At 38.8% G+C, this 60,099-nt stretch overlaps 2 protein-coding genes and 1 long non-coding RNA gene across 3 annotated transcripts; 2 read left to right on the top strand and 1 right to left on the bottom strand.

Moving 5' to 3' along the window:
• The first annotated feature begins 6,218 nt into the window (after nucleotides 1-6,218).
• Nucleotides 6,219-7,121, top strand: LOC127571856 (G-protein coupled receptor 55-like). Its single transcript, XM_052018602.1, has one exon. It carries the CDS (start codon nucleotides 6,219-6,221, stop codon nucleotides 7,119-7,121), a length of 903 nt encoding a protein of 300 aa, XP_051874562.1.
• A 13,772-nt stretch (nucleotides 7,122-20,893) lies between these two features.
• Nucleotides 20,894-59,870, bottom strand: LOC127571795 (integral membrane protein 2C-like). Its single transcript, XM_052018505.1, has 6 exons — nucleotides 59,666-59,870; nucleotides 34,105-34,242; nucleotides 26,096-26,275; nucleotides 25,097-25,207; nucleotides 23,221-23,371; nucleotides 20,894-21,683 (listed from the first exon to the last, which is right to left on the bottom strand). Exons 1-6 carry the CDS (start codon nucleotides 59,759-59,761, stop codon nucleotides 21,592-21,594), a joined length of 768 nt encoding a protein of 255 aa, XP_051874465.1. The 5' UTR covers nucleotides 59,762-59,870; the 3' UTR covers nucleotides 20,894-21,591.
• On the top strand, nucleotides 30,825-34,596 carry LOC127571796 (uncharacterized). Its single transcript, XR_007956515.1, has 3 exons — nucleotides 30,825-30,899; nucleotides 33,712-33,769; nucleotides 34,465-34,596. It is a non-coding gene; the product is annotated as an uncharacterized LOC127571796 (long non-coding RNA).
• Nucleotides 59,871-60,099: the final 229 nt, after the last annotated feature.

A 60,099-nucleotide genomic window follows, 5' to 3' on the forward strand; every position in this document is an offset into this window, starting at 1 on the left:
AGTTGCCTTTCACTCTTTCAAACTCCAAACAATACAAGTAGAGTCTTTCCTCAAAAGACAATCCACCCACTTCATGTACCTATCTGGAAAATCTCTGAATTGCTCCCAACTCATATGCATCCTTCCTTAAACATACATAGTGGTCCAGATGTGATCTCACCAATGCTCTGTTTACATAAATTGTAGCTTTACTACTACTGTATCCAATTCCCCTTGCAATAAATTATAACTTCTCTGTTAACTTTCCTTATTGCTTGCTGTACCTGTACACATGACTTTTGCAAATCATGCACTTGAACCCCCCAGATCCTTTGGCATCTCAGAGCTCTGCAATCTTTCACCATTTATACAATATGCTTCTTGATATTATTTTTCCTGACAAGATGGATAATTTCACATTTTCGTTGTTATGCTCCATTTGTCAGATCTTTATCCATTTACTTAGCTTACATATACCCCTTTGTAGCTCCTTATGTCCTCTTCACAACTTATTTTACCACCTGTCTTTGTGGCTTTAGCAAAGTTGGCATCCTTATCTTCAGTGCCTTTAACCAAGTGGTTTACGTAAATTGCAAAAAAAGATGAGTACTCAGCACCGATTCCTGTGGCACATCGTTTGTTACATTTTGCCAATTTAAAAAATTGCCTATTTATTTCTAATTACTGATTCTTGTAGCCAGCCAATCTTCCATTGATGCCAATATGTTGTCACCTACACCATGAGCTTATATTTTCCACAATGACCTTTTATGTGGCACCTTATCAAATGCGATCTGGAAACCAAAGTATCATACATCCATTTGTTCCCCTTTATCCACAGCACATGTTCCTGATACAAAAAAAGAGTAATAAAGTCATACAGCACAGAAATTGGCTCATCAGCTCATATATCCATGCTGACCATCAAGTACCTATACTGCTCTTATTTACCAGCAATTGGTCTGTAGCCTTCTATGATTTGGTGATTCAAGTGTTTGCCTAGATACTGAAATGTTGAATGTTTCTGCCTCCAACACCCACTCAGGCAGTGTGTTCTTCCTTGGATCCCCTCTAAACCTTTTATTCCTCACCCCAAACCTACGCTTTCTCGTTTTAGATATCTCTGCTATGGGAAAAGTTTCCTACTATCTACCCTATCTATGCCCCCCTACAATTTGTATACCTCTATCAAGTCCCCTTCATCTCTTCAACACAATCTATCCAGTCTCCTCATAACTGAAATGCTCCATCCCAGTTGAATCTTCTCTGCACCCTCTCCACTGTAATCACATCCTTCCCATAGTGTGGTGGCCAGAACTGTACACAGTATTCCAGCCGTGGCCTAACTAATTTTTCATGCACATGTACCATTTTCTCTTTTCTGATACTCTATCTCCCAGCTAAGGAAGGAAAGTATCCTCCGTGCCACCTTCACCACTTTATCCACCTTCAGGGATCCTTGGACTTGTACAATAAATTGATCAAACTTTACTTCTCTTTCACAAAACCACATTGACTTTGCCCGATTACCTCGAATCTTTCCAAGTGCCCTGTTATAACATTTTTAATAGCTTCTAATATTTTCCCTTGGACAGATGCTAAGCTACTCAGACCACAGTTTCCTGCTTACTGTCTCTCTCCTTTTTTTAACAAATGAATTGCATATTTTCCAATCTTATTGAATGATTTCCAAATCAGGAGAAGTTCAGAAAATCAAAACCAACGCATCAACTAACTCTCCAGCCACGTCTTTCAAAACCCTAGGATGAAGAATCAAGGGACCTGTAAGCTCAAAACTACCACAATTTGATCAGTAGCTCTTGCCTGCTGATTGTAAATTTCTTGAATTACTCTCTTCCTTCAGTTTCCTGATTTATGGCTATTTTCTGCAATTTTGCTTGTATCCTGCTTAGACAAACTGGCATCTTCTTATTTTCCACTACTAATTCCCCTGACTTACTTTTTATAAGATCAACACTGACTTTGTCAAATCTTTTCTCTTTTAAACATCTGCAGAAACTCTTCCTGTTACATTCTAACTAACCTTATCTCATAATTTTCCTTTCTTATCAATCTCATAGTCAGTCTTTACTGTTTTTTATCTGTCCAATCTTTTACTCATCTTTGCTTTATCTTTGTTTAATGCTACTTTGCTTTTTTTTTGTCAAGCCCCAGAATTTGTCTTTGACATTGCAATGTACCTGTTCTGTGTATTCTGAAAGAATCTCTTCCTATATCTGCAACTGGATCTTGACAGACTGATTCTTGGCCTAGTTTGCTAGTTCACTTTAGCTAGCTGTGCTTTCTGCCCTCATAATTCCCCTTATTAAAATACTAATCTTGGACACATCTGTCTCAAACTGAATGTAAAATTCAATCATATTAAAATCACTCCTACTTAAGGACACCTTCACTGTAAGGTCATTGATTAATCCTATTTTATTGCACAATTACAGGTCTAATGTAGCCTGCTCTCCAGTTTGCAACAGCATGTGATGTTCTAAGAAATGATCCCAGAAGCACATTATGAACTCTTCATCCAGGCTACCTTTGCCCATCCTTTTTTTAAAATCTACTTATTGTTTGAAATCTGCTTTAAATGTTGCCAAAGCTTTCTAATTAGCTCCAATTATTTCTTCCTTTATAGTCCATCCTACTGTATGATGACTATGTGGGAATGATGCACAGGCCCCTGAAGTGGCTTCTTGCTGTAATTATTTCTCATCTCCATCCAAACCGCTGGCATAAAAATGACACCAAAATATGACATTTCATACCCTCAGCCAAATCATCAGTATAAATTGTGAATAGCCGGGACCTAAGCATTAGTCCCTACAGGACTCCACTGGGAGCAGTTTGCCAACCTGAGAAGAATCCACACATTGCCACTCTTGCTTCCTGTTCAATAACCAACTTTCAGTCCATGACATTACATTACCCTGACTTCTATGTGCTCCAACTTTGTTAAACAACCTCCTGTGCAAGACCTTAGCGAAAGCCTTCCAGAAATCCAAATACAACACATCCACTGATTCCCCTTGATTTATACTACTAGTCACATCCACAAAGAACTCCAATGGATTAATCAAACATGATTTATTAATATAGTGTATGGATGGTAATAAAGGCAGGCAAGTTGCCAGGTTCCAATGGCATGTACTCACCACTCTGTGTTTATATATTTTAAAAAAAACCTGCCCTGCTCATCTCCTTTGAACTTTCCACCTCCCACCTTAAATATATGCTCTCTAGTATTAGACATTGCGACCCTGGGGAAAAAGATATTGGTTGTCTACTCTATGTATGCCTCTCACAATTTTATTAACTTCTATCAGCCTCGGCCTCCGTCATTCCAGAGAAGGCAACCCTAGTTTGTCCAACCACTCACTTGACTCTGCCAAATCATATTTATGATGTTGTAAGTGGATTTTTATCACAATTTTATGATGTCAGATTAACAGGCCCATGGTTCCCTTCTTGCCACTTTGCTTCTTTCTTGAATGTCAATGTTACATTTGCTACTTTCCCATCTGGTGAACTATTGAAATTCATCATTAATGCACCCACCATCTCTGCTGGCACCTTCTTTAAAACCCTGTGATGCAGGCTGTGAGATTCATTTTAGGATCCCTTAATTTGGAGGCTCAAATGTGCAGAATCAAGAAGCTGCAGAGGGTTGTAGACTCAGCCAGCTCCACCATGAGCACAACCCTCCGTGCCATCGAGGGCATCTTCAAAAGGCAGTGCCTCGAAGGCAGCATCCATCATTAAGGAGCTTCACCATCTGGGACATTCCCTCTTCATGTTACTACCATCAGGGAGGAGGTACAGGAGCCTGAAGACCCACACAAAGTTTCAAGAACAGCTTCTTCCCCTCTGCCATCAGATTTCTGAATGGTCTATGAACAATGAACACTACCTCGTTATTCCTCATTTGCACTATTTATTTATTTTTGTAACTTATAGTAATTTTTATGTCTTGCATTGTACCGCTGCCACAAAACAACAAATTTCACGACATGTCGGTGATAATAAACCTGATTCTGAAGTGATCATAAACACTTTATTGTCCCCACCACTTTCACCATGTCTATTGTTTCTCCTGCAGTAAGACAAGTACAAAACATTTAGTCATGCTTCAGCCATTTCTTTATTTCCCATTATAATTTCTTCTCTTATTGTTTCCTTTAGGCCCACATTTATTTATTGCACTCTCTTTTTACACAGTAGTAGAAGATATTACAATTCTTTCTATATTTCTAACATGTTTTCTCTCATTTCATAATTTTTTGATTATCTGTTATTGCTTCTGAAAGCTGTCCCATTCCTCATGCTTTTCACCTTTCCCATAAATGTTATAAGTTTCCTTAAATCTAATGTTATCCTTAATCACTCTACTTCACTGCAGATGTACCACTTTTCCAGTAGAATTTTTATTTCTCAGTGTTAAACCTATTCATCTAATTGTACAATTCATCTTAGCCAAGTTGCTCATCATACCTTTGTAACTAACTTTAAGTTTAAGAGTTATTCATAACAAAACAGTGCCCTCTTGAGCTGAGAATTTTTTCTCTGCAAATTGACTCAGAGAAGACATCCCTTGCTATTCATGAAACCACAAAGTATGCCATGCTTCTGTTATCACCCACCTAATGTAGTAGGTTGTGCATTGTGAAGGTGGTACCTCCAGCTCTTTCATTGCTGTACTAACATGACAACCTCTGGGTAAGATCTGAAACAATAATCAATGACTCAAAGTCACAGAACACCAACGAGAGGGCGTTATGATGTAAAATAGGTTAATATGATTACTGCCAAGACTAAAATGTCACAAGTTTACAATCAACATAAAGTTTCAGCATAGGATGTGTTCCTAATATATGCACGCACATTTACCAGAGTCACGTTATGAACCTATAATTCATAGTTATGAGGGCATCTACAAGAGGTGATGTCTCAAGAAGGTAACATCCATCATCAAGGACCCCCACCATCTGGACCATGCCCTCTTCTCATTGCTGCCATCAGGCAGGAGGTACAGGAGCCTGAAGATCCATGTTCAAGGTTTGACTACAGCTTCTTCCCTACTGCAATCAGTTTCTTGAACTGATTTGAAAAACCCCTAATTCTACCTCAAACAATATTGTGCAGGTTGGTTCAAGAAGTGAATACTTGAAAGGAAGTATCTGTTTTTGAACCTGGTGGTGTGGGACTTCATGCTTCTGTGTCTCCTGCCCGATGGTAGCTGCAAGAAGATGCCATATAATTTATGTTATACAAACATAACCTAAGATGGATATAATTTATGTTAATTGGAGTTTGTTATTTATGTTTGTCATGTTTATAACGTACTGTGCTGTTGCAGCAGCTGCTGTAAAAAGATAATTTTCATGGCATTTATACTTTGGGTATGTATGCCCATGATAATAAACTTGACCTCTGACTGAGCACATTGTAGTTAACGCAGGAAGGATAGGGTAGCATGGTGGGTGCTGGGCAGAATGCTAAGACAGTTGTTAGTGCTGCTGCCTCACAGCTTCGGGGAATCGGGTTCGAGCCTGACCTGGGATGCTCTCTGTGTGGAGTCTGCTCTGGTTTACTCCCATATACCAAAGACGTGCTGACTTTGACGAGCGTTAATCAACCCCTAGTGTAGGTATGTGGCAAAAGGAATTAAAAGTGAACCGTGGGCACGTGTGTGTGTGTGAGAGAGAGAGAGAGAGAGAGAGAGCAGAATTAAAAGGAAGTAAAGAGAGGGAATAGTCTGCAGGGGGCTGGCATGGATCCAATGGGCCGAATGAATTCTGTGTGGTGAAGATCGAAACTGGACTTCCCAGTTTGCGATGCTCCACAATACATTGGTTCGTTTTAAAACCCTCTGTGGGGAATTGTAAATGCTATTCTTTACTGATTTTGTTTTAAATGCGCCTATAAAAGAAACAGAAATTGGCACTTCATTAACATGAAAACCTCCCACCTATCTCTCCCATACGACGTTAGAAGAGATCACGTCCGGGCGGTGAGTTGTGTTGCCATCCTGATTATGGCAAGAAGATTTGGCGTTAGATAAACACGCAGAAGAAATCATCAAAATCGTGTCACTGCGGCGCTGGGAAAACGAGACTCTCACCCGACGTTACTGCTTTTCATACAACTGGATGTGAAAGCAGCAGAAAAGAACAACGTTTCAGTCAAGTAATAAGACTGATTCTGTCTGTGCGGCTGCTCTCCTGAACAATATGTGCAGTTTGAACAACACCACGGAATTTGAATTTGTGAAGACGTTCCAGTACGTGGTGCACATCCCAACATTCACCATGGGACTGGTCTTCAATTCAGCAGCGCTCTGGATACTCTGCTTCAGATTGAAGAATTGGACAGAGTCTGTTATCTACATGACAAATCTAATATTTTCCGACGTGTTTCTGCTTTTCTCTCTACCTTTCAAAATGTATGCCTACCAGGTAGAAGGGAAGTGGCATCTCGGTTCACGCTTTTGTCAGTTTGTGGAGTCCCTCTACTTTGTCAACACCTACGGGACCATCCTGTTGATCATGCTGATATCTCTGGATCGGTACGTTGCTATCAAGCACCCCTTCCTGGCGAGAACCCTCAGATCGCCAAAGAAAGCCACCATTGCCTGCACTGTTCTGTGGGTCTGTGTCTGGTCAGCAAGCATTCCAAATTACTTGCAAAACAGTCCACCCAATGATGGACAGTGTTTCTCGGGTTTTTCTGATTTTTGGAAAGGTGGTGCAATTCCTCTGAGTATGCTCACTGTATTCTTAATTGCTGCATCTGCTGTGGTTTTCTGCAGTGTTCGAATTGTAAGAACTTTACGAAGAGTGGTTGAAGGGAGAGAAGACATTAATCTGAGTATGTCTATGAAAATAATCTCTTCCAATCTGGTAACCTTCCTTGTCTGCTTTACTCCGTATCACGTAGCCCTGTTGCTATACTTGTTGGCAAGAAATTGTCTCATAGCAAAGGATTACCTGGTATCACTGCGTGTGTTTCTCCAGATCTGTCAATGTTTGGCGACGACAAACTGTTGTCTGGATGCGATGTATTACTATCTGATCATTAAAGAGTTCTGGAAGTCGAAAGACAAGAGGATAAAGCAATTATTTCCAACTATATGAACTGACTTCCAAAATTTAGCGACATTTCACATGTATGGATCAAAAGATTTTCTGCTCTGTGCGTTCCCAGACAATGACCTGGAAAATAATGGATTCTGGTGATGAAAGTGGACTGAAAATAGTTTAAATTGGCTTTCCAGTGTTTTGTAATCTGTATTCCTATTGATGAAAAACATTTTTATTCTATTGGGGGTCGTCTTGTTTCCAAAGAGCTGCCCAAGGAGGACATTTGTGATTCAGTGTCTTGACTAGGGCCACTCTGTATGTATAGTCCAGCTTAGCTGAACAAAATGTCTTTCCAGCTGGCTTTCAGAGAATTATAATTTAGATTTCAAACTACTTCTATGCTGATTCTTTTGTGCTCTTGCAAATTGGTTTGGAGCTGTCACTAGGATGTAAGTTACCTCATTACACAGAAAAGTCAAGCATCAAAAGTGTCCATCTTAGTGTAAAATTGTGCTCTAAATTAAGTCTGAACTAGTTTGTTCCAGGGACTCAGAGACGTGACTTCTGTGCTTTGTGGAAAGTGTGATTTGTACAATAGGGCACAGTGATTTTGCATAAGTTAGGGAGTCGTGAATAAACTTGTTTCATCATGGCTTGAGCTCTTAAAGTGTCAGTTCTCATCTGGAACCACTATTGGTTATACTAAGGTACCAAGTTTGGAGTGAACTGTTCTGAAAGTGCTAGGATGAACAGGGATGTGGGTACCTGCTTTCCCAGTACTGGACTGGAAATTGTGGCAGGAAAGAAGGACACCTGGGAGAGAATCGGAGTAATCAGAGCCACTCCCCCCCCCCCCCACATGAAGTCCATTTGTTGCAATGGAGGTGAATCTATCAATGTCTTTTGTGACAGCCTTCTCAACAATGATGCAGGTAAAGTCTGTTTATGTAAGTCTCCTATTCTAGAAACCTGCTTCCTTCTGTTACAGCCTGCATTTTCAAATATTACCCATGTGATATCTTCATCACAAATTCACAATCCAATGTTGCAGGAACAATTGTTTGTGAGAAATCTGGCACTAGGGAATCAGTCTGCTCTTAGAAACATGGCAATAGGTGTGTCAGTTCTAATGGGGTCTGTATCCATCCATGTGGAGTTCAGTAGACATCACCTTTCTCAGTGCATTGGTCTCCACTGATGCACTCCATGGTAATGGAGTTCTTACTTGGCACTGTTCCCAGCCTATTTGGAAGTTTCAAAGAAATTTCAACCGTATCTTAAGAGGGAGGCAAATGATAAAGTTTGAGTGACAGTGCATAAAATAATCATGAGGAATATTAAGTGGCAGTTAAAATGGAGAAAGAAAAATATGAATTAGAACCAGAAAATAATACAAGAGAAGTAGATTTTTCAAACATTTAAAGGACTGGCTAATAAAATAAAGTTGATTATCGCAAGAATAAAGGAGCAAGTCTGAAAGAGGAAGATGAATAGATGTGGAGTATCAATTCTAAAACTGATGCTGAAAGTGAAAAGATAGGTCCCTTCATGAAGGATAGCAGAAGTCTGAAAGCATTAGCTGTAGAAATGGAACCTGTCATAATTAAGTCACTGGGCTGGTTGATATGCACTCTGGTTTGTTGAAATAGGTCAGTTAGCAAAGGCTTTGGCCACATGTTTTGAATGTTTGTTAAAAATACAAATTGTGCAGGAGGACTACGGAGGAGCCATTTAATCGTTAAAAGATAGAACAGAGAATAAAAAGAGTTTTGTTTTGCTGCTTCAGCTAATTCTGAGAATCCACAATTCAAAACAAAATGAGAAAGCAAGTGGTGCTCACCACATGGCTTCCTTGCTCTTATAAGCACTGAAAAATGTCTCATATATAAACCATGACAATGGTTGACAATGGCAGGTTAGATTGAATCATTTCTGCCATCCTTCACTGGAGCTCTATCAAGTAATCAATGAAATAATTTATAATGCAGAAATGGCAGAAAGTGTAGCAACAGTATTACATAAAATTTGCAACAGGAAGTGCAAATAGATGTGAGATTTCAGAATGTATTTGAGGTTGACTTTGCACCGCGAGTAAGCTATTCCCTGTCCTTAAAATCACTTGTCTCCCTGGTTACAAACTTTTTTGATAGAGTTGCTTCCTCTTCTGTAGAAAGAGGCACAGTGGGCAAAATTGTAAGGTGCAAATTGCTAAAATTGATGATTGAGGTTCTTTTACATTTTCTAATTTATATATGCACATTTGTGCTCATTAAGATTGTTTACTTTTAGTCCCAGAAACTGGATCAATTATTGGATAACTCTGATGTACATATCTGTCAAATTATAGCCAGGATATTGTCTTGGCCCATACCTATATGTGTATCTAAAGCATTCAGTAAGTCATAATATCATGTGGAGTGAACTGAATTAATACAAGCTTAACTTCTAAGATACTGGGAGATTGGAATGAGGGGAAGCTAAGTTATCCACTCAATAGTGAAGAGCCACCATATAGAGTAATCAATTGGATTGCTAAGACTTTTGTAGAGCTTTTGATCCTGGATCAAAAGATCAGAACTCAGAAGGCAACATCCAAGCTAATGCATAGCAGTTGGCATGTATTTACTTTTTCTCAGTGATTTGGAAGATAACCGCCTGTGAAAGCATAATTTCTGCTCAGTGCATTCCTGATTTCCGTGCATGCATGTGATATTGTGGCAATTAGGAATCTGCTGAAGATTCGCTGTCAGCCCATCAGACCCTCCCATTCCTCACTGGACCCAGCACTGATCCCAGAGAAGGAGTTCCATCATTCTGAGCTCAACACTTTATAACCTTTACACCACCCCTCAGGTATTGTGATTGAGAGCTAGTCATTGCTTCCAGATGACTTTACTTCACTGAACAGACTTGGCAATATCCTGCAGAGTGGCCACAGGAATCACATGGGAATAGGAAAAACATGAGATATGGGATGTATTGATCATGACCCAGTCCTACATACAGTATTTTGGCCATAATGTTATAATGGTAAAATGTATTAGACAAAGTAAGTTGCATTACCTATTGATATTCTAAGTGAACCAAGCTATAATAATTTTTTATATTAGAAATCTCCTCTTTTGAAAATGTAAATGTCTCTAATTGCTTAGTTATACCATGGAAAGTCATAGAGTCATACAGCATAGAAAAAGGCCCTTTAGCCCACCACGAGCATGCCAATCTATATCCAAACTACAATCCCAGGACCATATTTTTCTATACCTTGCCGATTTAAGTGTCTGTCTACATATCTCTTAAACATAGTAATTATATCTGATTCCGACACCTTCTCTGCAATGCATTCCAGATATCAAAAAAAGTACCATTCAGATCCCCTTTAAAACTCCTACCTCTCACCTTAAAACTATACCCTCTTGTTTTCGATACCCCCTATTTGGGGAAAAAATATCTACCCTATCTATGCTTCTCATAATCTTATATACTTTTTTTTAATCAGATCACCCCTCAGATACCATCACTCCAGGGGAAAGAAGCCCAGCCTATCCAATCTCTCCCCATAACTGAAGTCCTCCAGTCTAGGCAACATCCTGGTGAATCTCCTCTTGCACTCCTGGTGTACTGTCTCCAACACAACCACATCCTTCCTATAGTATGGAGACCAGAACGGCACAAAATACTCCAAGTGTGGCTTAAACAGTGTTGTGTAAAGTTGCAACATAACATCCCAACTCTCATATTTATAGCCTGACCTATAAAGACAAGGATTCGACATACCTTCTGCACCATGCTATCAACCTATGTTGTCACTTTCAGGGAACTAAGGACTCGAACCCAAAAGTCCCACTGTCCATCAACATTTCTTAGTGCCCTACCATTTGCTGTATATGTCCCACCCCCATTTTACTTTCCAAAATACATCACTTTGCATCTGTCAGGATTAAATTCCATCTGCCAGTGAATGCTCTGCCCAACTTTCCATCTGATCTATATCCTGTTCTAACCTTAGACAACCTTTGTCACTCTCCAAATTGCCACTAATTTTCATGTCATTTGCAAACTTGCTAATCATACTTCCTGTATTCACGACCAAGTTGTTAATATACATCAAAAACAGCAAAGCTCCCAGCACTGGTATCAGTGGTACACCATTGGTCACAGACTTCCAATCAGAAAATTATCCTTTCACTACTACTCTCTGCCTCCTATCCACTAAGTCAATTTTGAATCCAATTCACCAGCTTGCCTTGAATCCCAAGTGCCTTAATCTTCTAGACCAGCTTGTCAAATGCCTTACTAAGGTTATATAGGGAATGTCTACCGCCTTGCTTTAATCAATCTCCTTTGTATTCTCCTTTGTACCTCCTCAAAAAACTCAAATTAGTGAGACAGGAGTTCTCTTGCACAAAGCCATGCTGACTCTCTCTAATCAGCCCCTGCCTTTCCAAATATACACAAATTCTGTCCCTTAGTATTTTCTCCAATCGTTTTCTTACCACTGAAGCAAAGCTCACCAACCTATAATTACCTGACTTATCCCTCCTGCCCTTCTTAAATAAGGGGAAAGCATAAGTTATCCTCCTCTCTTCTGGTATCTTCAGCTATCATCCAGTCTTCTAATACCAAATACATAGTATCTGAATTCTCTCACATAGCAGTTTCTCAAAGGATTAAATCTTCTTATCCCAAGAATGAAATAGATGCAAGTTGATTATTCTTGATGTGAATTTATTGTTGTTTCCAAAAAGATCATCTGCAAGGAATTTAAAAATTGTGCAGTGATATTTTCCATGAAAATATTTATCTCGTATTCTATTTGTCTTTTGCTCTGTGCACATAGAAAGAAAATTACAAAGAATTTCTTGCACTTTTGAAGTAAAATTTAAACCTATCTCTTCCAATTTTTAAAATATTTTGGCTTTTAAGTAGGTGCAATTCTATTCTACAATAACCAAAGCATTGATTCTTTTTCTTGATACATCCACAGAAATCAAGCACCTCAATGTAGCCCGTAATCTATTAAATCAGTTGTCTAAGACATGGGCTGTTTTCTTCTCTGCTTCTTACTTCATATGGTTCTCAACCAACATAATAACAGTTGGATTAGTTTCAATGTCCTTTGCAGCACTTGGAGTAAGTTTATGGTTCTTCCATTCAATTAAATCCTCAACCTCAACGCCACTTTCCACTTGATGCTCTTTTTGCTCATTTATGCAATCTGAATATTACTACAACGTCTTGATACTCTGAGAGTTCAGAAAGGTATTGATTCCAGCTTTAAACACAATCAACATCTGTGCATCCTTTACCCCCCTGTGGTAGAAGTCTCCAAAGAATCACAACCCTCTGAAGAAATTTCCTGTCATCACAGTTCTAAATAGGCAAATCCTTTTCCTCATTTGCCTATCACAGTTCTAAATATTCTAAAAATCCTTTAGCTCTGGAGTGTCTGGCATGAAACCAGCCTCGCAGCACCTAAAAGACTGATGAAACAGGGAGGAAAGGAGGACTTTGAACTGCTAAGAATCTCAGGAAAGGAAAATATTGATGCATATAAACATGACAAAGAGGAGGTCTTTGGGTGCAGGATGGTATTAAGGCGAACAGACAAAAAAAACATGTTGAAGCAAAAATATATCTGTCTATTGGAGGGAATAGAAAGTGAAGTAAGGCAAACTGTTAAGCAAGCAGAAATGTTGTCCTGCTTCTAATTAATAATTTGAGATTGTGTAATATTTTGCCCAACAGTATGAGACGTCATGGGCTTTGGTCAATATTTACAAGTTCTAGGTGCATGTATAACTGTGTCCTACCACCTCAGAAAGATCTGTACAACTGGGGATTGTGATGGAGAATTCTAGGAGACACAAGAGACTGCTGGAAACCAGAGCAACACACAAAATGCTGGAGGAACTCAGTGGGTCAGACATCTCGACCCGAAACATCAACTGTCCATTTCCCTCCATAGATGCTGCCTGACCCATTGAGTTCCTCTAGCGTTTCGTGTGAGAATCCTAGGAAGCTGGCTGAAGGTTTCTCACTTCCTTTGCAACATCTAAATTACGTGAACTAACACTGGTTCAACCAGAACACAAACTACCAAAAAGGCGAATAGCTACTTCTGTTTTTACCTTAATGATCATTTGATAATTATGACATAGACCTGATATTACTAATGAGTGATAGAGATTGTTATTAATTTAGTACTGAAGAATGACTTCAGTAAACAGCGCATACATAAATTTATTTTAATGAAAGACAGGAAGTTGTGGTTATGATACCATGTGAAGCACAGAAGCAGTCATCAGAAAACAACCCTCTGATAAAGAGCATGAAATATGTTTGGCTCAATGATTGCTTAGCTTTTTGGGCTTAAGTCCAGAGACTTGAGCAAATTATTCAGGGAATGACTCCAGTGAAATGTTGAAGAAGAGCTGCGCTACAGGCAGTGATGTCTTTTGGAAGAGCTATTAAACCAAGACCTCCTTTGTCCTCTCTGGCAGGTATATAAACAAAAAATGGAGAAAAGCAGTGACTTACCTTTGTTGATATACTCTTCTTACATTTCTATTAATATTTGCCACATCGATCAATTTCATGTCACATTTTTTCAACACTGTCTGATAATCTTGGATGTACATTTGTTCAGGTGTTCCTCAATGTGTCTTTAAATCTATTCAGTTTGCCGCTACCTGAATTGGGTAAACACTACATAAATCCTGGTCAATGATGAATCTCATTCAGTCAGACTTAATCATGTATCTTGCTATCACCAAGATCTGTCAGCATTGTACAATTTACTACACAAAAAGATTAGCATTTACCATTGAAACATAAATGGAAACAGAGGAGTGGTTAAATGTTGTGGTATACAACATTGCCATTTGAATGACCTCATTTCTCCTCTAGATATCAAGCCAGCTAACCTGCTCTAGATTAACTATAATTAAAATGTCTTTAGCTAATCAGCAGCAAGAAATACTATGGAATATAGTTCCATAGATTCACACAGAACAATCCTCTGTACTCTGCTTCTGTTCATTGGTTTACGGTGGCAGTTGGATCATCTTTGAACAGCATTTTTTATGAATATTCTGCATAAAATTGGTACTATGAACATCTGCAGTTATTTATTTGACTAATCAGGCAATTTCAGTTCTGTTCTTTATTCTCTCACTGCCTTTCAGATTAAATTACTTTGCAACTACTTGGTGAATTTTCGGAAATTTTGTTTGTGCCATGTCTGAAACAATACCTTCAGTGAATTTTTATACAAGTTCTCTTCTGATAACATTAGTAAGTTTGGAGTGTTATCTCACTGTAGTTCTTCCATTGAAATCGAGCTATCTTAGAAGTTCTGGAGCAGCCAACATTGCTTGTGCTATCGTCTGGTTGATTACCACATTGTTGAGTTTTCTAATTGCCTTTGAATACCATCAGAAAGATCCAAGAGACGACACAAATGTCATGAAGGATTTTCAACTGAGACTTGGTAATCTGCTATTAAACTCATATTATTGATAACATTTGGATTTGCAGTGCCTTTTGTAATAATTATCAGTTGCTTTTTTGCTGTTGTCTGAGTTTTGTTCCATATCAGAAAAGAATCTCAAGCATTTAAAAGATGAAAAATCGTACTGTTGATTCTACTGAACATTGGGGTTTTTATTGTGTTCTTTTTACCTTTTAATGTTGCTTTGGTATTGCATGGACTACATAAAGTAGGTTATTTCTTGATGAAAGGGAGTTTCCCAGTTCATGCTGTCACCATGTACTTGGCCAGTATCAGCAGCTGTATGATTCCATTGTTTAATATTTTACCAGCAAAACTTTTAGAAATGTTGCAATGAAAGGTACAAAGGACATTTACGGGGCAATGCATTTAGTAAGAAGAGGATATCAAACTAACATCTTTTGCACTTGAGTGATTAATAGTATTTAATCATGCATGAATTATGGCTGGAAATAGTTAAATTAAGGATTTGCATTTGTGCAGCTGTTGTATAACAACTATGTTGATTAAATCCTTACCTTTTATAAAGGTTTTACAAATATCCTGAATTTTTTTGTTCAGTGGCAAAGGAAATGTTTTTGCAGCTGGGTCCTACTGGAACCCAAACTGAGCATTGGCGAGCAGGTTTTCACTGAGAAAGTGCGACATGATTGCCCCTTGAAACTAGATTGATGTGCTGATAATTGACCAGATTGAATTTGTCTGCTTTAGGAGAGAAAAATCTAAAAATCCAGCTTTGGTACAAGACCTCTGAATCCACTAGTGAATGTAAGTAAAAAACCTACGGATGCTGTATGTTTATTTAAATTGATAAAATGCTGGTTACTTACAGCTTTTGCTGCACTGTTACATAAGCAGATCCTTAGTGTGTGTGTAGGAAAGACTCAGCATGTGGGGATTGTGATGAGGGTTTCTGCCTCCATCACACTGTCAGGTTGTGAGTTTCAGAACATCACCACTTATTGAATAAATCTATTTCTCCTTGACTCCATTCTATTATTTCTACCCAGTAACCTGTGCTGGGGAATTTTCAATGTTGGTGTTGGAGTGTATGTGAACATTTTAGCAAGAGATGCAAAAGTTTTTCTCTCTCTTTCTTATAACAACTGAGATGTTGTCATGACCTACAACCTTTGTCATGTCAGTGAATTCAATAATTTCTTGATATCACATGGAGTGAGGAAGAAAATTGATGATCCAGTTTTGGTACTGGAATTCTGAATCAACCAGTGAATGAAAATTTAAATAAAACTGCAGGAGCAGTGTGCTTATTTAAATTGTTCACAAGCAGATCTGAAGTGAGAGACTCAGCATTTGGGAAATGTGAGAGACAGGTGTAACATCACCACTGAGCAATTGTAAAGTGACAGGGAAAGGTCAGAACAGCTCTCATTCTGTTCACTGCATTTCATTTAAATAGCTATATTTGACATTTCAAAGTTAACTTGGAAGTACAGCATGAAATACTGAGCTAATTTGCAACGTTGATTGTCACTATCTAAAGACTGAAGACTAAAATGCACATTATATACTTAACACCCGTTAAGATGAACGTGCATCTTGTTCATTATATATCATTCAGTAGTGCAGATAAAAAGAGTGCCTGAATCATTAACTTCTTAAACCAAAGGTTTTGTTAAAACATTTCAGATTATCAAATATTTTACATCACCATTGTTTGCAGTTGCAGAGGATAAAACTTTGCCCTAGCTTTTAACTTGAGCTGTCTCCTTCTGTTTAAAATATAAAACTTAACTCAGCCCACCCACAAGACAAATTCTCAAATGAAACTATAATTCCTTTTTGAAATAGACTGTACAAAAATATACAAATAATTACATGGTTTACATTAATATACACATTCCCACTTCATCACTAGCACCACTTGTACATGCTTATTCCAAAAACAAAATCAGAAATTTACAACAGTCTAAAATGCAGGACTTACTGCTACAACAAGGTTGAATCTCGAATGATAGACTTACTTGGACTATAGCAAGGCCTTCGACAAGGTCTCACATGGTAGGCTGGTGTGGATGGTTAGGTCCCATGGAATCCAGGAAGAACTAGTTAGGTGGATTCAAAATTGGCTTGGAGGTAGGAAGCAGAGGGTGCTGGTTAAAGATTGTTTCTCAGAATGGAGAACAGTGACTAGTGGTGTGCCACAGGAGTCGGTGTTGGTACCCTTGTTATTCGTTATTTATATAATGATTTGGATGCGAGTGCACAAGGCTTGATCTGTAAGTTTGCAGATGACACGAAATTAGGAAGTGTTGTTGATAGTGAAGAAGGTTATTCTAGATTTCAGAGGGATCTTGATCAGTTAGGGAAGTAGGCCAAGGAATGGCAAATAGATTTCAATACAGATAAGTGTGAGGTGATGCATTTTGGAAAGTCAAACCAGCCTAGGACTTGTACTATGAATGGCGGGGCACTAGGGAGTGTAATGGAACAGAGGGACCTAGGAGTACAAGTGCATAGTTTGTTGAAGGCGGCATCACAGGTAGACAGGGTGGTGAAAATGATGTTTAGCATGCTGGCCTTCATGAGTCAGGGTATTGACTATAGGAGTTGGGACACTATGTTGCAGTTGTATAAGTCGTTGGTGAGGCCGCATTTGGAGTACTGTGTACAGTTTTGGTCACCATCTTAAAGGAAAGACATGGTTAAACTGGAAAGAGTGCAGAAAAGATTTACAAGGATGTTGCCAGGACTAGAGGGCTTGAGTTATAGGGAGAGGTTGGCCAGGCTAGGTCTTTATTCCTTGGAGCATAGGGAAATGAGGGATGATCTTAAAGAAGTTTATAAAATCATGAGGGACATTGATAAGGTGGATGGTAGCAGTCTTTTCCTGAGGATAAGGGAGTCCAAAACTATGGGGCATAGGTTTAGGGTGAGAGAGGAAAGATTTAAAAGGGACTTGAGGGGCAAATTTTTCACACAAAGGGTGGTAAGTATATGGAACGAGCTGCCAGAGGAAGTGGTTGAGGCAGGTGCAATAGTATCATTTAAGAAGCACTTGGATTGGTACATGCAGGAGCAGGGCCTAGAGGGATATAGGCTGAACGCAGGAAATTGGGACTAGGTGGGTGGGCACAATGGTCAGCATAGACCCGTTGGGCCAAAGGGCCTGTATCCGTGCTGAATTGCTCTATGACTCTAATAGAGCAGAAGGTTGAGCAAAGCAATTTTCAGGTATGTAGAAGTGTGTCCCCAATGACGGAACAGTAAGATCAATATTGCATCACAAGCTTTATTTCAGTGTAGGTGGCATGATGCAAACAGCCAATAGGTGAAGTTGTCTCTTCTCAAGTCAAATGTTGACTGATTGATATGCATTTACCTGGTATCTTTTGACACCCAGGACAACCCAAGTAACTTCCTACACAAGTACCAGCCTGGAAATTTGTGTTCAAATATCATGGGACTGGACCCCATGACCATCTGATTCAGAGATGAGACTGATACCAACTAAATCATGGGTAAAACTCTCATCAGCAGATAGTGCTGTTGCCTCACTGCTCCAGCCACCCTGAACTCAGGCACTGTTGGCACATTCTTCCTTGTCACAGTGTGGCTTCCTCCCAGGTGCTCTGGTTTCCTCCCATATCTCAAAGACATGCTGGTTGTAAGTTCTTTGGCTGCTGTAAAGTGGCCCTTGTGTGTAGGTGGGTGGCAGGGGATTTGGAGGAGCTGATGGGCTGAGAGAATCAGTTACAGGGAAATAAATCAGAGAATGGGATTGATGGGAATGCTTTGAGAGCCAGTGTAGACTTGGTGGGCTGAATGGCCTCTTTCACTGTTGTAAGATAGTGTAATATCTCTCACTAAACTGGGAAAGTGATTGTAAACATGTGAATTCAGAACAGCAGTAAGCTCCTTGAATCTTCTCTGTCTTTCACCTCAACTCCATATTCCTGTCTACCCCAAGTAACTATCACCACCTTTCTACTTCTGCCTTAAAAATATTCCAAGACTGTGTTTCCTCCCACTCCTTGGGGAAGAGAGATTTAAATGCTCATATATCCTTCCTGAAATAGGGAATGCTGTATGCTGTACTCCAGCTTGGTCTCACAAATGTCCTAGTTACCTGAATTTATACCTCCCTACTTCACCTTCACCTTCACAATAAATGATAAGTTATTCTGTTGGCTTTCCTAATTACTTGCTGTATCTGCAGACTCCAGCTGTAAGTCATGCACTGCAACACTCAGATCTCTCTGCATCTCAGTGTTTCTCCATTTACATAACATACTGTGTGTTTTTATTAATCCTGCAAAAATGGATAATTTCACATTTTCCCACATTTGTCAGACCTTTGACCATTCATTTAAACCTCTGACCTTTTGTAGCCTCTTTTTGCCCTTTTTCACAACTTACTTTCCTACCTAGCTTTGTGTCATTAGCAGATTTAGCAACCATATCTTTAGTCCCTTTACCCATGTCATTTCTATATAGCTGAGGCCTCAAGTACCTACTCTTTTGTTACAACCAGAAAATTACGAATTTTTGCCCACCCTATTTCCTGTAAACCAGCCAATCTCCTATCCATGTCAACACGTTACCCTGACACCATAAGCTTTTATTTTCCACGAAAACCTTTTATGCAGCACCTTAGCAAGTGTTACACATCCACTAGCTCCCCTATAAGCATCTTACATTAAAAAGAACTCTTAAAAAAAATCAGTTGAGCATGATTTCTCTTTCATAAAAACATGCTGACTGTGCCTGATCTTCAGTTTCTTTCTAAGTGCCCTGCAATAATATTATTAAACCCAGCTTCTAACATTTTCCCTGTGACAGATGTTAAATTAACCAGCCTGTAGTTTCCTGCTTTCTGCCTTCCTCTCTTTTTGAATAAAGGAGTCACTTTCCTTATTTGCCAATCTAATATAACCTTCTGTGAATCTAGAGAATTTCAGAAAATTAAAATTATTGGTATCTACATTACCAGAACAGGATCCTTCCCCTTCCACTATCTGTTCCTCCAGTATCCCAGACCCTTTGCCTTCAGGATATTTTTTTTTAACTGCAATGTATTAATCTCCCTCACTGTTCTACTACTACATTCTTCTTTGGTACCCCCACTTAAATGGTTTCCTGTGCCCTGGAGTCATGGTAAGTCTGCTCATTTATGCTGCAGTCCCACTATCTGGTTTCCTCCCGTATCCCACAGACATGCTGGTTGTAAGTTCTTTGGCTGCTGTACAGTGGCCCTTATGTGTAGGTGGGTGGCAGGGGATTTGGAGGAGCTGATGGGCACTCAAGAGCCTCAAACCTATTGAACAATTACAAAGGCCATGGCTCCTCTACACCTAACCTCAGGTTCCCACTACCTGCCTCATTTGGGGTCACATTCTTCTGTCCCTGACCACAAAGACACTCCAACTCAGCCCTGAGCTCAATGGCTCTCAGCCCAAGGTCCCCACTTATTGCAGATGGGTTTGCAAGCAGGGATAAGAAAGAAATATTTTGCGAGCTTGGGATACAATAGGAAATGGAGGTAACCACAGCCAGCCAGCAACAATGTGTTCCAAGATGAAGCAGGGATGTATGTGAGATCAGTAGGCACCAAAGTGCCTGCACCTTCCTAAGGTCAATAAGCATTTCTGTGCATCCTTCCTTTTGGTAACAAGGTGTGTGAAGGAACATCCTGCCAAGCTGCACTAAATCACCTCCAACTGTTTCATCACAGTCTTCTCTGGGACAAACATTGATATTATTCGCCACATTTCAGCTAATGTGCCTCTTCTACATCAGGTGAGCCTCGCACCTTTTCCACACTCCATGGACACGCATTCCCAATGACACAGCATTACTGTGTTTCCCATTGCAGGAAATTTATTTACTAGTCTAACGTTCCTGAAGCCTATCCTTTAGTTCATTACGTAACCATGAAGCCCACCTTGGAGTTGTGATACAAAACTAATTTATAAACAATACCATTGAGACCCTTTCACTTGTAGGTCACAGTTTGACTCCATCTCATGCTGAGTTTGCACATGATGAACATTGTACAAGGAGTAATAAGTGTTGGGCTTATTCTTTGAATTGATGAGATGCGGTGTGCTCAATATGGGTTTCTCACAGCATTTAAAATAGGCTCAACTAGTAGGTCTGAGCAGAACAATCTCCTGAAAATGTGTGACAATGCACAGTTGTTTCCATAATGTGTCAAAAGAGCAAAAGTCCACTAAAACAACAAGAAGGTTGAGATGAAATACAAGCCTATATTTTTGATTCAAGAAATCTTATTCCCTCAGTTATGTCATTTGCTGTTATGTTGCATTTACAATCTAAATGCACACAACGCTTATTTTTGGCTGAGCTAAGATATCTTTATTAGTCACATGTACATCAAAACACACATTGAAATGCACCTTTTGTGTAGAGTGTTCTGGGAGCAGCCCATAAGTGTCGCCACGCTTCCAGCGCCAACATTTCTCTCTTTTCATATGTTAATATTTTGTTACCTTGGGGGCAGAAATTGTTCCTCAGTTCAATGATGCTAAACACACAACATAGTAATGTCTGTGCATTATTCTCTACTTCTGAAATTCTTTTCTGAGTCAATGGAATGGTATAAGTCAACTGAACCAAATTTCAGAAGTACAAAATTTGTATCTCAGCGCAACTCAGTTGTGCATTTCATGAAGAACAAGTTTCCACCCCTTTGTTTATTTTAAATTGAAACATTTTAATGATATAGTGAAATGCATGCTCCCAATTCAAACTTTAGATAGTGCTAGCCATGCAGTATGAGAGAGGGAAGAAAGATAATCCTTTATGTTCTGACTTGTTCTTCAGCATAAAGTCTGTTAACTGCAAAAAGCAACTAATGCAATGTTAAAATGTTTCTGTAACTACTTAAGTAACAGCATTACTGAACCATCACAAAGATGTGAAAAAGAGTGCAGAGAACTAATACATCATTGACTTAGAGTGCACAAGTAACTTCAAGCAGCTGTGCCTTGAATAACACAGTTAACATGGGCTGTTGGCTTCACAACTTCAGTCCTTTTCACAAATAGATGTTTCGATGACAAATATGTTCACAAGGTGTCGTATACGATGGCAGTTCTTGATATCACGCTTCTCAATGGCTGAAACACAAAATGAAATTGTTGCCGTTGTATTCTAGGAATGAAATAGTGTCACTGTTCAATTTTCAGAGGAAGGGTTCAACTAGGACTTCTTTTTTTGAACAGTTTACTTTTGCATTATTTTTGTCTTTTTTTCCATATTTGCTGGTCACCCTCTCACATCAATATACACAGTAATCAATAACAAGTGTAGTGGTTGTGTGAAGCATGATGAGATGAAGGGAATTAATTGGATCAGGGAATGCTGATGTAGTGCACTCCCCATTTTACAAGATGACAGTCTGTCTTTACATTTAGATTTCTGTTGTAAATTCCTATAATGCATACAAACTACCTCCTCTGACCTGCCGAGTCAGCTTGACCTGCCTATGAGCTGCAGTCAAAGGGTCAGTATCCCTGGGTTGGATAGGGCCAAATGTTGAGGCAACGCCTCCTTCAGCCCCAGTATGAAAGGGATCGAAGAAGCCTTCAGCCCATCATTAGGAGTTCTGCTTAGCTCACTTGCTTGTCCCGTCCTCACTGCCCAGCAACAGCTGAGGAAGGACAGCAGCCGGTTCCCAAAAAAAGCTGCAAGACAACACTGTTATCAGCATGTATAATTTTTCTTTTGAAAAAGCATGTAGATTAAGCTATTTTTCACTCATCTGAAACAAATTAGCCAATTGATATTTTCAGATTAAGGTTCTCCCCAGCTGACGAATACCCAACTTATGTACATACAAACGGGCATTTGGGAGACCTGTGGGATGGATTTGCCAGTGGCTGCAGGCATCTTCTGACATGTGGGGACTCGGTTCACGGCTGCATTTTGGACTTGTGAACTGTTCGGATTACAAACAGTTCACAGGAACGGAACCCTGTCATGACCTAGGGAGGACTTGTATCACTATTAATAATAAGGCTTCACTTTCCTCAGTACCATTACAATTTTTTTGAAGTTCATCCTGTGATTTAATAGGAACTCAGACAAGTTTGGCTGATGAGTTTCTTTACATCACACTTGAATCAAATGTAATGCTTGGATTAATGAAAATTGGTGTTGGATGACTCGCACAGACTTGATGGGCTGAAGGGCCTCCTGTGGTGTATGACCATTATTCTATGCATGTTCTGCACCAACTACTAAATGTGGCTCTGTGCCCATTAGGCCCAGCTTACTTTCAATCTGGTTCATTTGTCCACTTGTTAATACCTTCATTAAAGCTGCTTCAATAATTTGAAATCTGACTACAATTTTTTAATCAAAGTGAAAAGCTCCTCAATGATAGTATGACTACAGGTTAAACCAGTGGGCTGTTTGCCAGATTTGTTGAGTATTTTTAGTGGGTATCAGTAGTACTATTGATTTGCCAAGGAATATCAGAGCTAATTTGCAGAGGAAATGAACACAATTATATCAGCATTTACTCTTCCTAACAAATTTTTCTTTGATCAGTAAAGGTCAGATCAACTTGTATGACTCAGATGAATGGCATTTTGTTGAACAAGATCAAGGAAGTATTCTGGGTGCAACAATGTAAAAAGCTGCAGGACTCACTTCTCTGAACACTCCTGCGTTTCAGTTTGTAAGTTTTCTTTCCACTGCACAGATGGCGGATAAAGGAACCCAGCTGGTGCACATTGCCGATTTGTTCTGTGACTTCCATCTCCTCCTGAATTAAGTAAGTCTGAGGCAGATAGGTTCCCAGCTGTGAAGATTAAAAACGTGACCATTAACTCAAAACAAGCGATAATAGCACATGTCAGTACATTGCGGCAATTTGTTTTGGAGTTAGCACTCATTAAAGAGAGGAAGGTGATAAATTAATAGTTTATTTCCTATGATTTTTAATGTTAGCTTGCATTTTGTCATTCATGAGAGACAGACAAGGGTAAGCAAGGTCAGCAGTTATTGTCCATCCATAATTGCCTTTGAGAAGCTGGTAGTGAGTCACCTTACTGAACTGTTGCAATCCTTGTGGTGAAGGTGTTCTGAGGATGCTTCTGGGTAGCGAGTCACAGGATTTTGAGCCAGCAGTGATAAAGGGATATGACTTATTTCCAATTCCATATGGTTTGTATCTTGTGGGGCACCTGCTGGGTGTTGAGAGTCCACAGGATTTGGACGTAGTATTGAAGAAACCTTCGAAAGTAGCTGAATTTTTATTTCATATATACTGAAGCTTGAAACACAGTACCAGTCATGCAGAGAGTGAATGTCTAAAGTGATGGTTTTGGTTGTTTGATGGTGGAAAGGCTTCAGAGAGTCAGGTTCAGAACATTCAGCCTCTGACCTGCTTGTGTAACTGCAGCATTTATGTGGCTGGCAGTTATGTTATTGATCAGTGGTGACCACCAGGATGGTGATGATGGGAGATTTAACAACGGTAATGTTGTTTATTCACAGAATAAGTGGTTAGAGTCTCTCTGCTGGAGATGCAATGGCTGGCACCTGAACGCTTATCGCTTTGTCAATTCAAGCCTGAATATTGTGTATGTTGACATTTTGGGTCGAGACCCTGTATCAGGACGGAGAGGAAAGATTGCTAGTCTATAGCAGTCCAAGGGAGGGGTGGGAGAGAGGCTGGTGGGTGGAAACAGGTGAATGTGTGTGGAAGAAGACCAGGGATGTAGGTTATCTGAAACCAGAAAACTCAGTATTTCCGACCTTATGCTGGAGTGAAGTTGTTTGATGAAACATTTAAAGATGTTTGGGACGAGGACACTACCCTGAGGAACCCTGTAGTAATGGGATTGAAATGACCACAACAGCAGCCTTTATGCTCAAAATGACATCAGCCCATAGAGTTTCCCAACCATTCACTGTCTTCAGGTTTACTAGCATCCTGTGATGTCACACGAGTCAAATGCTGCTACGACATTTGTCACCACGTTGGACATTATGTGCATCTTTAACTAACAGCATTGAGGAATCATATTGGGATAGTCAATATTTGGACTTCAAATTATTTTTAAAGTAAACACAATATATAAGGGCCAGGCACAATGGTGCGGCTTGGTATAGCTGCTGCCTCACAGCTCCAGCAATTTGCTAGGTTAACTGACCACTGTAAATTGCCCCTAGGTAGAATCTGAGGAGTTAATGGAAATATGGAGAAAATAAAATGGATTGGGGAAGGAGTGGTCAGCTCAGACTCACTGCGCCAAAGGGTCTGTTTTCATATTGTATCTTTCTATGATATATCGGTCCAAAAATCTTAGGGCAACTTTTTGGTCTTCAGCCCTTTAGAAAATCTTCAATAAGGCACCTGGGATAAAACTGACATTGTGCCCGTTTTTGAGAACACTATAGTTTTCATTTGTGGGTGTGAAGCTGAAAATCCACTCTATTACTACTAAGCAGAGCATTTTTTATTTGTACAGAGTTCAAACCAAAGACTTTACTGATCTTAAAGGACAAAAAATAAACTTGCCTTCATTTTGGTCAGCAGCTCCCAGAGATTGCGAGGTGGCAAAATAATGGTTCTGTTGAGTTCAATGATATAACATCTATCCAAGGAGAGGTCATGATAAGCAGTCAAGCTCTGTGACAAAAAGCAAATATTGTTTTTATTTTGGAAATAATTTCTGCTTCCAAATCTACATTGGAGATTGGATTTAACAAATTCACCCACAAATGCATACCTTAATTATTAAAATCTCCCTCCTTGTTACCCATCAATTCCTAACATGCTCCTGAAACTCAAAGCCCACCAGTGGGGAGTCTTATATGTAATCTCAGAATTAAGTAGTGGATAACTCACCCCGGGATGGCTGTTATAAGATTCTTGAACAGACCTCTTATACGATAAAGATGAACTCTTGCTCTCTCAATCTACCTTGCACTTTATTCGTCCACCTGCTCTTGGCTTAACATCCCTCACACTCGGCTAAATTTAGGGAATTACAAGGAGCCAAAGGATTCAAAATGATCCAGTGAGCGCGTGCCCTTCCAATGGAGCACAGATTATTTGCTTAGGCAGTCCCCAGGTTATGGACACTCTTGCACATGAACGAACTCCCATAATATTATTCAAAAATATGACGTATGTACATACATTTCTATCAATGGCAGAACTAGTTTCCTCCCTCTATCCATTTTAATACTTGTTCTTTCTAGTCAGTCTTACGTGATTTTGATGCCATTCATTACAATACTGTGGAGGTATGGTTATCATATTGAGTAATTTTTGTGTATTTTCCAACTTATGGACATCTATAAAAATGGAACCTGTTCATTACCCAGAGGACAGTCTGTATCACTACAGAGATGCAAGGAATCCAAGCCTGTGTCTGAAAATCGGTAAGCAGCAACAATGTGATAACAGAATCTTTGTTTTTTTTCTTACGGCAATATTATTTTATCATTAGATTTTCCCCGCCAAGTTATTTGCACATTTGTTATAAACATGTGCATCTAGCTCAGGACTCACTTGGTAGAAGTCATGGATGATATTGGCAGCGTCACCACCTTCAAACTCAGGCACAGGGACATTGATCAGCTCTACTTCATCGTCCATGCGAATTTCTACATCCTCTTCCAGTCGGGCTCTGTTTGGGCCAGAGGCCAAGTCTTCATCATACAAGACCTGGCAGTGAAACATAGGTGGGGCCTATATGAAGAAAGGAAATAGAATCAGAAATCTTGAATTTAGTTAACAATACAAACATCCTTTACCATTTCCTTTCCAAGTAGACACATGCAAGGGAATATAACACAAATGTCTGGAAATTCATTCCCAGATGGCAGTGCTAAATGTATTCTCATATTTGCACTTTGTACTCTGCCTCTGAAATTCGTTCCATTAATGGAGTGAATTTTAGAGGTAGATTGCAAGGCACCAACTTACTGTAACACCGCCAGCTGGGAATGAATTTCTCAACAAAACATTTTCCTAATTTTCCCAACATCATCATCCAGTCAATGTATTACCCACTTTCCAGTTTTTCCAAAGGGAATTATTATCAGGTACACAAAGGATGCAGTCCAGGCATATCTGGGTCCCACCCCAATTTTTAAATTCAACCTACTTATGTAGTTACTTTGGAGGAAATTAGGATGACCCCTCATCCAAAATCTCAAAACTAGCTCAGACTTCTCTAAAAGACCAACATCCCTGTGGAAAGTGTATTTGCTTTACTAGTAAACAGAAACAATCTTCAAGGGAAAGGAATAAACTTCCAGCAGAGCAGATCCCACTAATGTCCCATCAGGTGGATGCAAGCATGATTGCCCAGTGTATTAGTAAATCAGCAAATACAGAAAAATATAGAAAGCAGAATTCCTTAGCCACACAGCTCACCCAAACCCAGATTGACAGAAACAAGTTCTATTAAATTTCAGAATCTATTAATGAATGCCATAAAATTTGCCAGATTGAAAACATTTGCCACAGATTTAAACTCATTTTAATGGAGGACAATCTACCACACAAACCCTCCCATGGTCCAACAACAACTGGCTGCAAGCAGTCGGTATCATCAAGAGACAGCACAAGGATAAGTGATGTGGGAATGTCACAAATGAGCAGGTGAAAGCCTCTTTGAGCTCTAAAGATAATATGGGTAAGGTTTCAAATGTGTCCTACTAATTAGCAATGACCTAAACATAGCTTAAGATTCTAAGACAATAGAAATAGGAACTCTTCCCGCTAATGATGCCACCAACACAAAACAGGGATACAAGAGGCTTTGCAATGCTGTAACTAACCAGGAAATGTTGGATATCACCAAAAGATAGAAACACGTTTAATTTCTTAATATTATCTCTCACAAAATACTGCCTTTCCCTTTGAGAAAATTTCTATTGAAAATTTCTCCATTTGTAAAGGAGACCACACAGTGTGAGCACTAAACAGAGTGTGCTGAATTGGAAGTAAAGTGAATCGCTGTTTCATTTAGAAGGAGTGATTGGATCCCCAGATGTTGGAAAGGGAAGAGATAAAACACAGAGTTGCAACTCCCGTGATTACATAGAATGATGCCAAGTAAACAGGGATGGGAGTTAGTGAAGACAGAACAGTGAACCCGGGAGTCACAGAGGGAATGGTCCCTATAGCGGTGCTGCTTTTCTCTACTTCATACAGAACTGAAATGTCTTACCATCTCTAGTGCCAGTTTCTATCCTCCTCTCACTCTCAAACAGTCCACCTCTGATTCTTCCCTCCTTCAGTTTCTCCATCTCGACTTCAGGAGTTAGGTCGGTTACCGACATTCTCCACAATCCCCCCAGACACCCACTGCACTCAACTATACATCTTCTCATTCCTGCTTCCTGCAAGAACTGAACTCCCAGTTTCTGTAGCTCAGTTGCACCTGTGCTGATGGTAACAAATTTTATTTACACTGGTTTCTCCACCTCGTCTTCCCTTTTCCTTAACTGTGACTTCCCCTCCATTGTGGTTGACAGGGCTCTCAATCACATCTGTTCCATTCCCCACACTTCAGCTCACACCCACTCTTCCCCATCACCCAGATCATGGATAGGCTTCCACTTATCCAGCCTACTATCCTCTACATTCAACAGCTCATTTGCTATTATTCAACCATCTTCAACATTGCTGCCAGCAATACGTCTTCCCCTCCCCTGCCCTTACAGTACGGTGACTGAGCTGGGCATTTCCAACATTCTCTTACATTTCATATTTTCAGCAGCTGTGGTTATTTCTGTATCTCATAGTTCCACCAGTGTTTTATTCCTCTTTCTTCAAGGCAGACAGCATTCAAGGGGAGCATTCATCACCCTCTCTCAGCCAACACCACCATTTGCATTATTCACTCTCTCAGTCTCCACCATTTCACAGACATTCCCTTTACTTTCTCTACCCTTCCCCCTTCTCTGCAACTTAAAATTTGATTTCTAACTTTTCATGCTTTTTATGAGAGGCCATTGACCTGAAATATTAATTCCGTTTCTTCCTTCACAGATGCTACCTGACCTACCAAATATTTCCTGTGGTTTCTGTTTTTATTTCAGATTAAGATATGTTTATTAGTAACATGTACATCGAAACACACAGTGAAATGCATCCTTTTGCATAGTGTGTTCTGGGGGGCAGCCCGCAAGTGTTGCCGTGCATCCGGCACCACCATAGCATACCCCACAACTTTTTAACCTGTACATCTTTGGAATGTGGGAGGAAACCGGAGCACCTGGAGGAAAGCCACGCAGACATGGGGAGAATGTACAAACTCTTTACAGACAGCGGCAGGAATTGAACTCGGGTCACTGGTGCTGCAATAGTATTACGCTAACCGCACCTGCAGTTTTTATTTTGTTTTTCTAAACCTATTCACGGTATAATAAGCATATCCTGGCAACCCAAAGATTAAAGTGCTGTTTTATAAAGCAGAATGTCATTCAAATCTACCTCAGTCTGATAACGTGTCAGTTTTCCTTCTGTCTGCTCGGTAAAACATCAAAGAAAATAATAACTCTTCCCCATGTTATTTTATTTAGCTGGAAATGAAAATTGTAACTAATTGATCTGTTTGATTTTGCTCAAATTGTCATAATTTAAATATGGATTCTTTATCTAGCAGTTGGACCTATTAAAAGATGTAATTAGATGATCACATTTTTTTTTTCAAAATGTATCTTGATCAGTATGACTTCAGTACCATATTAAGAATCTAATTTACATATTTGCACCAAAAAATAAATTTTTAAAGAAACTACGTGGCTTTTTAAAATGCCAATCTTGACTTGTATCTTACACTATTGCTGTTCATTTCCAAAGCTTGATTAGGTTTGTGTAACCAAATCGTAACATGGCAACAAACCCCATGTTTTCTGTTAACTTACTGTCTCACTGTGTCCAGTTTTTCCATGTAAAAGAGGAAATTAATTACATTCACTTTTCCTAATGTAAACATTTAATCTCATTTATCTTGTTTTCCTTTAAAGGACTTCTACCTTAAATATATGGATTAAATATTTGCATTCTTCTGTGAGATTAACTACATATCTAATACAACATTGAGCCTGATAATTTTGCATTTACTGACAAGGCATCACTTATAGTTAGAAAAATTTATTTTGCTCTTGCAATGTTCCTTATTACAGAGAGGGATGTTTCATTTGATAAGTTACAACTTTCTTCATTTATATTCAGTCGCTACTTGATTTTCTACATGGTGTACACCTGTATTCAGTCTACTTCCTGTGGAGAGATTAAATCAGCAGTCTGCCTAGGCCTTATATATAAAAAAACTCTAAGTATTCCTCAATAATAATTGGCTGCTTTACCCACTATAGGACAATTTTAACCTGTAGCTGTGACTGAACTCTGTCGAGTTCAGGTTAGTTAAAACTGGAACTCTTTACGGCACGGTAGCGTAGCGGTTAGCACGACACTATTACAGCGCCAGTGATCGGGGTTCGATTCCCGTCACTGTCTGTAAGGAGTTTGTACATTCTCCCGTGTCTGTGTGGGTTTCCTCTGGGTGCTCCGGTTTCCTCCCTCATTGCAAAGACGTACGGGTAGGTTAATTTGGGTTTAAAATGGGCGACATGGACTCAATGGGCTGGAAGGGCCTGTTACCACGCTGTAAGTAAAATTTAAAAAAATTTTTTTTAAAATTATCTTAAGTGTATAGTCTCATTAGAATGTCAGCTGAGGAAACTCTTCCCTTGAACAGACTGGTCTCCCATTATTCTTCTGCCACTGCTCAAATCAGAAGTGGGTGACTTCAAGACGAGTTGCCTGGAAATGTGTTCGTGTTTTACTCTCAAACCCACTGAATGCTTGCGGCATAAAGTTACCTCATGATTTCTGAACAGAAATGGTTACATCCCTCTACTTTCGAGGGGAATTTCAGTGCCCTATTGAGTGTGGTTTTCCAGATGCAGAGATTTGATCCCTCAGGTGGGGTGGAAGATCCAGTGACACCCCCACTGGCCCAGCCTGTGCCTAAATCTTTATCATTAAGAGAAGATCATCTAGTCAATAGGACTTGGCTTCATGAGGGATCTTACTGTGCACAAATTAGCTGCCTTTGTTCTCCTACATTATCACACAGGCTACACTTCAGACGTTATTTATTTTTTTTTAAAAAGTGTTTTGGGAACTAAGGTCATGAAAAAGTGAAATGCAGTTGGAGAATTTTTTTTAGATGATAAGATGGCCTTTTCATTAACAGTTTTAACTCCCACATTTTTTGTTATAGACATCCCACAGCATCACTTGGATTTGACGAGATGTGGATGACTCTTATCTGAAGTGGAAACAGACATTGGTAAGTCTATTTAATTTCATCACTGGATGGTTCAAACTATCATCGTGGTCAGTCCTCAACTGCATAAATACTACCCCTCAACTAAATGAGAAGGGATGGGAATCTGGTAACTCTTGATTAGTGGTAAGTCAGAACTGTGCAGTAACAGTTGGGGTGGAGTGGAGCTTCTTCAATGGGAAAACAAAGTGCAAAATGAACTGAGAGTGGATTTCACTTGGTGACGTAAAAGTTACCACCAAAAGTTGCTGTTAGGCGTTTGAGCAGTTCCAGAAGACCTTTTAACATACAACATAGAATATGGAACAACACAGCACAGGAACAGGCCCATTAGCCCACAACGTATGTGCCGAACATGATGTCAAATTAAACTAAACCTACCAGCCTGCACATGATCCATGTCCCCCCATTCCCCTCCCAAATGCATCTTAAATTCCACTATCATGTCAGCTTCCACTACCACCCTGGCAGCACATTCCAGACACCTACCACCACTCTGTATATAAAAACATGCCCTACACATCTCCTTCAAACTCTCCCCCTCTTCCCTTAAAGCTATGTTCTCCAGTGAATGACATTTCTACCCTGGGAAACAGACTCTGACTATCTACCCTATCTGTGCCTCTCTCAAATTTTATAAACTTCTATCAGGTCTCCCCTCAGCTTCCAATGCTCCAGAAAAAAAACAACTCAAATTTGTCCAACGTCTCCTTATAATTAATGCTCTAATCCAGGCAGCATCCTGGTGAACCTCTTCTGCACCTTCTCCAAAGTCTCAACATCTTTCCTGCAATGTGGTGACCACATCTGCATACAATACTCCGAATGTGGCCTAACCAAAAAGTTTTATACAGCTGCAACATGACTTCCTGACTTTTATACTCAATGCCCTGACCAATGAAGGCAAACATGCCATATGCCTCTTTTACTATCCTATCTAGTTGTGTTGCCACATTCAGGGAGCTATGGACTTGGACCCTAAAATCCCTGTACATCAATGCTCCCAAGGATTCTGCCATTTACTGTATACTTTTCTTTCATTTGACTTCCCAAAGCACAATACCTCGCACTTGTCCAGATTAAACTCTGCCTGCCATTTCTCCACCCATATCTACAAACGATCTATATCCTTTGACAACCTTCTTCACTATCCACATCTCCACCAACTGTTGTGTCATCCGCAAACTTACTAATCAGCCCATCTACATTTTCATCCAAGTCATTTATACATCACAAACAGAGGTCCCACCACTGATCCCTGTGGAGCACCACTGGTCACAGACCACCCAGTCAAAGTAACACCCTTCCACCACTATCCTCTGTCATCTACGGCCAAGCCAATTTTGAATCCAGTCTACCAAATCGCCACGGATCCCATGCATCTCAATCTTCTGGATCAGACTAACATGAGGGACCTTGTCAAACGCCTTACTAAAAGTGTACTGTCACTGGTTGAGCTAGTTTTGGCCAATATCAATTATATCAGGGTCCTGTTTCAATAACGCTCACAAAGACGAGAGCAGTTGCCACTTGAAATTTGGGATACCGAAGCATTGTACTCAATGGAAGAGGAGACTAGAAATTTTTCAAGGTATAGTTTCACACATTGGAAGTAATAATGCAGGGGTCCAAGGCAAGATTGATGCTAGATTACATAACCCTACCTCACACAATGCCCGCAGCATTTTGTGCACAGTAGAATTACTCTTCAATGCTCAAATATGAACAAAGGTCTTTCCTCCATGATCTCCTTGCAGGGCAACAGGTAGAGATTGTGAAGAGAGTGTTGGGAGTAAGACCGGATAGGATTAGTGTGGGGAGGAAAAGAATAGTGGAGAGGGCAGACTTGATTGCTGGTGAGATGACATCGGAGGAAGAGGAGGAAATTGGAGAGGAAACCAAGAAGTGATCCTGGGTACACAGAAGGATCAGTAATACTGGGGAATGAGGGTGGTTAGAGGTTGTGGGGCAAGGAGGATCTGAAGTGCTATGGAGGGCATCTTCAGGAATTGGGCACCAATTGCAATGCTGGAGTGTGTTGGTGGTGTAATGTGTACAAGTGATCGTTCTCAATGAGGAAATAAAAAGAAACACAAAGTAGGGAAGATCACTGCTTTGCAGCCCAGGTAAGAATAGGCTTTTTAACCCTCCAGTTATCATCTGCTTCTGTGATTCAGACTCTCACTATTCATGAACTGCACATATACAGTCCAAAAAGTGCATTAGTGCCATCATTTATAAGAATGTAAAAAAATAGTGGTAGGCCATTCAGCCCCTCAAGCCTACTCGATTCTTCACAATAATGGCTGATTTACTACCTCAAACATCACTTCCATGCCTATCCCGTATCCATTGCTTTCTTTACTATTCAGACATCTCTTGATCTCTGTTTTGAATGAACTCAATAACCGAGCCCTCGAGGTGGAAAATATCAAATATTCACCACTCTCAGTGACAAAAATATTCTCATTTCAGTCCCAAATGGCCTACCCCTCTTCAACTTGTTCAGCAGAGACCAGCCAGTAGTATTATGCAAATGAAGGCTATCTTTGAAAGTAGTTTGGGCCAACCAGTGGTCAAATTGAGTTGACGTAACAATACCTAATTTCCGCAACAAATGAGAGTCATCTCATATAGTCTTTCCTGTAAGGATTCTGTGCACTTCAGTGAGTTTAGCTTATATTCTTCTAATAGTTAGAGAAGAAAAACCTAACCTACTCAATATCCCCTCAGATACCAACCTGCCATCTCAAGAGCTTGTCTGGTGAACTCTTGCTACACTCCCACAAAAGCAACTCTATCCTTTTTTTTCCAGGTAAGGAGACCAAAGATGCATACAATATTCCAGACGTGATCTCACCAAGCCCCATGTGGTAAGGTATTGCATGCCCACTGATACCCTTTTGTGCACGTCTTAAACACATAGAGATTGGGATCAAATTTACATAAGTGTGTGGTTAAGCAATCAGGTTTTAATTTAGCATAAAAAATATTGCAATATGTGAGAAGCATCGTTTAAAGAAAACATGGTGCTCTAAATTTTAAACACAAATGTGTTGAATGGGAAATGAAAATCAGTCCCAGCATCTGTTGTTAATCAACACCAGTCACTGATGTTGAATCCTTGTTATATATTTGAAGTTATCAAACAATATGTTTGCATACTTTAGGAATTGTACACTTTATCGACTGAAATGTAATATCATACCTGAGTAAGATGGTAGTACTTGTAGGTGCATATTATCCCCAAGACCACAGTCGAAAGCAGAATAACCAATGCAATTGTAACGCACAAAATGCGACGCAGGGTAGGCTTCTGAGTTGTTGCAGGGATAGTCTGCACATCCTGAAAAAAGGAAAGAAATTTTGAAAGGGCTAGGACTATACAAGATTCTTGAGAATGACATTGATATGCACCAAGTAGCACTGTGGGCTATATAATGAAGTATGATCCAATTTAACTGCTCATATTTCATGACTAGCAATAGGAACAGGCCATTTGCATAAATATAGCATTTGTCCACAAATGAGGTAACAGTGCTCTGCCTATTTCTTTCCAAACTTTCAGGTTCAAATTTCAAACAGCAAAACCCAATGACAAAGCACTGGGGCACAATTTCTGTAATCTCACAACAAAACGTCAGAGGGAGCATGCTGACACTGCAAAAAGTGATGTTTCCAATTCCACCTTTAATCCCTGGATGTACATTCCAATCTTACTTCACTTTCTGTAAAATGTTTACAACATTATTAAAAATCATTGTTATTCTTACTTCCTGTTTTGCTGCTTGTGTGAATTCTTTTACACCTTTTTTTCCTATCAATCTCCAACTTTGATGCTGACAAGAAACTGGAAACCTCATAGAAATTCCAGGTATATATATCCAAATAAATTAAAATTAGCTGGCCTTCAAATACTGTACATTACTTATTCATTTGGATTCTGGCAAAGTAGAGAATATAAAACACAAGGCTAGCAAAGTTATAAAATACCACATCCCTCCCACACCACCTCCCCCCACCCCCGAACTGTAGATATGATGGATAAATGTCTGTCTAAGATTGGTTTTAAAATGAAGGATCTGATAAATCAAAATCAGTTTGGTACAAAATGGTTCCCAGGTTGTTATGCCAACAGATGAGTCACCTGTGGAATGGAACTGGTTGACATTTTAAGATCAACATTCTGACCTGTAGTTGCGAGCCTTCCTCAGGAAACTGAATTCACACCAATATGTCATTGTCCTTCAAAGACTAATTACTTTATCTACAGCAGCAGAATAAAACTGTGAACTCTAAGATATGAAGCCACTGGAAAACAGCGATTTGCACCCTCACAGCACATGCCAGTTTTTGTTATTACCAAGCTTCAGTGGTGTTCACAGAAGGTTTGGATATGGTGCACAAAACAGTGATTCAGAAGTCAGTATATTCACCAGAGCTGCATTGAAACTTGATAGTTCCTTTAAAGTTTAATCAAGAACAATTGTGCACAAGCACAATTCCATTGCTTTGTGCTAAAAAAAAAATTGGTGCAAACATTATCAGAAACATCCTCATTCTCTCTACTCCTACTATTTTCAGCAGAATATCCATAAATTTTCAGGATGCACAAAGTTGCAGTGGTGGAGCAAGAGAAGCATTGAGGAATTTTACTCAAAATATTTTACAGTATTATCCAAGCCCATTATTGTATAAATAGCGGCCCTCTCAGGCAATAAATAAATTGGCTTAAAATAACTTCACTGGAAAATCATGTTATTGTTTCTGGAGCCATTGGTACAGAACTATAGTTCCCAAGAAGGTATAATTACCTGCACTCTCAGCCAAAACGCTGAGAAAGACAATTTCTGGCAGTGGCATGTGCAAAGTTAAATATCCACAAGCTGTTGTCAGTGATACCTTGCTCCTCTAAAGGGTGTGCAATTAAAGTGTTTGCAGATTAAATGAACACAATCAGGAAACTGATGAAAAATTGAAATATTTTCTGCACTATTCCTGCTGGGAAATTCATTCAATGTGTTGAGCCTCACTGGAGGACATGCTTGTGATGTTGTTTCTGACACTACTTATTCATGATATGTAAATGCAGAACAATTTCTGAAAAATAAACCAAGTGTGGAGCGTTTAAAACAAAAATCAACAACTCATCCCTTACACATATTTGAATTGTGGATATGTTGGATAAATGCGTCGGTTTAAGATTGGTGTTAAAATGATTGAGAAAAATTTTTATGGTATTCAAAATAATACTGAAAATAACAAGATGTTTCAAAAATAAATGGTGTTGTCTTAATATTTACATTACGACCACATCTACATCCCAATCATTTTTTTAATCCCTGAATGTTAAAAAAAGTTATTTAAAATGTCCTAGATTGGTTTTGTATAAATTAATGTGACTGGCTGCTCAATAACATGACTAGATCACCAATAGAAAGTGCCTGATCACAAGCCAATTGGGAAGAGGTGAAAAGACACCAAAAGCCTTTGAAGTCAGTGAGCAGCATGTCTTTATTACTGAAAATTAAGTACACATCTGATCTGATGGTCATTTGTTCGAGTCTCCATGGAAGCAATGGGAAACTGGCAGCATGCATGGAATGAGGATTGTTAGAAAATACAACATTCAAAACCTGCCTCTGACAATATGAGGATACAGTAGCATGCAAAAGTTTGGTCAAAATTTTTGTTACTGTGAATAGTTAAGTGAGTAGAAGATGAACTGATCTCCAAAAGTCATAAAGTTAAAGATGAAACATTCTTTTCAACATTTTAAGCAAGATTAGTGTATTATTTTTGTTTTGTACAATTTTAGAGTGAAAAAAGGAAAGCACCATCGCAAAAGTTTGGGCGCCCAAGGAGATTCGAGCTCTCAGATAACTTTTACCAAGGTCTCAGACCTTCATTAGCTTGTTAGGACTATGGCTTGTTCACAGTCATCATTAGGAAAGGCCAGGTGATGCAAATTTCAAAGCTTTATAAATATCCTGACTCCTCAAACCTTGTCCCAACAATCAGCAGCCATGGGCTCCTCTAAGCAGCTGCCTAGCACTCTGAAAATTAAAATAAATGATGCCCACAAAGCAGGAGAAGGCTATAAGAAGATAGCAAAGCGTTTTCAGGTAGCCGTTTCCTCAGTTTGTAATGTAATTAAGAAATGGCAGTTAACAGGAACGGTGGAGGTCAAGTTGAGGTCTGGAAGACCAAGAAAACTTTCTGAGAAAACTGCTCGTAGGATTGCTAGAAAGGCAAACCAAAACCCCCGTTTGACTGCAAAAGGCCTTTAGGAAGATTTAGCAGACTCTGGAGTGGTGGTGTACAGTTCTACTGTGCAGCTACACCTGCACAAATATGACTTTCATGGAAGAGTCATCAGAAGAAAACCTCTCCTGCATCCTCACCACAAAATTCAGCATAAGTTTGCAAAGGAACATCTAAACAAGCCTGATGCATTTTGGAAGCAAGTCCTGAGGACTGATGAAGTTAAAATAGAACTTTTTGGCCGCAATGAGCAAAGGTATGTTTGGAGACAAAAGGGTGCAGAATTTCATGAAAAGAACACCTCTCCAACTGTTAAGCATGGGGGTGGATCGATCATGCTTTGGGCTTGTGTTGCAGCCAGTGGCACAGGGAACATGTCACTGGTAGTAGAGGGAAGAATGAATTCAATTAAATACCAGCAAATTCTGGAAGCAAACATCACACCGTCTGTAAAAAAAAAGCTGAAGATGAAAAGAGGATGGCTTCTACAACAGGATAACGATCCTAAACACACCTCAAAATCCACAATGAACTACCTCAAGAGGCATAAGCTGAAGGTTTTGCCATGGCCCTCACAGTCCCCCGACCTAAACGTCATCAAAAATCTCTGGATAGACCTCAAAAATGCAGTGCATGCAAGATGGCCCAAGAATCTCACAGAACTAGAAGCCTTTTGCAAGGAAGAATGGGCGAAAATCCCCCAAACAAGAATTGAAAGACTCTTAGCTGGCTACAGAAAGCGTTTACAAGCTGTGATACTTGCCAAAGGAGGTGTTACTAAGTACTGACCGTGCAGGGTTCCCAAACTTTTGCTTCGGGACCTTTTCCTTTTTTGTTATTTTGAAACTAAAAAATGGAAATAAAAAAGTAATCTTGCTTAAAATATTAAAGAAATGTGTCATCTTTAGCTTTATACCTTTTGGAAATCGGGTCATCTTTTACTCGCTTAGCTATTCACAGTAACAGAAATTTTGACTGGGGTGCCCAAACTTTTACATGCCACTGTACATCTTTTAATTTAACCTTGATGGAATAGGTGCATTGTTATAAATCACATGGTAACTGCTCACTGATCAGAAAATACATGTTCTACAAAAGTGGACAATTCCCTAGTTCTATGTTAACCAGGCCCAGGCATTAATATCAGAAAACAATTCTAACACACACAGATTACATTTAAAACATTAATTTGCAATTTTGCAGTACATTATTCATGCTTGTTCACGCTGTATTGAGTGTCCAGCAACAAAATCCTTACCTCTAACTTGAAATTGCTTGTTTCAGAGTAAAATAGAAACACATCTTATTTTGCATTTTATAAATTTAGAAACATTCTGAATAGGTTTGGCTTTATTTAATCTATTTTGACCTGATAAAAGGCCATGATGAACCCAAAGAACACTTTCAGCAAATGACCAAAATACATTTATATAACTACTAATCTGATTACAGTGCCTTTCTTGGCATGCTATTAGATTATATGCTTCAATTAAGAAAAATGCATTAATAACAAAACACTGAATAAATTCTCATCCAATTGCTCACATTGAACAAAGAAATATAATTATTCTGAAAATTGATATATGGACCAAATATAGCAGTGCTTTTAAATAAAAAGGCAATATAAAATACAGTGCTATTTTAAATTGAGCCACAAGTTAAGCCAAGTTGGCCAGACATTATACAAATATAAATATAAGAATATAAATATATAAACTCTGATTTGTATATGTTACAACACACTAAGCCATTTGGTCCTTTGGTTCCCAACAGAACAATCCCATCAGTGCAATTTCCCCTTCCATATTTCCACGTAGACCTGCATCTCCCCTTTGATTCTTTTGGCATTTGCCTACATTGACGGGTAACTTACAATTAACCTACCATCACATCTTTGGGAAGTAGGGAGGAAACAAGAGCACCTGGCAGAAATCCAAGTGGTTACAGGGTTTGCATACAAATTACACAAAGACGGCATTCAAAGTTAGGATCGAACCCAGGTTCCTGTAGTAGCGGGGGACCAACACTAACTGCTGCACCTCTGTGCTATCCAAAAATAATTTTATTGTTTTTCTATCACAAGTCAGATCTTATGCATTTATGGCAAGGGTTTGGGTTCTTCACCAACTCCTCACATTTCCAGCCATAGCAGAATTAAAGAGTGTTATCCTTTCAATTCCTTACACAAACTACAAAGAGACCGAGCAGCAATGATACAGTTTTGAAGGGAAGAAAATCACAAGGCTACAAAAGCAAAAGCAATAAAAAGAACCAGTGCAGCCACCATGTGTCAGGATGTTTCCTTGTGTTGAAGGATTTTGATAGAATTCCTACAGCAATAATACTGATCTTCCCCAACACAGGGAAAGAAAGCCAAGTAGTACATATAAGGGACGGACTGCTTTCAAATTATAACAAGAAGGCATTTATATTTGCTAACAGTTCATAATACTATATTAATTAAATGTAGTTCCAAATATTATTCATCATGAACTATCAAAATTGCTGACAAATACCATCCTAGCTTCAGATCATTATAAGACAGCCTTGAGGCACAACTTGCATCTGCTGCTGTTGAAGCATATCATTTAGTTCAGAAAATTATTGATCCAGATTCAGCCACGTAGTCCTGAAGGTCTGCATTACCATAAAGAAAGGCGAGCCAGTGCAGTTCAAGTCCTGGTATAGCAATAACAGGAAATTAATGCTTTTTCTTTTTTGGAAAGAAAAACTGTTTGGTGAATCACATCTTAAAAACTTGGCAGAACTATGTGGCAATCTTTATTCTCAATATGCAAATAAAAGTCAGCAATATATAGTCTCATAATTTAGAATTGTCATTGATAAATCAAAATATATATCATTCTTTTCTATTTCTTAAAGAGACTTTTAGTTAAATAGTAAAATGGAACACCTAACAATGTCATCTCTTGACTGTATACTTCCACTCCTGTATCTGTTTCAAGCTGTGATGAAACACTTAATTCTTTATTGAACTACATAAAATTTTTAACAGTGGAAACTCTATTTGTTCCATCTATGATGAGAAACATCTTGCAAAAAAGATTACAGAACACATCCAGAATATTGAGTCACCATGACACAATTTTCAAGCTTGTCTACAAAAAAATGTAGTTTCTTTTTCTTACATGTAACATTATTCATTGTTTAATAATCCTATCATCTTAACATCCATGCAAAATATATGTGGTTTAATATCCCCTTTGTACATTTCTTAAGCCAAGTTTCCTGAAATTCTAAATTCACTCCCGTTTTGTGGGAAATGTGACATTCCTTCTCAGGCTAACCTCCAGTGGCAGGAGGAATCAACAGGCGATTCTTTGTTACTGCTTTGGAATGTTCCTTCAATTAACCTGTTGTTTGCATCGCCTCCTCTTGTTCCCGTGAGCTTTGTGTCAAATCCGACAAAATAAACTACCCTGTATCATATTTGCCACAGTGTATGAAAAATCTTGAACCATCCTCTTGGCAATTACATTATAATACAAAGTCCACCACTGATAAATTTGGGACTGATCATACACTGAATAAAAATACATCCGAGGCTAAAGAAAACAGGTAACAGGACTAATAATTACAATCTTATTTTCCTGGAACAAGCAGAAAAGGTCAGCATGTCCTCCATCAAAAATAATAATGTCATCAAGAGCGTCTTTCAACTTACAATGTGATTTAATGCTCCTTTACAATACAAGCTGGTTGCCAGCTAATAGATGTTTATGAAGAAACATCCTGTCCCCCATTATTCTATGCCCGGGGCCCTACTCGAGAAATTTTTATGATACTTGTTCAAGAGATTGGTGCATGGAAAGCAACATGATTTAATAAGCACACAGATTTGCTGTGTACCTGTTCGTCTTCCTTCCATCGCCATATGTACATTCTTGAGAAAAGGTTGTAAGCATTTATAAATAAAATAAAACTGACGTGGGTACAACAGGCATCACCACTGCCAATTTATTTGGAATTCCATGATACACTAAAAAATTTTAAGCAAGTGAGCTCCCAGTGGATGCAAGACCATTGGGAAGCCATCATTTTAATTGCCTACAGCTGGGCTTCAAAGGGAGAAAGGTTTGACATAGCAACATTTACAGTACATTAGACAGACTAGACTGGCAATGCCAAAAGCCAAATCTCCAAGTCATTCTGAGTTTTCAGTCATACTTCTCAAGCATCCTAGTGTGGGACAAGAACCACTTTTGCAGGTTAATGTGATTTAATCTGAGTGAACTATTTTCTTTCTTTTGTCCCCTCCATGCATAGAACAGCAGGGATTTCAGATATTTCACAGCAAAATCACTCCTTCCTGTTCACCCAGTTATAGGATCCTAACATGCAAAAAGATAATGGCAATGCTACACGTGGAGCATGAATGGAGACCTGATCCCTGACTCTCCACCACCACAGAATTTGTTTCAATAATGTTCCTTGGATAACCCAACTTGGTCAAAAGAAGACAGGTCAATCCAACAAATGCATGATGTGGTCAACATGCAACCTGAGCAGTCGATGTCCACCTTCAGCTTCCCACCAAATCCAAAACACAAATTAAATGACAAATTTCACGCAAAGATTCATGCTAATTCTCTGGTTCAAGTGATCAGATGGCATAAAATGGGACAAGAAACCCACATTCCCAATTCCTGGTCATACTTCCCTATAGCTGTCTTGCTCACCTTCCTCCACCAGAAACTGTGCAAGGTAGCAGAATTTTTTCCATTACTACTATCATCACTGCTAAGTATAACTACTTAAAAATAAGCTACCAATTTTAAGCAGAGTGCTGGTCCTGTCGATTCCTGATGTTGCTGAACAGCCCTGAGTTACTCATTTTACCTGACACTCCACTGGGTTCAGTTCCCAGCAAGGACTGACAACTTGTCAGTCCAATTATCCCAAAGGGATTAGCAAAATTAATAAATGTAGAAGGCCAACATATCAAATTGATAATAATCTAGAAGCAATACAAACATATTATGGCTGATTCTACACTTGTCTACATCAAAAAACACAACATTTTTATGTTTCAACTTAATTTTCCACTTGACAATATTTGTATTTTCAGATACTGCAGGAGTGACATTGGTTATGGTCAGCAGTGTAAAACAAGTCTGCCGCCCTTTTATTTGCATTAAAGAACTGAATTACAAAGTCAGAGAGTACAAAAGCAACTACCAATTGCATGCTACACTACTATTCACAGCTAGTTTCAGCTCCACTACATACACACGTTTTACCTTCACTTAACTAGCTCCAATTAGTCATCAGTTGGAGCTGGATAATACAATATAAACAACATCTTGTGTGCTCAGAAGCTCAGATTCACAGCTGTTGTTTCTGAAAACAAACACATCAATGTGAAGATGCTCAATTCCAAAAAAAACATGAAAAATCCATAACAGGTCCTTGGCAAGAACAGAGCGGCTTCAGTGAATGTGATTTATGCTGAATACAGCTTCTGGTATTTTAAAAAGGTGCACACAGCTGCTGAAAGGATTTAATCTTCACCAATGAATGGAAAAGGAGAATATTATTTAAATGTTGCAAGGCCAATCAATGCTGAGATCTGGTAGTCCTCATAATAGAAATACTGTTAACCAGCAGCCATGGCCAGCAATTAGGAAGGCAAATGGAGTATAAATGTAGGAAAGCCTTGCTACAACCATACAGGACTTTATAAGACCACTTGTCTACTGTGCTCAGTTTAGTTTTCTTGATTAAAGATGGATATACTTGCCTTGTAGGCAAAGCAGAAAATGATTACTAGATTCCTGGGAATGAGCAGGTTGCCTTATGAGAAAAGATTGCGCAAACTGAGCCTATACACTCTAGAGTTTAGAAGGACTAATGGTGATCTTAATGAAATATGCAAGATCCTACAAGAACTTTGAGAGGCAAATGCTATGAGGATACTTTGTCTGGTGGGAAAATGTAGAATTAGCAGACATGGTCTCAGGATAAACAGTCACGCACCCAAGTATGAGATTAGTGGAGTTTCTTCTTTCAGAGGGTTGTGAATCTTTGGAGTGCTTTATCCCAGAGAGCTGTAGATGCTGAGTCATTAAATATGTTTAAAAGCCAAGATAGATTATTAGTCAAAAGATGGATCCACAGTTATGGTGATCAGGCAAAAAAGTGGAATGAAGGACGAGGAAAAGCTCAACCAGGATCTTGTTTACTGGGGGGAGCAGGCTCAAGTAGGCATATAGTCAAGTCCTGCTATTTTCTGACAGTATTACAAAACATCAATACTAGTTCATTAGGTTCGATTCCATTGATAAGATGAGTCTTTTATTTCCCCCAAATCAATATTAAGTGAGGTTCAACTTCAAGCACAAATTTAAAACCAATATGAATCCAGTCAACCACATCAGACAGAGTCGTACAGAGGTACAGCAGGGAAACAGGCCCTTTAGCCCACTGAGACCGCACCAACCATCATGCACTCATTTACATTAACCCCATTTTATTCTCCCCACATTCCCATCAATTGCCCTTTGCCAATTCTACTACTTACCTACACACTTGGAGCAAGTTACAGTGACCAATTAACCTACCAATCTGCACATTTTTGGGATGTGGGAGGAAACAAGAGCATCCAGAGGAAACCAATGTGGTCTCAGAAGGAATGTGCAAACTACATGACTACACACAGGCAGCACTGGAGGTCAGGATCAAGCCCGGGCGGCTGAAGCTGTGAGGCAGCTGCTCTATTAGCTGTGCCACCCAAAGAATCCATGTATAGGAACCTTCATCATATTGGAAGCTGGTCATAGAATGATAGAGAGATAATAATACACCAAGTCCATGCCGACCTTCCTGCACCCATTTTTACACAAACCCTGACCCATTTTATTCTTCAACTCCCCACATATTCTACCAGTCATCTACTATTCACAGTGGCCAATGCCAATTGACAGACATGCTTGGGATGTAGGAGGGAACCAGAGCACCTGCAGAAAACCTGCCACATCCAAAAAACATGTTCTGATAACAGAAATCAAACTCCCTAATTGCAACTGTTTTCTAAGCTCCATTTTCAGATAATCTGCAGGGTCCAGTATAGCAACAATAGATAACTGCACTCCACTGTGATGTGGTCAGGAAGTTCAGACACTACTGTACAAGACCGAGCCTGCAAATAACCTCATATAGTGGATGTCATCAAACCACCCTTTAAATTATAATTGTTTTAGTATGATTGTGAATATTCTTCTAAAATGGTTCACAACTCAATCCATTGTCAATTTAGAACTGGCTTAATTTCAATTTTAAACCAGGAAAATATAGATGACTGACATGCACTTGCACGTACATAAAAGGGATATTCCCATATGAGAGTACCTTTGCACCATGCTTTCATTGGGGGAACTTACAATAAACAAGTTGAGGAACAATAACCCTGTGGTTTAAGTCAGCTGATAATACAGTCTGTCATTAGTTCCATATTAGTACATTACACATGTACCCACTACTGAGTGATAAGTTTCACTAGACAGCAGTATGTGTATCAGTTAATAAGTCATGGTAGCAGTATGTGTATCAGTTAATAAGTCATGGTAGCTTTCTGCACTTGTCCAAGGTTATTATCCCTAAGTAGTGTATTGCAATATTTTAACCTGTAAAAATATATTAAATCAATTGTATTCATTGTTTCTTTTAATCTCTCAGTGAATGTCTTCTCCATTATAACCCATATCTTTGAACCTCATGACCTATCAAGTTCTATGAAATATGTATGGATTTTCCTCCATCAGCTTGTTATACGCCCCCAGTTTCCAGCAAAAGACAGGTGTCAAAGCAAGTCGTTCAATAAATGCCCTTGTCACAGAAGTGTCATGTGCGCTGACAACAGGGAATAGAATAAGATGGTGATCTGGAAAAGCCAGCAGCGGAGCTGATGAAGAACGTTGAATGGCAGAGTATGAATCCATGGGCTTACTCAAGAGGAATGCAAGCATGTTCCAGAATTGTGATGGGAAGAAGCATGGGGGTGGAGCAGGGAAGAGAAGAGAGAAATATCCCAACATTTATTGAAATGATAGGGGGAGGGCGGCAAGGAAGAAATTGCAGAAAGCAACTGAAACACGAACAAGAATTAAGGATGAAGGTGAACAATGTGGGAGGGTATGAAGCGGAAAACCAATGGAAATTAAAGGTTGAGGGAAGGTGAAACTGCTTTTTATCTATGTGGATTGAGAAACCACATTCCAGGTTGGTGGTGAACAAGGCTAAACAGGACAGTTGGCAATGGAATGGAGTCTCAACCAAAGTGTTGGTGGAGCTTGAGCCAGAAAGTCCGATGGGTTCAGGGAGTGAAAGGAATGTGCAGAGAAAGGTCAGAAGCTAACAAACGGTTAATTCAAGAGGTCCGAGAAATGATAGGGAAGGAAGATTGATACAACAACCCAAGAACAGTTCCTTAAAGGAACAGAAACTACAAGCCCTGGAAGCTGGCAGAGCAGAGAAGTGGCTGGAATTATTGCCGAAGCTCAAGTAAGAGAGTACAGGGCATTGGAGACTGGGCCATCGGGCCTCATCACAGGCGACTGCTGATTTTTTCTGTAACAAAGTTCCTTCTCTTCTGTTTAACTCCTTTAACACCAGACTTTACTTGCTCCCTCTTACTTTCCCTATAAGCATAGACTCAGCCCTAACCCAAAAAGGAGTACATCTCAAGTAAGAAAAAGTACTCAGTACTCTAAATCACTGGAGAAATAATACTTTGACCCATCACACAGAGGGAAAGTTTTCAAGCTCTATTATTTTAAAGTGATGCTTAATTATGGGAAACTGAACGGGCCTGTTTACAAACAGCTGACCAGGTTCAGTCAGCAGTTGATTTGGGCAGCTGAAAGAGCTGAAAAGAGACAATCACTGTTACAATAGATAATAAATGTGGATATATACAAAGCTCAAAGACTGCCAAGAATACCATCAAGTGCAGTTGAACAGACTGAAAGAAATAATAGTTTGAGTGAACACTTCACTGGAAGGCTCCTTGTTGCCGAGTTGATAACATGAATGTCCAACAGCACAGTGAAAGAACACCTTTTCTTAATGGTATTTTAAGTCCTGAAGTGTTTGCAGCACTTAGCAAAATGCCTTGAACTACATTAGCTTGCTGTAAAGCTCTTTGATAAGTATGCCACATGGAATCCATTCAAAATACAAAGAAAGAGTAAAATTGAGATGTGAACCTGCCACCTGATTTTTTGAAGTCATACTGCTGCAGGAGGACTTTTTACTTAAAAAAAACTTTTGTCAAAATTAATCTAAATTGTTTAAAAAAGAAATTTCACAGCTTCCCAGTCACAGACTGTGCAAGTAGTAATTAACAACAATAATCACACTAGACATTTAAAAAAGTGTACTAATAGCTGGTTATTTGGTTTCTGCTCTCTTATTCAATTAATTACTAGCTCAGGCAACATGCCCTGGCTAATTCAGATGACTTATCCTTGGCATAACCTTGTATGCAAGAACAATTGGCTTTACTATCAACATGACTGAATATATCAACATTAGCCTTGAATTTCACTGTAACCATTGTGTTCCTCTGAAATATGTAGATTTGCTCAACTGTACTGCTGACAAAAGCAATTGTGGAAATTGTGATCCTCTCAGGAATGCAATTTTGTACCACAATGGAAAATATGGTAGATGAATATCACAGTTTCTTGAAGACTATAATTAGTCTCGTAAATGTTCTTTGCTTTGTGCTATGTGTTCTGACAATCATAGGTTTTGAAACAGCCTAAAAAAAAGCAAAGTTCTTTAGTCCCCATTTGTAAATGGGATATCATATATTCATCAGAAACAAAGTCATTGTCAAGGAATAAAAACTGAGACACCTTGCTACTCAGACTGACCTGAACCATTCAAATTTCCATTTAATTCAAACTTAATGTAATCTCACCTCACTTGAAAGAAATTTTCAACCATTATTTTGGTCATTCAACTTAACCCTCTTTGCAGTCCACATCTTTGGGTGGGGTACCGTGAAGAATGCAACTGTATGCACGTCACTGTGGCAAAAGACAAAGTGCATCCAGCACACTCAAATTTAATACAGTGACCCTATAAAGCAACTAAGGTATTCATTTCAGAACCTGAAAACTCAGCCTTAATGGGGAAGACACAAGAGACTGCAGATGTTGGAAACTGAAGCAAAAACCAAACTGCTGGAGGTATTCAGCGGGGCAAACAGCATCTGTGAAAACCATTCCTTTGCCTCCTCAGATGCTGCATGACAACCAAAATACTGCTTGGCAACCAACACTTCATCACCAGAGCCAGAGAGAAACACATATTGGTATGTACATTCTGCATTACGGAATTCTGTTGATCCCATGAGAATATAAGAAAATCTTCCTTCGATAAGCAAATGCTCCTAGCAGGAGGGTGAAGTCAAATGTGCACTGCATCATTACCAAGGGCTTTAACATGTTTTTATTTATACATTTTTCAGTTCTTGCCATCCCAATTCCCCTTTAAAAGGTGATGGTAAGCAGGAGTGAATAATTTAAAACAGGATTCAGTGTTCCCTGGATTACACACTTTAAAAAATCGAGACATTGACTACTTTTTTTTTTCTTTTCCTGGCTGCAAATCCAAGTGAGAACTGGTTTGTGCTTAGTGCAACACTCTTCATGCTTAAATAATTTGCTAATTACAGTCCAGCTACACAGTTCTTGGACAAAATACCAGAATCTGCATCTCCAGGAGAGCAAGGAAGAAAACCTGGGGAAGGAGAGAGATATAGTTATTGGCAACAATGGTTAAGGGAAGGTACAACATATTGCACAAGGACACCAGAGAAATACAGCTCTGAGTTTTGGTGATTGTACCATTATTACTATAATTATTATAGAGAACAGTTGTCTCTGACATTGGACCACATGGAGTCCTGTGGTGGAGCCCCTACTTTTCGCAAAGGCAAATCAGAGCTGAAACAAGTTCAAAAACATCATTCCTTTCAATAGGGTGACACAGCTAGTAGAGCTGCTGCTGCACAGCTTTGGTGACGCAGGTTCAATCCTGACCTTCGGTGCTATCTGCGTGGCGTTTGCGTGTTCTTCCTGTGACTGCTTGGATTACCTGTGGCTGCTTAGGTTTCCTCCCACATCCCAAAGGTGTGCAAGTAGAGAGGTTAATTAACCACTGTAAATTGCCCCTTGTGTGTAGATAAGTGATAGATTCTGGGATAGTGGGGACAATAAAATAGAATTAGCATAGAAGGATGCTTGATGGTCAGCATTGATGGATGCTTGATGGTCAGCATTGACTCGATTGGTTGAAGGGTCTCTTTCTGTGCTGTATGACTGTCTCCAGAAAGAAATGGCTCCAGAAAGGGAGAGAGACAAGGTACAGGTATTTTAACTGTGCTTTATTTTTTTTAATGTATTTTTTAAATAATTGATAGCATGATAAGTCTTTAATTGTTTTTCAATGGTTTTGGATGTCATGGACATTCACAAACATTCCAACTCTTTTGACAGCTGGCAAGTCTAGGGGGCTTAGTCAGCTGTCAAGTTACAGCTGTGAAAAGGGATTTCTATTTATAACCAGGAACCCCCATGTTCACAGAGCCTTGACAATCAAATCAGAGTTGGCATGGTGGACTAAGTTGCTGCTCTAGGTAAATGTTCCTAGCAGATAGGGGAGCACCAAGCACAAGTGGCTCAGGAAATTCCAAGTCAACATTTCCCCATGGATGAAAGGTTGTCTAAAATGAATATAACTACTATATATACAACTGTTAGCAATGTGATTGCTTATCTTTAGTTACCAAAATTTGCCCAATATGTTTTAAAAAGCTAAACCAAGTGAAATGACGCTTTACTTCTTGGAAGTCCACGAAGTCACTGAATAAATCTGGTGTATCAATACAATTACCAGGCAGGTCTGCTGTCTGAAAGTGGAAACTGGCCTCTCTCAACAGGAAAAACTTGCCCACAAAATGCAAGACAGAGGTCAAAATAGTTTATGATATGGTTAGAAAAGACTGATGCATAAATATAACATGAATGTTCACTACAGTTCATATCAGAAGCTTATAAAATCTTAAGGGATGGAAAGATCAGGAGTTGGCCACTTGGGACCAAGGAGGAGGAGAAACAATTCTTACTCACTGAGGTATTAAGCTTTGGAATTCTTTATCCTAGTAAACAGTAGGTGCTCGGTTAATGAGTGCATCCAAGACCAAGACTGACAGATCTTTGGGAATAATGGATATTGGATGGGGAAGTGGATGAGGTACAGGATCATCAAAACTGGCAAAAGGTCAATTAAAGACTAATTATGCTATCAATTTAAAAACAAAGAAATTTAAAGAATTAAAGAACTTAATTAAACTACTTAATTAAATTAAATGTTCTTGCGATGCCAACAATTGCCATTACCAAGCTGAAAAAGAACTTCAATAGATTGAAAGGCAGCAGCAATGTATCACTAGATCTCAAACACTGTCCTGGTTAAAACTATCAAAATGTTTAAATCACTGCATAAAATTGATTAACCACTGCAGTTTTACAGTACTACCTGCCTGTATTGAATACAAGCCTTTATGAATGATAAGCACCTTAAATCTCCCAAAAGTCATCATTTTCAGAGTCAGCTGTAAAACAATATGTTGCTTTGGCATAGTAGTGTGTCCACATTATTTTTATTTACATACACTTAGTCATGAATATCACAAAATATACTAAATATTACACAAAAAAATTAATGTAGATGCTGTAAATCTGAAATTTAAATTGAAAATGTTGTAAATACTCAGCAGGCCAAGCAGCATCAGATTTCAAAAACCTGGAAACATTAACTTTGTTTCTCTTTCCACAGATGCTGCCTGACCTGCTGAATATTTCTAGTGTTTTCTGTTTTAATTTTTACTGAATGTTCCCCGGACTACAGAGGACGAGCTGTTCCGAGACCATCTACAGTCATTTAAATTATGTAAGGGTGAAGATGGAACAATTAACTACATAATCACCCATTGCCGAAAGAAAAACATACAATTACAAATTCAGTGATTTTTGCACCTGAAAAGTAAAGTGCACCTGGTTGGAGATGACTCGGGCTACAAGAAGAAATTATTTAGAGACAGATTAAATATGTCCTTGAAGTATTGTTAACAGAATTCATTCTGAAAAGGTCCTTCCACAAATTGATTTTGAGATAATTCATCTGGTATGGTTTACTTCTTATGTAAAAGATTATTAAAGAAAATTATGGGAGGGTACAATCTAGTAATCTAAATTTGCTGATAACAACCAAGTCCTTTCCAGTTACACAAAAGAGATAGGTAGCATTCAACGGGATTAAAAAACAGAGGATGACAAATGTTTTATGATGAATATGTATATACAGTAATATGGATCAGAATAGGACATCTGCAAATTGAAAGGGTATCTACTGGAAAAGGAGGATTTTTTTTTGCAATAAAACTGTTATAATCTGAAACAATTTTCCAAAAGTTTGCATAGCTTAATTTTTTCAACACTGACTTATACACTATTTGTAGAGAGGACAATCTTGTGTAAATGGCAAGCACTTAAACAAAATATGGATTCAGAATTAATGTTGCATTACCTGGACCAACAGGTTTTCTGTTTCACAAACTCTTATTATAATGTATGCAAAATATCTGTCTTTTTGAGTATACTAAAATAGCTTAATAGCAAGAAATCCAAGGTAGTGCACAATAATGACAAACTATATACCTTTCATCAAAGAACATTTCATGTTTATTTCTGAGTTGAACCATATCAATCAGCGGCAGAAAGATATCACAAACCCATGGAGCTGTAGAAAGAGGGAGCAAAGACGTTAATATATTGTTTCTCATGGACAACTATTTTCTGGCAACTTCCTCAGGACAATGGGTCAGAGAATATCTGTCCTGATTACTCTGCGTTTGGTTATCAGCCAGCATCTTTCTCAAGGAAAAGTGGGCCTGAATGGCAAACCTCAACCCATCATCCCAGAAATCCAACACTTGCTGCACCCCCTTCATGGTAAATATATCTTTCCATGGGCATGGGGACCAGATCTGTTCACAATATTTCAGATATAGTCTCACCAGAGTTCAAACAAGACGTAATTCAAACAAGAGGTCTCTTGTACTCAAATCCTTTTGCAGTGAAGGCCAACAGACTGTTTGCCTTCCTAATTGCTTGTAGGACATGTACATTAATGTTCAGTGATTGGTGTATAAGGATACCCAGGTCCCTCTGAACACCAATACCTTTCAACTTCTCAGCATTTAAAAATTGTTCCACCTTTCAACATTTTCTGCCGAAGTGGATGAGCTGACATTTTTCCACATGATATTCCATTCGCTACGATTCTGCCCATTCACCTGGCCTGCTAATATCCTTCTGGAGCCTTTCTGCATCCTCCTCACAGCCTGCATTGCTACCTTGCTTAGTAACATCAACACACTTGGATATTTTGCATTTGATCCCTTCATCCAAGTCATCAATATAGATTGTGAACAGCTCGGGCCTCAACAGCAAACTCTGCAGCACCCACTTGTCACAGACTACAAACCAAATGAGGCCTGTTTACTCCTACCCTATTTTCTGTTTGTTAACCAATCCTCAATCCATGCCAGTTTGTGACCCACAGGACTTGTGTTCTAATTTTGTTTTAGCAATCTCATGGCATTTCAATGATGGCTTTCTTAAAGTCCAAATACACCACATCAACATCATCTTTATCTATTCTCATTTGCCTTTTTTTTAAATAAATTTTCACCTAATAAAGGACACAAATGGATTTGTTGAAAAATGATCTCCCTTTTCACAAATCCACGTTGGCTTTGCCCAATCCTATTACTATTTTCAAAATGCAGTGTAGTGTTACCACTTCCTTAATAATAGATTTCTGCATTGTCCCTACCATTGATGTCAGACTGACTGGTATATAGTTTCTTGCTTTCTTGTCCTACTTTCTCAAACAATGGATTTGCATTGGTGTCTGACCTATCTGTGGGAACTGTTTCAGAAGATGACAATCAATGCACCCACTATTGCCATAGGCAGTTCTTTCAAAACCCTAAGATGTATTTCATCAAGTCCTGGGGATTTATAATCTTACAGACACATTAATTTTACATATTTTTTTTAAATATATAGTTGTTCATTTCTTTCAATGCCTCAACTCACACTGAACACTGTCTTTGTATTTGATACTTTGTTAGCTAAAATGCATCAATAAACATGGTTTAATCTGTAATTATTCAAAAATTTTGTAGATGTTAAACTGCAACTTAGCAGATCACACTGCTATACTTAGTGCAACAACTAATGCAGCCTTTGCAGTAAAATTTACAACATCTAATTCATGAATAGAATGAGTACTTGAGGAAAATAAACTTGAAGGGATATGTGAATCGAACGATGGAATGGGACTAACACAATTGTTCTTACTATGGGCCACATGGGTTCCTTCAGTCTTGTAATGAATCAGTAATTCTCTTTCAACAGGCAAAATAAAGATTCAGTCATTAATCTAATCAGAACGCTGTACAAACTTCCTTTTACAGGAGAGTAATTGGAAGTTAATTTACTGAAGTCAAGCAATATGACCCCATTGTTATGAGAAACCAAAACCTAATCATTATTTTGTACTCAAGGACAAATTGTACTGATTGAATTGTAATTCTAAGCATAACTGATCATTATGTTTATGTGCTGTAAAAGTAAACAGCTTAACAATTGAAGTCTGGCCTCATTTACTAAGTGCCTTCTCAGTCTGTCTTCCAAAAAAATTGCAAAACTGCACGTGGGGGCACATGTGAAAGACACAATCATCCAATTCAGATCCATAGCAATACACGTGCTTCTTAAGGATATGATACTCGATAGCCTAGTACAGATGTATTGCTAAACAAAGAGATAGAAATCTGTCACTTATGCTAAACAGGCTATGTAACAGTGGCTGTGTGGTACTCTGCCTCAAAATTCAGCTCCACTGAAGTCAACACAACTGAATTTGAGAACTGGTGTACAATAAAACTGTTACCATATTGTCCTTTTATGCTACTCCAAGCAGCTCAAGAGGTAATTAGCATAACCATAAAACTTTCAAGACCAAATTAACAACTTATAACAGTACCCCTCACCTGAATGTCAGAGGAGATACTTTTTCACTTATTGTATATTTCCTGCAATTTCTGCATTTCCGCACACTGTACTTTCAAAGATATCTGGTATACTACATTCCTAGTATTTAACACAAAGCAAAAACAAGGTTCCTTAACATTTCTGCCCTTGTTCAAAAAGAAGTATTAAATTTATCCTACATCAGAACCTACAGAACAAGATTACAGAACACAGACCGGTGTATATACACAGACCAGCAGAATATAGACCAGTTGGAAATTTAGGCAGAGAAATGGCAGATGTATTTTAATCCAGACAATGGTGTAGCATTTTGAGAGGTCAAATGCAAGAAGAAAGTATACAGTAAATGGCAGGACCCTCAGGAGCATTGATGTACAGAGGGATCTTGTAAGTAGCAACACAAGTGGATAAGGTGGTAAAGAAGGCACATGGCATGCTTGCAATCATTGCCCTAGGCATTGAATATAACAGTAAGTAAGTTATGTTACAGCTGTATAAAACTTTAGTTAGGCCACATTTGGAGTACTGTGTGCAGTTGTGGTCACTACACTATAGAAAGAATGTGGAGGCTTTGAAAAAGGTGCAAAAGAGGACATTGCCTGGATTGGAGTGGATTAATTATATGGAGAGAATGGACAAACTTGGATTGTTTTCCCTGTAGCTTTGGAGGCTGAGGGGGCGACCTGATAGAAGTATATAAAATTATGAGAGGTATAAATAGGGTAGATAGTCAGAGCATTCCCAGGGTGGAAATGTTAAATACTAGAGGTCATAGGTTTATGGTAAGATGGGGAAAATTTAAAAAGGAGATTCCCAAGGCAAGTACTTTTTTTTTTAAAAACACAGAGCGTGATAGGTGCCTGGAAGCAGAAATGATAAGACAATTAGACAGACACATGAACAGGCAGGGAATAAAGGGACTAAGACCATGTGCAGGCGATGGGATTAATTAAATTGGCATTATGGTTGGAGCAGACATGGTGGGCCGAAGGGCCTGTTCTTGTGCTGTACCGTTCTGTGTTCTAAGAAATTATCATTATGCTGTAAAATATCTAGCAAAGAAAAAGATATCTGTAAAGAATAAAGTTTACAGCTAAAGCTGTATGTGCAACAACCTCAATCTTCAAGCTCCAAATAATTGTAAACTATAGTAACTTTCATCTGTCAAGGCATCACATTAGGAAATAAAGTAATTATTATGATCAAAAAGCAAAAAGAAAACTACAGATACTGCAAATCTGAAATAAAAACTGAACATACTGGAAAAGGTTAACAGGTCAAGTAGCACATGTGGAGAGAAAAACAAAGCTGGTTTTCACTTGCCGATTTTATGCAAGCTGATGACCTTTCCAATGCCACCTTAGCATTTCCAACATTTTTTTTAAACTTGTTAAATTGCTATGTGCAGTTTATCACTTGCTATCTTCGGAAAAATTTCTCCATCAATAGTTGATAAATTCAAGATTAGCTGTGCTATAAACCACCCCAAGTAGGTGAAAGAGTACATAGGGTAGAGTCAAGATATTTGCAAGGTATCTTTTGATTGTGCTACACATTAGAGCTTAACCATAACCCCTCTTGCTTAGACTGAATAATTTTCATTGAAAACTAAATTTGTTCTGGTTTCTCCATGAGTAGCAACACTAATGGAATCATCTGGAGGTGTGCAGTGGTCCTAAGTGTTGTGTTATTCATAGTTTGATCTCTTTTGTGCAAAAGTTAGTTCTTATTTGTTCCTGGAAACACTGATGTTTACTGCCCATCATCTTTTGCCCCTGAAGTGAGGAGGCAGTTCACAGTCACCCACAGTGGTGGGTCTAGAGTCACATTTAGTCCAGACTAGACAAAACTGGCACATTTCCTTTCCTGAAGAAGATTAGTAAAGCATATGGGTTTTTACACAATCTAATACAGGTTGAAACTGCCTTATCCAGAACCCTTGGATACTGACTGGTGCTGGACCACAGGAAATCCAGACCATGGAAATTGCCCCCAGTCATCTTCCTCTGAGAAGGAAAATGTTCTTTTTAAGTATAGTCATACCCTGGGTCACACAAAGGTTCTGAGAACTGTCTGTAACCCAAAGTTTTCTTAAGTCAGAAACACTCTCAGCTGAGATTGTAAAAATTGCACTGGTAGGTTAATTAGCTACCAATTAGTACAGACCTTAGTTAATTTTAGATCTTAGTTAATCTTAGTAAGAATTAGTTAATTAGTATAGATCTGTACTATAGATACAAAACATCTCGGACCCATGGGAGTTACTAGACCACAGAATGTCAGACTAGAGTTTCAACCCGTAGTTTCATAGCTACAACTAGCTCTTTTTCTCTGAACTTTAGATCTACTTAGCTACCTGGACTTAAGTTCCCCATTTGCTGTGGTGGGATCTGAACTGGATCAATAGCCCAGGACTCTGGCTGCTCGTCAACTAACATAATGCTACAATATCCTCATACAAAAGCACAGAAATTCCTAATGAACATTAGCTCAGGAAAGGCCTACTACACCAGCTCCTAGGTTAACCCTGCAGTACTGATTCAGGTATCAGCTTTCAGCACCAAACTCTGTCAATCCCTCCCTAGTACTCTCTGACTCTCTCCCTCTGTCTACACCTCTATAGCATACCAAAATCCATTTCTATGAACTAGATTTGTTTTGTCCGTTCTGATATCTCTTTATGTGGCTTGATGTGAAATCTTGTCTGACAATGCTGCAGTACCTTGAAACATTTTACAACATAAATGATGTGATACAAATGGAAACATCTTGATCCAGCTGGGTACAAGTTAAAGCACATTAAAAAGCCCACCTTGAGGAAATTGCTTCCTCTGTACATCACGTAATTCAAAGAGATCTTCCAGAAAGCAATTTGTTGTACACATTTTTGATCACACTCAGCTTTGGAAGATCAAGAAAGTAAAAAGAGCTTTTACTAAAAAGTCCTCATCATTATCAGAAGAGCTCATGATTACTGGATTAATCCAAAGCCTACGGTGGCTGCACTGGCAGACACTACAGGATACAACTACTCCAAGGTGAGAGCTAACGAGAGTACAATCTTTAATTGGAAATGGACAAAATTTAGTGATTATGTTGAAGTTTTAGTAATAACTGAAACAATTAAAACGGTAAGATTAAAAATAAGGTCACTTTCATTTTTACAAATTCACAATGAACACAACTTGGCAGCAGAGCTGGGAGAACTGGAATAACTGGTAAAGATTGTTTCGGTATGATAGTATTTCTGATAAGAACTGTGACTACAAAACTGTCTGCCAGGTGATATCATAGCTCCAGTAAATAAAAATATATCAGTTGTAGGAGGTTCATTTGCACCTTCATCTGTATACACTTCTCTGGTGAAAGTGTATAACATAAGCCAGAAAAGGTCAGCCCTACATTGTAAAACTAGTTAGAAAATTAGAAAGAAAAAGAAAAACAAAAACCATGGGTCCCAAGGAAAAGAAACGTTTTGGATTCAAGACTGGCTCACTGACAGAAAGCAAATGGTGATGCCCAATTTTAATAACTGGAGTGGTGCTTAAGGTTTAACACTAGGTTCCTTAACTTTCATAGCACACAATGGTAATCAGGACTTAAGTATAGCGAGTATGATTTTATTATATTTGCAAATGAAAAAAACATTGCCTACGTGGTTGCTCATGAGTGAAAAAACAGAAAAATATTAGGAAGATGTCGAATGGATTGATCAGGTGGCCAAAGAAGTGGCAAATGGAGATAATGCTTTTGGACTAGACAAACAGGCACATGAATAAACAATAAATGGTAGGGTCCTGAAACAGTAGAGGAAAACAAACACCTTGAAGTGCAAGTCCACGGATCACCACAGGTACAAGGACAGGCAGATTAGTCAGTTTTGAAGGCAACAGGATACTTTACTGGTAATTACTCAAATGCTATTTATCTATATTGGCTCACAGTTAAACAATGCCTTGAGTTTAAAATTTTCATCCTTGTTTTCAAATTACTATGTCTTGTCCTCTCTCATTTCTACAGTCTCACTAGCTCTATAACCCTCCAGTCTCAGCACTTCAACAATTCTGACCACTTATGGTTAGCTGTCAAATTTTATCTCCCCGTGAAGCACCTTTAGATATTTTATTACATTAAAAGTCTCTATACTAACCTTAAGTTGCTATTGTCCAAGCTGTTAACCATGAGAGTAACATGTCCTACCCTATTATTGGTGGGTCAAACTTGAAAGGCTCAGTTCATAGCCCCAAGCTTTGACCCAGTTCTTCTTTAAAGCAGTTAAAAAGCACAAGTAAAAAGTTCTCTTTAAAAAAAATCTTTAGTTTATGATTAAAGGTGATAAAATCTTAAGTCAGGGTAAAATATGAAGGAATAAATATTCAGTGCATAATGTTTCAGAAGAATTTGTAAATATAGCAAATCAAATTTTGGGTTATGGAGATGTGTGATGAAATATTGCATTCTGCCCATTATGGGATGGAGCACTGAATATTGATCCACTATTTCAGTAAAGGATTTATATTGACTAAAAATCAGTAGAAACATTGGAAAAAAAATAGGAGCGGTAGTAGTCAATTTGACCCTTTGAGCTTGCTCCACCATTCCATCCCATCCCCGCTCTCTCCATATACCTCTCGATACCTTTTGTGTCTAGAAATCCATCTCCTTTGGAAATATATAATCTCCAGAACCTTCCATAGAATCACCGACCTCCTAGTGAACATATATCTCAGTCCTAAATCTCTTACTCCATATACTGAGTCTATGACTCCTGATTCTAGATGCCCAGCCAGGGGAATCTTCTTCCCTGCATCCAGCCTCTCAAGCCCTGGCAGAATGCTGTATGTTTCAATGAGATCTCCTCTCATTCTTCTAAACTTGAGTGCACAGATCCCTATTCAACTCAATCTCTCCTCAATCAGCCTGGTGAACTTTAGCTGCACCTGATCAGGGTTTGCATTATTCCTTGTAGGGTTCAATTTCTTCCGGATACTTTGCAGCAGAGCACTTTAATGCAGATGAAACCAATAAAGACTACCTCAAAATTGAAATAGTAGTAACATCTACATTATAGTCTGAACCAGTGACCAGGCTTGGAGAAGATTGTGTTAAATGCCAGAAACAGTTCCCTTTAGTTTATTTTTACATTTCCCTGATAAATTAATAAAAGATTAAATGCAGATATGATATACAAATTCAGGCAAGCCAGCTGGAAAAACATTACATTTGGATTTTTTTTAAAGTGAAGATTTAAGTCAATGAGCAAGTCATAACATAATGAGAATAGACATCAATTAATAATAACAAAAGATTTTTTTAAATACCTTGAAAAATTTTAAAATGCTCTATTAGTTTTGTTTTATAATGAAATCAGCGGCAAAATATAGTCAGCTTTAAATTTTAATCATTGGAGAATATTATGGGTTTCAGCTAGGATTTTACATTTGTGTTATCCATTGAGAAGTTTTCAATAATGGTATGAAAGAAGAACATGATCATTATGAACTGTAGGTATTTGAGTTAACTGAATATGTGTTTAGTTAGTCATTAATTTAAGTGGCAGCTAACAAAAGACAAGGTACACAGGATATAAACATCCTCTTTGTACAACAATGCCTTTCCATCTGCATTTCCTTGTGAAACACCCTCTGTGCCCTTTCTCAGTCCTGTGTTTTTAACAAAGCTTCCTGTCTGAAACTTAGTCTTCGGCACCTCCTGCTGTATTTATAAACACTGGTGTCATTTCTTTCCAATGTAATTTAACCCAATAAAGAAATTCAGTTCTTGAAACAACAACCCTATTAACCATTCCCGGGGGTGTTAATGAATTGTAAATAACTAGCGTCAAAAATTATGAACATTTCTCTGAAGATACTGTAAACTCAAAGTAATTTCTGGTACATTCTTGTTTTCAATATACCCATAATGTTATTTTATCAACAAAGATACATTGCAGTAATTTTCCAAAGCTAAAATTCCATCCAACAAAGCTATATGCGTGTTCATTATATGTGAATTTAAGAAATCGAAATTCATGCTACGCACGTTGACGAAAACGTTAGCAAATGAGCAATATAACAAGGATATTGCTTTCGCCTCAATGTTCATCCTTTTGTCAAATGTGAAGGGTGGGTGTAAAAAAAAACGTAGCATTGGGTGAGATGCAGAGCCAGGTTAAATTCAACCTACACTCCCAAGCAGTTTATTCTAGTTGTTCCCCAGTTAACGGTAAATTAAAGACACGGATTGCAACTACCGCCACACATAATCATTCAGACTGCGGACGTAATACTGTAATGTTTACAGCGGTGACGCTGCTTGCAAGTAATTGACCAGAAATTGAAGTTGACTTACATTAGCTTGAGGGATAAGAATTTCAGTTTTATCCGCTTCGCCTTCCGCTTTTTCCGGCTTCTGCCCCAGAGCCGTGGGCAGTGAGATCTTCACCATTTTGGGGGAAAATACTGAACTCTCTCTCTCTCTCTCGCTTAGCTTTGAAAATAAAACGAAAAAAATGTCGCCAGCTATCCGCGCTTCCTGCGTCTGATCTGACCCTTCGGTTTCCGGAAGTTTCAGCATTTGTGTGCGTGTGTTGTGTTGAAAGGGAACGCCTTTGAATTCAATTTCTTAGGTGATCGAGCGAGAGGGCTGTAACCTTGAAAGACAGGTGAAAGCAACTTTCACTTAATGGTAAACTGACATAAAGCTACAGGCCAGGAATAGTTAGACAATTCTTTGGACGGGCTCTGAGTCACCTGTCCTAATATCTCCCGTTATACCTGATAAAG

This window comes from Pristis pectinata, chromosome 6 (genome assembly GCF_009764475.1).
Source record: "Pristis pectinata isolate sPriPec2 chromosome 6, sPriPec2.1.pri, whole genome shotgun sequence".
Taxonomy (NCBI): domain Eukaryota; kingdom Metazoa; phylum Chordata; class Chondrichthyes; order Rhinopristiformes; family Pristidae; genus Pristis; species Pristis pectinata.

Coding starts and splice junctions, on each gene's coding strand:
- LOC127571856 (XM_052018602.1), top strand. CDS start 6,219: ATGTGCAGTTTGAACAACACCACGGAATTTGAATTTGTGAAGACGTTC.
- LOC127571795 (XM_052018505.1), bottom strand. CDS start 59,761: ATGGTGAAGATCTCACTGCCCACGGCTCTGGGGCAGAAGCCGGAAAAA. Junction 34,243..59,665: donor TTCTTATCCCTCAAGCTAAT/GTAAGTCAACTT, acceptor TCCTTTTTTCAG/GATGTGCAGACTATCCCTGC. Junction 26,276..34,104: donor AGTACTACCATCTTACTCAG/GTATGATATTAC, acceptor TTCTTCATATAG/GCCCCACCTATGTTTCACTG.